At 36.3% G+C, this 70,397-nt stretch overlaps 7 protein-coding genes and 1 long non-coding RNA gene across 9 annotated transcripts; 6 read left to right on the plus strand and 2 right to left on the minus strand.

Annotated features, from left to right (window-relative positions):
* The first annotated feature begins 9,153 nt into the window (after positions 1 to 9,153).
* LOC140878122 (heterogeneous nuclear ribonucleoprotein 1-like) lies at positions 9,154 to 13,167 on the plus strand. The gene is made up of 5 exons (XM_073281735.1): positions 9,154 to 9,501; positions 9,606 to 9,730; positions 10,050 to 10,277; positions 10,486 to 11,680; positions 12,600 to 13,167. The coding sequence occupies exons 3-5, from the start codon at positions 10,056 to 10,058 to the stop codon at positions 12,611 to 12,613; spliced, it is 1,431 nt and encodes a 476-aa protein (XP_073137836.1). The 5' UTR covers positions 9,154 to 9,501; positions 9,606 to 9,730; positions 10,050 to 10,055; the 3' UTR covers positions 12,614 to 13,167.
* A 1,377-nt stretch (positions 13,168 to 14,544) lies between these two features.
* Positions 14,545 to 17,758, plus strand: LOC140893331 (mitochondrial import inner membrane translocase subunit TIM22-3-like). Its single transcript, XM_073302387.1, has 5 exons — positions 14,545 to 14,814; positions 16,969 to 17,033; positions 17,140 to 17,212; positions 17,289 to 17,342; positions 17,418 to 17,758. Exons 1-5 carry the CDS (start codon positions 14,631 to 14,633, stop codon positions 17,627 to 17,629), a joined length of 588 nt encoding a protein of 195 aa, XP_073158488.1. The 5' UTR covers positions 14,545 to 14,630; the 3' UTR covers positions 17,630 to 17,758.
* Positions 17,759 to 18,553: 795 nt separating this feature from the next.
* On the plus strand, positions 18,554 to 19,871 carry LOC140889704 (uncharacterized). The gene is made up of 3 exons (XR_012152153.1): positions 18,554 to 18,687; positions 18,838 to 18,913; positions 19,537 to 19,871. It is a non-coding gene; the product is annotated as an uncharacterized lncRNA (long non-coding RNA).
* Positions 19,872 to 21,073: 1,202 nt separating this feature from the next.
* On the plus strand, positions 21,074 to 27,325 carry LOC140878581 (fimbrin-1-like). The gene is made up of 15 exons (XM_073282219.1): positions 21,074 to 21,231; positions 21,523 to 21,674; positions 21,914 to 22,084; positions 22,288 to 22,526; positions 22,614 to 22,785; positions 22,876 to 22,914; positions 23,001 to 23,069; positions 23,165 to 23,281; positions 24,047 to 24,258; positions 24,751 to 24,906; positions 25,026 to 25,225; positions 25,682 to 25,839; positions 25,983 to 26,079; positions 26,436 to 26,527; positions 26,672 to 27,325. The coding sequence occupies exons 2-15, from the start codon at positions 21,588 to 21,590 to the stop codon at positions 27,143 to 27,145; spliced, it is 2,283 nt and encodes a 760-aa protein (XP_073138320.1). The 5' UTR covers positions 21,074 to 21,231; positions 21,523 to 21,587; the 3' UTR covers positions 27,146 to 27,325.
* Positions 27,326 to 28,013: 688 nt separating this feature from the next.
* LOC140875434 (V-type proton ATPase subunit e1) lies at positions 28,014 to 29,783 on the plus strand. Of its 2 annotated transcripts, none has more exons than XM_073279112.1 (4): positions 28,014 to 28,147; positions 28,406 to 28,546; positions 28,882 to 28,929; positions 29,477 to 29,783. In XM_073279112.1, exons 2-4 carry the CDS (start codon positions 28,449 to 28,451, stop codon positions 29,541 to 29,543), a joined length of 213 nt encoding a protein of 70 aa, XP_073135213.1. In that variant the 5' UTR covers positions 28,014 to 28,147; positions 28,406 to 28,448; the 3' UTR covers positions 29,544 to 29,783. The 2 variants fall into 2 exon arrangements, with proteins under 2 accessions (XP_073135213.1, XP_073135214.1); XM_073279113.1 differs by having other exon boundaries at positions 28,039 to 28,147; positions 28,394 to 28,546.
* Positions 29,784 to 31,002: 1,219 nt separating this feature from the next.
* On the plus strand, positions 31,003 to 34,207 carry LOC140878832 (cell division protein FtsZ homolog 1, chloroplastic-like). The gene is made up of 6 exons (XM_073282463.1): positions 31,003 to 31,361; positions 31,901 to 32,000; positions 32,253 to 32,482; positions 33,023 to 33,190; positions 33,350 to 33,583; positions 33,703 to 34,207. Exons 1-6 carry the CDS (start codon positions 31,092 to 31,094, stop codon positions 33,955 to 33,957), a joined length of 1,257 nt encoding a protein of 418 aa, XP_073138564.1. The 5' UTR covers positions 31,003 to 31,091; the 3' UTR covers positions 33,958 to 34,207.
* Positions 34,208 to 34,294: 87 nt separating this feature from the next.
* On the minus strand, positions 34,295 to 39,385 carry LOC140878826 (transcription initiation factor TFIID subunit 6-like). Its single transcript, XM_073282455.1, has 12 exons — positions 39,078 to 39,385; positions 38,878 to 38,964; positions 38,508 to 38,609; positions 38,291 to 38,408; positions 37,982 to 38,085; positions 37,754 to 37,891; positions 37,549 to 37,644; positions 36,816 to 36,940; positions 36,500 to 36,632; positions 36,280 to 36,405; positions 35,112 to 35,223; positions 34,295 to 34,802 (listed from the first exon to the last, which is right to left on the minus strand). Exons 1-12 carry the CDS (start codon positions 39,201 to 39,203, stop codon positions 34,429 to 34,431), a joined length of 1,641 nt encoding a protein of 546 aa, XP_073138556.1. The 5' UTR covers positions 39,204 to 39,385; the 3' UTR covers positions 34,295 to 34,428.
* A 1,658-nt stretch (positions 39,386 to 41,043) lies between these two features.
* LOC140887415 (syntaxin-52-like) lies at positions 41,044 to 45,094 on the minus strand. The gene is made up of 6 exons (XM_073294662.1): positions 44,860 to 45,094; positions 43,879 to 44,104; positions 42,296 to 42,501; positions 42,083 to 42,183; positions 41,957 to 42,001; positions 41,044 to 41,371 (listed from the first exon to the last, which is right to left on the minus strand). The coding sequence occupies exons 2-6, from the start codon at positions 44,094 to 44,096 to the stop codon at positions 41,240 to 41,242; spliced, it is 702 nt and encodes a 233-aa protein (XP_073150763.1). The 5' UTR covers positions 44,097 to 44,104; positions 44,860 to 45,094; the 3' UTR covers positions 41,044 to 41,239.
* Positions 45,095 to 70,397: the final 25,303 nt, after the last annotated feature.

Genomic DNA, 70,397 nt, shown 5'->3' on the forward strand with positions numbered 1-70,397 from the left:
TTACAAAGTATCAAACACTTCACAAAACAGAGGGTATGCATGAATACAACATGACTAATGATCCTAAAGATGCACATTCATGAAAAGGTGTTGTCGCAGGGTATTGGCAACACTCCAGACAACATCTCGGTTCTGTCTATAAAGCACACAAACTGAGAGACTTCCTTAGACTGGAAAATCTCTCGAAATCCAATGCTTTGGTGAAAATATCAGCTAATTGGTTATCCGTTCTAATAAACTCAATACAAATCATGCCTTTCTCGACCAAATCTCTAATGAAGTGATGTCAAATGTCTATGTGTTTGGTTCGAGAGTGTTGTACTGGATTTTTGGATATATCAATAACGCTTGAATTATCACATTACACATTCAACTAAGCATGATATATAGCCCAGTAGCACAAAAAAAAAACAAGATACTTCCAATTATGCTTCTGTAGAGGGTGTTGTCAACACCTTCGATAACATCTTCCCTCGACAGTTTTTCACTTGACCTCATTGGTGTACGCATGTGTTTACAATTTTCATTCAAATGCTTTTTCACAAGATTTCTAGCATACTGTATTTGATACACAAAAATTCCACCATGCATTTGTTTCACTTGCAACCCCAAGAAATAATTCAATTCACCAACCATACTCATCTCAAAAGTAGACGACATGCACTTCACAAATTCATCAACAAGTTTTTCACAAGAAGCACAAAATATTATGTCATCTATATAAACTTGGCAAATAAGAATATTACCTTGAGACTTTTGCACAAACAATGTCTTATCAATCTCACCTCTTTTGAATCCAAGATTGAGCAAGTATTTGGTTAATCTTCCATACCATGTACGTGGTGCTTGCTACAATCCATACAGTGCCAAAATTTTTGGGTTCACTGTTTGACACAAAACAAGAGAATCTAACCTGAGAATACGTAGAAATCATGCACAATAAACCTGCCATCTTTCGATAATCCACTTTCTCTTTCCTTCGAGTTTGCAATTCTCCATGCACATCTCCAATGACCTGTGAGGTTGGGTGATTCTTCTGAATTCTGCTTGGAACATTCTTTCCAGCTTCATTTACCTCATTGTCCTTATCAATATTCTCATCAGTAGGCTTTTCAACTTTTGTTTCTGAAATCTAAGCAGGAGGTGTTGGCAACACTCTTTGGTCAACATCTGAATTTCCAGATTTATCCAGCATATCATCAACTTCATCCTCAGCTGTTTTTTTCTTTAGATCTGCAAAATCAACAAATACAACATTAATAGACTCAAAAATTGTTCGAGTTCTTAAGTTAAACATCATGTAAGCTTGAATATCTGAAGAATAACCTAAGAACAAACACTTGTCACTTTTAGCATCAAACTTTGCAAAATGATCAATATCATTCAAAACGTAACATACACAGCCAAAAACAAGAAAGTACTTAAGGTTCGGCCTCTTTCCCATGAGAGTTTCATAAGAAGTCATAGTAGAACCATTCCTCAAGTATACTCAATTTGAAATGTGACGTGCTGTGATTAAGGCTTCTGCCCAAAAATGTTTTGAGATATTTTCAGAACTTAACATCACTCTAGCCATATCTTGCAAAGTTATATTCTTCTTTTCAACAAATTCATTCTGTTGTGGGGTTTTGAGAGCAGAGAATTCATGAGAAATACCTTTCTTACCACATAAATTCTCAAAAAAAAAAATTTCGAACTCCTTACTATAATCAGTGAGAATTCTGGTCACCTTCAAGTTGTAAAGATTCACAATCCTTGTGAGCAAATTCTTAAAAACATCAAATATATCTGATTTTTCTTTCACAAATCTTACCCAAGTATATAGTGAAAAATCATCTACACAAACAACAGAATATTTATTACCTCCACAGCTTTCCACATCCATTAGACCCAACGAGTCCATATGTACAAGCTGAAGACAGAGTGTTGTCTCAGATGTTGGCAACATCTGATGTAACACCCTGGTCTGCTTCTTTTTGACATGCCTCACAAACAAATGGAATTCCAAATTTTAGATTAGGCATACCTCTAACAGCATCAAACTTACTTAAGTTCTTCAAATTCTTGAAGTTTTCATGTCCCAACTTTCGATGCCAAAGGTTAAATTCATCCATCTTTGTATGTGTACAAGCCATCTCTTATCCAAATTGGTAGCGATTATCAGATGACCTCATACCTGTCATAACACACATGTTAAAACTATCAAACACTTTGCATGATTTCTTATCAAACTGCACATGCAAGTTGTCATCACAAAGCTGACTAATGCTTATTAAATTTGCAGTTAGTCCTTCAACATGTAGTACGTTGCGAAGCTTAGGCAAACCAGCAACATCCAGTGTGCCTTTTCCTACGATAATTCCCTTTGAATCTCCTTCATAAGTCACTTTCCCACTCTTTTGTTCAACATAATCGGTGATAAACTTCCTAGAACCTGTCATATGATGTGAGCTACCGCTATCAAAGTACCAAGTACCTGAAACATTAGTCCTCAAAGCAGTATAAATCATATGACATTGAATATCAGCTTTTGGTACCCAAACCTGTCTTACAGTAGATCTGTTTCTGAAGATGTTGTGGAAAGGTGTTGGCAACACCTTCGGTGCAGATCTATATTTGTAGTCTTCCTGCAGCTTAAAACAGTATGGTTTGATATGACCAGGTCTATGACAGTAATGACAAACATACTTACCTTTCCTTCTGGGCTTTACATGAGCAGTAGGTTGTGGCTTTGGTTTTGGAGGATCGGTTGATGTGACCTTTTTGGTTGATCTTTCTGAACAACTACTTTCCTTGACAAACACCGGCCCTTTTGAGCATTCACCAATCTCAAATTTACTGTTCTCAAAACCTAGTCCAGCCTTACCATCTCTTCCCATCATGAGCAAAAAATCAAGTTTGGTTGTGCTTGAATTGAATTTAGCCAATGTAGCCTTAGCTTTCATGAGTTCATCCTTAACCTGACTTAATTCCAGATCCTTCTTACTCAGCATAACTTAAAGTCTTGATATATCAGCCTTCAAATCAGAATTTTCTCTTGAAAGAAAAGTGTTCTTCTTATTTCGTTCAACCCAGTCAGCATATAACTCTTCATATTGCATTCGCACATCTTCCAGAGACATTCTTTCATCACCTGCATCAGTATTACACACATTATCAGTAGTAAAAGAATTTAAACATACTGACCTTTGGGAGATGTCGCGGCCAGGTGTGGCAACACCTGCGACAACACCTAAAGGATTGACTTGCATCAGCTTCTTTCTTTCCATCAATGCTGTCAGGGATGTGTGACTTTCTTCTTCATTATGTTCTTCATCTTTTTCAGATTCTTCATCACACAAAGATGCATTCATCCCTTTTCGAACCGTATTTGCACATTCATTGGCAAAATGACCATAGCCTTGACATTCATGACATTGCACCGTGTCAATCTTCTTTGCAGTAGGCTTTTTATTTCTTTCCGGCATAAGTAGAGGCTTTTGAGGATCAGGAAACTTCCTTGATGATTGATCAGACCCGCCTATTTTCAGAGTTTTGTTAGCAGCCGGAAAAAGTGGAGCTTTGAGTTTTTGATCAGTCTTCTTTGTCTCTCTCATCTTCTTCAGATAATCACAAAACTTCTTTGTGATGAGTGACAACGAGTCATCTCCCAAATCCGATTCAAAGACTTCTTGAGGTTTGAAGAATGAGTTTGCTGTTGTTGACTCCATAATATTCCTGAAAAAATAATCCAGAATCAGCTCTTAGTGTATCAAGAGTAGGCTCTGATACCACTTGTAAGGGATATCATGGCTCATAAAAATTATCAAAATCAGATGTTGTCACTAGGTGTTGATAACATCCTACTCAACATGCAGCGGAAATATTAAAACGTGAATAGTAACAGTAAACCAACAATAAAAATACTCAAGAGTAAATATGCACAAGTACTAAAGTAATAAAAGGTTACACATAAAACAGATTCAGATGTTGTTACTAGGTGATGACAACATCTTCAATAACACCTTGATTAACATGCATCAGAATTTTTGAAAGCATGAATAAAATAAATAAACAACCAAATAAATAAGACTCAAATATTTAAGCAAGAGTATAAAATACTCTTGCAGCGCCTCAGGGCAAAACTTTCACTAGAAAACAATCAAAGAGTTTTACAAACCCTAAAACTAGTGAATTATTTCAAAAATCAATTTTCTCAATCATGTGAGAAAATAAAGAATAAATAAAAACAACTCCCTTAAAAGTCTACTGAAAGTAGAACAAGAAAACCGAATAAGGAGTTGGTTCTGATTGCCGAAATATGAGAACAACAAAAAGTCTTTCGATCAACACTCTTGCAAGTGTAATCTTCAAGTGTTCTCAAAAAGCTTCACGACAATATAGAAAACTCAAATCTTCTTATGTAATTCAGAGCTCTTGATTTCTCATGAATGAGTCTCTGAATTTTCGACGTGAAACTCTCTCTTGTGCAGTATATGTGTTTCTCTGCTCTCGCTCTCTCTATTCTGCACTACGTTCTGCACTCTACGCTTCTCGATCTTCTCTCCTATTTATTCAACGTGAAGGACACCAAATTAAGCTTGAACAATCTTATCTCCAATAAACCTTGATCTTTTTTCCTTTCAAACTCGAATCAATTTATAAAGATAAGGAAATAAAGATAAGTTAGGAGATACAGATATATTATGATAAGTGCATAATATCTCCTACAAAATAATCAAGTAAATATTTAAGCTCTTTAAGATATATGAATATCTTATTCTATAATAAAACAATTTCTATTTAAAATATCTCAAACACTTAGATAGGAAAAAGTATCAATCCAAGAAATGCAAAACACCACAATAAATCTTTCACGATATAGAAAAGATATCAAGGATTTTATTCCTTTCACATAACTACTATTTTATATAAAAAAATCAATATATTTCAAAATATTAAGAATCATCTCGAGTACACGTTAGAAATAAAAGAAACAAAGAAAGTTATTTTAAAATTCTCGTAATAAAACATTAATAACAATGGATTTTTTTTAAAAAAAAAACACGTCTCGCAAAAATGTAAAAGCGAGTTATAATTCAAGATAGTGATAAATATATATATATATATATATAAAAGATACATTTGATTTGAAAGTTGTAGCCTTTAAACAAGATGGATGGAAGGGGAGGGAAGAGAAAAAAATATATTTAAAGACCAAATATTGAATGAAAAAATTGAGGTTTGCATTCGACGGATTATGTTTTTCAGTTTTGTAAAATTAATTCAAATAAATAAAAATATGTTACCATTTTGAGAGGATACATAAAGTTATAATAATTTTTTTTGAGATGAAATAATAATAAAATTACAGTGCACACAGACACATACATATATTATATATAGAACTAAAAAAAACATTTTTAAGCAGTTACAGTTTCGTAAAGTTCAAACTTCAACAATACAACTCATATATTTATATCTAATAAATAATAATAATAAATAATATGTTTGTTCACTCTTGTCCAACAAAACTAATCAAATTTAGAACTACGTTCAAAATTAAAGAGCTGAATTTTGCATTCGTCGATTCACAACGTCATAAATATTTATAGCTCATTGTCTTTCAGTCTACTTAGGTACCGTTTGGTATGACATTATTAATTTAGGTATAACTTATCTTATTCAATCTCACATATTTTGGTCATATTATTTAGAGCAATACTACATGTACAACGAATTTTGTACAACAAATCTTACAACACAATGCAAAAATTAAATATATCAAAATCTCACGATAAATTGAATACAAAATCTCGCGATAAAATAGCAAATCTCATGATATAATTGTTGTAAATATCGTTGTACACGATATTTTTTGTACCTTTAGCATTATTCTATTATTTATCCATATATTAATTATTTATCTTACATCAATCAAATCATTAATTATTTATCTTACATCATTGAATTTAAATTATTTTATTACCCTTTATACATAATATTATTCATATTTTATTAATTTCTAAAAAGACAAAATGATAATTTACTATTTTTATATATAATTTAATCACTCAAATCAAACAAACTATAATCTATCAATCAAATTAAATACTATATTAATTATCATTTCTTATTTATTTTTTATTACATTATATTACTTATATCTATATTATTTATCTTATCACTCACTCTAAACGGTACCTAACGTTATTGCCACGAAACTTCTAAAATTCCAATTTACTTATACGACTATCACGAAAAAACTAAAAGTCATTTCGATCTATCGACCAACATAACGTTAAAATTTCAACTCGCTCACACGATTATCGCGAGAGATCTAAAATTCATTTTGGTCTACCAACGTAACGTTCTTGAAATAATAGTATATAAATGGACCAGAGCCGTCTCCAGAAAATTAGAGGCCCTAAGCTTACTTAAGGTCAATATAATTTTTTTTTTGCAAAATATAAAAATATTTACGTATATAGTGATAATAAAATAAACATAATGATCACCAATATCTAATTTCATATACCAATATACCATGTTAATTTATTAAATCTAAACAAAATGTTCAAACTCTTCGCGCTTTCTTTTGTGCAAAATTATCAACTAAATCATCCTAATCAAGAGTAGCAACCATATTTTTTTTCAATTGACAATATTGTCAAACCATTCAATCTATCATGACATAGTTGATTGGAAGTAGTTTTTTATCAACTTGAGCTTGGAAAAACTTCTTTCAGTAGAAACTACTATGACCGGTATGATTAATAATATTATATAAGTTATCCTCGTCATAACTCACAAAGATTCAAATTTAAATAATATTCCAGATTCAAATTTTCTTTTCCCCGTCATAACTCACAATTCGAATTTTTTTTAAAAATAAATTTAAATATTAACAAAGATTTATTGTTGATATGAGATTTAAAGTGTGCACCAACCGTAATACACAAACATACATATAACTCACCTGAATGAAGCAATTTTTTAAAAAAACTTTGTATCCAAGAAAAAAAATGTTCTGTTTTTTTTTTTGTACATAAAAAAAGAAAGGAGCAAAAACACAAAAATTGATAATGTTTAGTATTTTTTAAACAAATAATTAGAGACTCATGGGTCATGACCTATCTAAGATTTTGAATAAAAGAATAAAAAAAATATATATATATAATATAATAAATTATAAAAAAATTTTGAAGCCCCACCCAAGGAGAGGTCCTAGACAGTCGCCTAGGTGGCCGGCCCTGAAACGGACCTAAGCGTAAAAGAATTTGGTTTTGGTAAAAAAAAAAAAAAAAAAAAAAAGGAAAAATCCGTTCGAACCGTCCTTGTTACTTATTTTAGCTGGAATTTGGATTATTGCATCACGAGCCTTACGTTCCATTATACAATAATAATAATAATATTAAAATGTACCGACCTGTTTCATGCTGTAATTTAGTTTCGTATTACTTGGTCACAAAGTAATGTTAATCTTTTTTTATAAAAAAATTTAATGTTAATTTAAATAATTTAGTTGCATATTAATTATTTGGTTCAATATTCAATTAATTCGCGATATTTTGAATAAAATGAGAGGCAACGTGCTGTACTGTTTGTCAACTTATGCCGTGATATTTGAAACCATTAATTAAATGGAACAAGATTGCATATATCGCTTCTTTGCTTTATCTTGGATGATTTATTCGGTCAATTAATTAATAATAATTTTATTATTTATCAGGATTTTTATACAATATACATCGATTAGATATACATCGACTATTTTGTTTTGTTTGTTTTCTTTTTCGAAAGTAATTATCAGAAATAAAAGATGCGAAATAATAACCTTCTTTCACGCGACTAGTTATATGTTCTAGACTATCTATATGACATTTGTAATTTTATTCAATTTTTTACATTAGGAAAGTCTCTCGATCTTAATAACAGCTACAGTCCTCTACGGTATTAGCTTGGAAATTTAATTAAAAATTACGTAACATCAATTGACTAATTAAAGTCAAGTTCATGAAAATTTCAAGAAAATTAAAATTTTGATCAAATTATCTCGCTGGCATCACTAATCAATATGTAATAAAATCACCAATAATTTAAATAGATTTTACACCAACCTTCAATTCGTACATTATTTATTTGTTTAATGAGAATAATAATATTAATTAATTATTAGTTTTTAAAATTTTTCTAACATAGTTTATCCTATATTTGTATAAATTAAAAAATGTAGATATACATCCGGTAATTTCATGAATTTTAGCATATGGGAATACGAGAGATATGTAAGTTACAAATTAATTGTACATAAATTTTTTAAATTTTTTTTGAGTGAGAGTTATACATAAATCTATCATAAGGTTTTATGGTAATTTTTTTACCGAATAAATGAAGGGGTAGTTCTTCAAAAACTTAAAAATAATTAAATGTATGGAATCGTAACATAAATGTCGAGATTAAATGATTATCTAATAACTGTTTATGAGCCCTACCTTTATTTTTTTTATTTATCATAACCCCACATTTAATTTTTAAAAAAATACAACAAAAATTGAAAAAAAACTAGACAGGAAACCCACGTGCATTATTAGGTTTCCGGTTCGTCTCAGCGACCAAAGTAGTTAAAGTTTAGATATTTGGTCATTTTGAATTTCTAGCAATCACATTAATTAAAATATCATATTACATATCCACAACTTGCATTAGATAATATAGCCTTATGATCCTCGCACTCACATGTAAAAAAAAAAAAACACACACACACACACATTTTCTCACATAGATATGTAAGAAAATTACGTAAAATCAAACCGATAAACATTTTTAGGTATTTTCTTACACATAAATTTAAATGTCATTTGATTTTTTTACCGTATATATTTATCATTTACCAACCTAACAAATAAAGCATAAAATCTAAAACTACACACATACAATTTATGAGAGGGTCTCATGAATACGAGTCGATTCTATCCATACATAGAATAATATTATTTTTAAAATTAAAAAAATAATACCTAAAGATCGAATATGAGATTTGTTTAACAAAATTCACCCATAAGATGATGGCCATCACGAACAAGTGTTGTTTATAATATATTAGTTAAAATTTGAAAGACGAATTAGCGGAGTAAGAAGTATAAAGCTCAAATATGATGAGCTTCTGTCATCTACCTTAGGCTCCAAAATTTCTCACACCAGTGAATTTGCTTAACCATTCCAATAAACACAGCCTCGTCCTCCCCTCTCTCTTTCTCTCCCTACAATATTTATATATATATATATATTATAATAATATAATCAATATCTCCTTTCATCGCCCAAGAAATTCCATTTCTTTTGATTATGTGAAAAAGGAGTGGAATAAACAAGGAAAAAGAAAAGGAAGAGAAGGACCTTTGGAGATAGAGAGAGAGAGAACAAAGTGAGAGGATGAGCATACCTTGTGTTTTTATTTATGTATATTCCTCTCATTAGATCTTGGCTCCAATTCTGTGATTTCTTCTCCTCCTTTTGATGGTGAGTTTTTTGTGAAGATGAATCCAAATATTGGTTTTTTGTTGACTATCTGATTGTTATCGTTTGTGGGTTCTGCCTGATCTACGTGGATTCTGAGTTTTCAGGATTGCGTATGTTTAATCTTGGCCGATGAATGAAGGATCCAATCCTGTTTTATTAAATCGGGCATTTCCCACTTGATATTTGATCAGTGATTAGTACTGGGTTCCTGCCTCATTTTCTGGATAAGGTTTGATTTTTCTTTTTCTTTGAGCTCTTGTTTATTGTTTTTCTGTATATCTCTGGATCTGATGGATTTGTCCGTTGATGGTTTGCATTTTGGAGTTATTGCGATTCTTCTACGATTGCAATCTGTGTCATGTTTTGTGCTGCATCAAGTTATCTCATTCTTGATTTGATTCGGGCACTTCACAGAGAATTTTTCTGATCCAATCAGTGTATATTGTAGTCGAATTTTATGTGAGATTGTTGCTCCGTCGATTTCTGCTTTGGATTCTTCATTAAGGGAGGATTGTTGAACATTGAGGTAATTTGATCTAAATTTTCAGAAAAAGATGGAGATGGATCAAGGTAAGCTTTTCATTGGTGGGATTTCTTGGGACACCGATGAGGATCGTCTTAAAGAATATTTTGGAGCCTATGGACAAGTGGTAGAGGCTGTAATCATGCGAGATCGAACCACGGGTCGTGCTCGTGGCTTTGGTTTTGTTGTCTATGCAGACCCTACAGTTGCAGAAAGAGTGGTCAAGGAGAAGCACATTATCGATGGACGAACAGTAAGTCAGTTCAGTACATTGTCTACAAATCACATTGCATTTGAAATGCTGCTATTTGCATTGCCAAATTCTACGTGTACTAAGTCAACTGACTGTTAGTTTTCTCATTTGAATATGCTTGTTGGTTAATTTTCATGCATGCTTTATGTGTCCATAAATAAGGCCATAGTCTCATTTTGTGGACCATGCATTGTCTTATAACTTCCAGGTGGAAGCAAAGAAAGCTGTTCCAAGAGATGATCAGCACTTGATGAACCGAAATACTGGCAGTACTCAGGGATCACCGGGACAAGGACGCACTAAAAAGATTTTTGTAGGAGGATTAGCTTCTACGGTGACGGAAAATGATTTTAAAAGTTACTTTGATCAGTTTGGTACTATAACAGATGCTGTAGTGATGTATGATCACAACACACAAAGGCCGAGAGGTTTTGGGTTTATAACCTACGATTCAGAGGATGCGGTCGATAGGGTCTTGTTCAAAACCTTTCATGAACTCAATGGTAAGATGGTTGAGGTTAAGCGAGCCGTTCCAAAAGAATTATCTCCCGGGCCTAGCCGGAGCCCGCTTCTTGGATACAACTATGGATTTAGTAGAGCCAACAATTTCCTCAACAGTTATACCCAGGGGTATAATCTGAGCTCTCTTGGAGGTTATGGAATCAGAATGGATGGTAGATACAACTCGTTAGCTAATGCTCGAGCTGGATTCTCACATTTTGGCTCTCCAACTTTTGGAGTGGGAATGAATGTGGAGCAAGGGCTGAATACTGGATTTGGAGGGGGTTCTAACTTCAGTGGCAACCTGGGATATGGCCGTGTTATGAACCCATTTTTTGGAAGTAACCAGAGTAGATACAATACCCCTATTGGATACAACTCCAGTAGCAGCAGAGGTGATTCTGTTTTCAGCTCACCATCAAGAAATTTATGGGGGAATGGCAGCCTTAACACGTCCCCAAATAATGCTAGCTCAGGTTCATACTTTGGTTCTGGAAATGGTGTTTTTGGGGTATTTGGAAACAACGGAGCAAATTGGGGCACGTCTCCTGTTACTGCATCTGTTGGCGGCAATTCTTCTGCATATAGTGCGGGAAATGTTGGCTATCGAGGTGGAGAAAACAGTTATCCACTGGGAATGGGAGGTTTCGGAAGAAATGGTGGAACAGGTGTGGCTACAACATCTTCATTTGCTGCATCAGGCAGTGGTTATGAGGGAACTTATGGGGACTTTTACCGTGGTGGCTCTGTTTATGGCGATCCTACTTGGCAAACCACTTCTTCTGAACTGGGTAATTCTGGTTCATTTGATTATGGTATTGGAAATCCAGAAGACGGCACTGCTAAAGATTCTGACAGTTATGGGGTGGGCTATGACATTCCGAGTAGACAACCCAAAAGAGGTAATTTGTTTATCCTTTCGCTAAATTTGCAATAATGTTGTTGGCCAAAAATGCAATGGTGGTATATATGCTATAATATGTGTTTTTCCTTGAAAAGAATGGGATTTGATGATTCATAAACATCATCTGAGAACGACTTGATATAATATTTCAGCTCTTTATAAAACAACAGGTCTTTTCTTTCTTTTATTTATCCAGACCGTATTGCTTAATAGAAGCATGGTATAGGATAAAGTATTGTTAGCAAAAAAAAAATTGGTCTTACTGCTGCTTCATTTGTGGAGATAATACAGAAACTGAAATCTCAAACTGGAACTCTCTTTTAAGCACACACTCCCAGTCCCAGTGTCATTAGAAGTTATTTGGCTCGATCAAAGTCAAGATTTCAACGTGATGATGATCTTCCATTGCTGCATACGGCATATACCTATCAGTAAACAAAACTAGAAAGTGGAAGAAAATATTTATGTATGATCTGGATTCTGGAAATGGCTGCGTCTGATTATAAATACATCTACATTTAATGAGATATGTGCAAATTAAGAAAAATAAATAGATGGGTTGTATTATTGTTCTTGCAGATCATGGGTTAAAAAATTTCGATAGAAAATCGCTTAAAGTTGTTTTTAGAGTTTTAAGGGCAATTCTCTCACAAAACGTGTGAGTTGCAGAATGAGGCAACCAATGGTGTATCAACGACAATTTTACAGTGTCACAGCATGTCTAAACCTGCAGTCTTCTGTAATTTAACTGTGCCACTACAATGGTAATTTGCTGAAGTTTCAAATATATTATTCTTGACATTCGGTGAAGAATACATCGAACAATTGACAGTACACCATCTTCAATATTAATTAGTGGTATACATTGTCAAATCTAGCCAGCTTTTATTCATAACTTTTCTTTCTATGACCTTCAGGAATTGCTGCTTAGGAAATTTCATCTTCTGAAGATAATGTAGGAGCGGAGACAGAAAAAAGCAGGCGAATCATGATTTTAGTACATATCCCTCAGTAGACATATGCTTCATCTTATTATGATGCCATTTCACAGAGCTAACAGGGTCTGCAAACTATACGTTGTCCAGTAAAGTATTTTCGAGGGATTTTGTTAGCGTTTGAGGCTTGATTTTTAAACATAACTTAGGCTCTTTTATCAGTGTTTCGATTGAGATGTAAATCAGATTGCGGGACATACTCCACGAGATCCATTCTACAGTATTTGTTGTGCTTCCCTTCAACTAAAAGGCAGTATCACTGGTACGGACGATTTGAAAAGGTAAAGAGTTATTCTTGTATTCTTTGTTTCCCCTGTTTGTCGGCTCGAATGACATACGAAGTTTTCTGTTTTTTCTGGAATTTGTAATTCACTCAAGATTGTATGTGAGCTTCTCTTTGATTTTACTAGCTTGAAAATATGAGAATGAGAGGGATAGCCTCGTAGCTTTCCCTTTAATAAAAAAAAACATTATTATGAATTCTTTTTTATGCAGATTGTGTATGTGACTAATCAAAGTGTTTGAAATAGATGTAGTTTAGAGACTTGCTTGAGTTGTTTGATCTTTTTTCATTAATTTTGTGATGATGTACTTTTGTTATCTATCAGTGCTTCGTGCAATTTCCAAGTTTTGCTAAAACTTGCATTCTTACCTTTAGCTAGAAAACGGGGTAAATTTTGGGAATTGTCCAAAAATGTTTGATTTTAGACGATTGTAAAAATATACGATAATATATTTTTTTGAGTTGGGAACGAACATTTATTATACTCGAGTTTTTCTGTAAAAAAAAAAAAAAATTATACTCGAGTTTTGAACAAAATATTTCGTCCCAAATTTGGAAACCTGGTATGATGTCATATCATGCCCATTATGCATAAGATCAATTGTACTCGACTCAAAATTTATAATTTTATCATTAATTTCGAAAACTTTAGTAAAAATACTCTATGACCAATATTGCATCACAACATCATGCCCTTCATCCAAAATAATCATTATTTTTATTCCGACAATGTTTAGAAAAGAAACGTAAATTTCTGTGAGTTATCTTTATCTACATCGTATGACAATTATTAATATTATTTCAGGCATGACAAATGATTTATGTAAATACAAAATGTTTTGAACTGTTAATAAATAATTTAGATGTTTATCTAAACAGTCCGTTCCAAGTTGGAATGTCTCTTGTAGTTCAAATAAAATTTAAATATCATGACTTATATATTCAACTAAATAATCCACATCGATTAAAAATGTATAAATATATCAATCAATCAATAAATAAAATAATCCATAAAATAAATAATATTATCTTATTCATCACTAAACTGTTAGTTTTACTAGTCACTACGCACACGTTTTGCATTCTAAATTTTAGATTTCAATAGAAAAACTATTCTAATATAATCATATACATTTTTTTTGCAAAACTTGTTGAATTAAACAGCATATATGTGTGTGCATGTACAGTGTGCCAAAAACTGTTGTAAAAAAAAAGAAGAGTCAAATAAAAAATAAATAAAATAAATCTAATTAAGAAATAAAAACGTGTAAAATTATTTTAAATAAATAAAAAACTATGTTATTTAAGTTAGTGCTCCTCAATTATATATTACATAATTTGTTATAGATTTTAAATATGACAACATCATATTACATAATTTAAAATCAATATAAACATGTTGAATTAGTCTAAAAATTTATTTAATATATATGAAAAAAAAAACGAAAAATAACTATGGCGAATTAGTATGAATACACGTTGCTTGCCATTTCAAAGACCAACATAGGCAACAACGATGCCAACTGACGTGTAAGCAAAAACTGAATAAAAAAATAAAAAAGAATATATTTTTATTATTAATCTCGAATATCCACAAAATGTCAGCGAAGGCTAGCAAGTTTCTATTAGAACACAGCTGAAAACTTCGGAGAACGTTAGGGTTTAGCGATATGGCGACGCCGGCGAATCCCTCGGCTTCGGATTCAGAATCGGAAATTGATAGCATTCCTGAACCTAATCCTAGTTCCAATTCGCTGGCCAGCACCAATTCATCGGGTCCTCCCCTTGTGTGTATAATCAGATCCGCCGGTGACGCCGCTGCCGGTGCTTTCATGGGGTCCATTTACGGTTTCGGTAATCCATCAATCAGTTGCCTTTTTATTTTATTCTCGTTTTCTCCATGATAATTACGGTTCTTGTGGGAGCGATTTTAGCCATTGATAGTGTTAATATTATACCGTGGTCTTGAATTTCGTGATGAAAAGTTACGTGGAGTGTTATCTAGGTTAGTTTACCTCTGTTAATGGGATGCTAGCACAGGGGAATTGCCCTAATGTGCTGCCCCTTGCTTGGTAGTTCCATGACCGTGAGTCCTTGACGCCAGGACTGGACAGCCTCGCAGCTTTGGTGGCATAGTGATGTCTGACTGGCAGTCAGGCGCGTGACTGGTTGTCGGGCTGAACTTGTATTTTTGGGAAAATGTTTTCTTGTATGTAATGCTGCTTTGAACATCTTTTCTGATTTATTTCACATTTTCCATCTACAAATGGAAAAAAATAATGATTTGTTGTGATTATTGATATGTTTTAAGTATTTAAGTTGATTGCACATTCCACGTCAATCACTTGAAAATTAGAATCTTGCTAGAACAATCAATACTGATTTGTTAGTCACTGTTCCTTGTAAGTGATGAGAGTTTGGGGCAAATAATTCCAAATGATATATGTCAGCAGCCTTCTCATTGACTTCAATCCATCCACTCTTGAACCCTGGTTTTAGCATCAATTAGCTTTGTGTGCATACTGGTGCGGACACTATTTAATCCTGGGAGTATTGACACCTTGAATTTCTTAATATTGCACATTACAAGCATTTTATGACATCATGATGATGGTAGGATAATCTGAAGTTCTTTAAAGCTCTCCGAGTGCAGTAGGTTGGCAACTATTCAACTTCTTTCTTGGTCCTTGGGCCTAATTTAAGCATCTTTTTTTAAGCAGGCTAAGATAGGGAGTCCAAGCTGTTTAAGGGTGTTGCACTTTTGTAGCCACTGATATAACCACTCACTGGGCCAAGTTTTCTCATAGGACGTTTTGCTTGATCACTTCAGCAGTTTGCTCATCATCGTCGTCAATCCCTGCCAATCACAGATTTGTATTATTGTAAATTCTGGCTTTGAAATCACCATCCATTTCAAGTTCACTTGTCATAGCTGACTAAGATGAGAGCTTGAGGTGTCATTGTCCAGTTACTTGACTCTCGACTGCTATTTGTAGGAGCATCATTGACCATTTTAATAACTTCAGTCAGTTCAATTAGGCCTATGTAAATATATTTTCAGCGCCAAATATTTTTGCGCGTGTTTTCTTTTTGGGGGGGTTGTGGGGGTTGCGTGTGTGTGCTGTCCTAATAAATGCTCTCCTGTGCTCGACGTTGACTTTGGGATTGCTGTGAATAGATTATGAATGAGAAACTTTGAACTCTAAATGTTTGCTATCTCATGTTGGTGGTATCCCGGGATGCTTACGTGTTGACATTTACGAAATTCAAGGTATTACGGGATACTGAGCATAGAAGTGCATGAATTGCCAACTGCAAGTGTTTCGCATTGACTTACAACTCAATTGGAAATTCCTTGTTACACATATGTTTGTGTCTATTCCTCTGGGTGCAAAAGATGATGTTTTCTTCTCATTTTGTCATTTGGGTACATGCTCAAGTACATGTGTGGTTTGCCTTTTCAAGAATTTTGGGATTTTTCTTGATGAAGTCAATACTTAATCGTGGTCTAGGATTTTCTAGTTACCTTCTTTTCTTTTTCTCTTAAAATAGTCAATATGTAAGCGAATTGCATTCAATATGTGCTCTCGTTTCTCACTCCCCCCAAATATTTTCTTAAAATGTTAAGTTGATTACCCGCAATTTTGACCAACGACTAGTATGATTGTCTCGAGGCATGTGTAAAATCGTGAATGACATGGGTAACATTAGAGGTCGGTATGAAATTTTCAATTTGTTAAGCTGTGAATAATAATGTTAATTGAGCTTATATTTTAAGAAGAGTTTGCAAGACTATTATGATTCCACGAGGTGAAGATTTTCACATTTGTATTCACATAAGGTCAAAATTTAGCCCATAACAAATAAATTAGGAAACAGACTTCTGGTGACATTTAGTTGCTATATTGACTGAATGGAAAAGTTTTGAATAATGATTTGGTGGACATCGTTCATGCAGTATTCTTGGAACCGTTGTCCATTTATATCTTAGTTGTTTCTATGTTTCAGGTGCTGGATTAATTCGGAAGAAAGGCTTTAAAGGATCATTTGTGGAGGCAGGTTCTTCTGCCAAGGTATTGGATATGAAACATCTTGAATAATGTTTTTTCCAAATCTCATAAGATTAGGAATTTGATATTGTCTTCATCGTGGATTTGTTGATTCTGCTTCACCACGCAGACATTTGCGGTTTTATCAGGAGTACACAGTTTAGTTGTATGCTTTCTGAAGAGATTCCGGGGGAAAGATGATGGTATGGGTCTTTTAAAAGAAATGTTAATTGGTGCAACTTTCGCTGTTCTTATTTGATTTGTCTCCTTTCTCTACAGTTATCAATGCAGGAGTTGCTGGATGTTGCACTGGGCTGGCTTTAAGCTTTCCAGGTTCTTTTTCTCCCTGCATACCTATTCTGTTCCTCTTCCCGGTGAAGCCCATTTGCATCTGTTTTTCTTAATCAGGTGCCCCACAAGCTCTACTTCAAAGCTGCCTCACATTTGGGGCGTTCTCATTTATAATTGAAGGTCTTAATAAGCAGCAGCCGGCGCTTGCTATGCAAGTTTCGATGAGTGGCAAAAGGCAGCCGTATGGTGTCGTTCCCCCTTTAGCACTTTCTCTACCGAATGAACTCAAGGAGTCTTTCTCATCTTTTTGTCGGTCTATAAAAAAATGAATTCGACGATTTTCCCTGTAAGCTTTCTTAGAGAGCACCGATATACTTTTTTATGCATGGAAATGATGTAAGACGCAAACAATTTCATTATTCGTGAGAAAGATGATCTATTTTGCAGTCTTGTAATTATTTTCCTTTTTTTTTTGTTGAGATTTTCTTGGTAAAATGGTCGTAAAAGAGTGGAGAGATATTTGATGTTGAACAGATTAAGACAGGGATTTGGGTTTGAATCCTGCCATAATTAAAGGTGTTTGTTTCAATGCACAGCAAGATTTTGATATCACGTAAGTTTGAAAGTAAGTTTTCACTTTTCGATGTTTTCGAGTCATTTGGTACATGTATAAGTGCTGTTTTACATGGAACTCGAATATCAAATAATTCTAGCCGTGCTTAATTGTAAGCCAAGGAAATGCCACATCAGATTTATTCATTTTATTTATTTATTTTTTAGACTAAATCAACAGTTGGATTTGTGTATCGAGTAGCTAGGACTTTTGGAGATGGAAAAGATTTTGTTTTATACCTTTTTTACAAAAATTGTTTTAATGGATGAAAGTTTAATTGGAAATGATAAAAAAAAATCTATTAAAAGTAACTTTCTTTTTCATTTAATGATTTAACAACGAGAATAAGGAAACAATTATCCTCTTAAATTACAAGATTTGTGTCACATATATTAGTCCATTTTGCTGAGGGCCTTAGCTTTTGATATTAGCACTGGTTATCTCCATCCCCTATTCTCATTCCACCACGTAGCAAGATTTGATAATAGACATAATAAATCCATAATATCAATGAAGAGATTTGGATTTCATTTTTACCCAAAATAAACAAAAAAAAGGGCACATTTCCAAAATCTTACAATTTCAATTGCAAAACTTTTTTAAAGTTACCATATCAAAATTTGCATGTCCACTTATCCTCTTAGAATCTCTATATATATAACGACAGTTGATTGCCTTTATCCAAAATCTCAATTAGGGATTACAAATTTCTTGGCAGTTGAATTCTCATCAATGGCAAAATCACGTAGATTCCACGACGACTTGGCGTTCATGGTTTCGTTTCTTTCTTCTCTTTATGTTTGTCAAAGAAAGAAAAGAAAAAACAAATCATTTTTATGATATAACATCTATAATTTTTACACTGAATTGGCACTTTTATAATCTATTTATTTATTTGTTTTTCCCCCTTTATTTTCTATGCAGACATGTATTTTAAGGGTTGATGTCCGAACTCCGGGATGGCAGAAAGCAGTAAGAGGAGTGCTGAGAAGCAGCAATGGTAAGATAAGATCATGGTTTTACGATAAGATGTCTTAAAATTATATTTTTTACTAAATAATTTACTTGAAATTCGGTTTTTTTCCCCCCTTCCACTAAAATGATTTAGGACGTGGGAGAAATCGAATAACATTGGTAATATACTAATATCAAACAATTTTGAAAATTTAGTTTTAAAAAGTAAGATAAATCTCTGTCGGATTAGTTTATGATGTGCTTTGTTAATCCAAATTTAAAATATTGCAATTTTAGTTTACTATATGTTTGTTTTCGTGCTATTTTGATTATTTATCCAATTTCAGTTTTAGCGGTTTTGAATCGTAAAAATTCAAATATATATATATATAATCAAAAAATGTTATTTCCCCGATTAACAACTTCAAAAGTTAAAATTTTTTTTTGTTAGAAAACTTTTTTGAATTTTGATGGAATTAATTTACAATATTTGGAACAAGATATCAGAAAATTATGAAAAGAAGAATTGAAGTGCCGGTTTCTACTATATTCTCGAATCATTTTCCTCTAATGATCAAAATATGTTCTTGAAATTATATGATGATATAAATCTAGCTAGTTTGCCTTGATTTGTATGTATGTATTTTTATATATGTTGTGACATGAAAGGAGTGAGGAGCTTTAAAATGGATGAGCACGGGACTGTGGAAGTGTCGGGTATGGTGGATCCGAAATCACTTTTAAAGAAGCTCGGAAAAGCTAGAAATCGGGCCGAACTTCGTTGGTTTCAATACGGGCAATGCTCCGACAACTTGTTCTTGCCATACCAAAACTCCGGCTGCTCTGGATATGGCGGCGATGGGAGGTATTATCCATTTCACGGAGGAGGGTACGGTGGCTCCCATCATTGTTATCTACCGGCATCATGTGAATATGATCGCTCCATGAGTTATGTGATACCGCCGTCATACTCATATGGTGAAAGCGTGGGGTGTTGTTGTTTGATGTAATTAAGGATTTATACAAATCGTAAACCTTTTCTATTTTAGAGAGATTGTTTACAAATTTCTCTGTTTGAGAAGAAAAATATTTGGTGTAATCATTTTTATAATTAATGTAGTTTGAAGGGTGTTTATTATTTTTTGTTTGTGAGTAGTTGAACGATAAAATGTTGAATAAAGAGATGGGTGAATTCGGATATAGGAATCAAAATGTCAAATTTTACAACAAACGTCGAAACTCGCAACTTGATAAAAATGCCCAAACATGTTATAGATTATCTATAAATTTTTTAGGGGATCCATGTTGAAATATCCAGTTGAGTTTCTTTTGTTTTGTCACAATATTGCTACAAATTCTTGAAATGACGACGTCAATTTGGTAGTTGATTCTTGTAACATAACATGTTCCACAAATATGTATGTTTGTGTTGGTTGATTCTTCAACCCACACCCAAGTCAGACGCCACAAAACACCACAAAATTAATCACACTACGTAATAAAAGATAATAGTACGAACAATTTATTTAATAAATTGGTTGTTTTTTTAATCAAATTTTTGGTTGATTTTTTAATATCATTTTATTTTGTTCAGTATGAGTTGATCTTTTTCTTAAAAAAATATCCATCAAATAAAATAAGATTGTGTTTAGATTGATAGATTTCAAATACATTTAACTTAATTTTATTATTTACAATAAAATAATATATCAAATCTTAAATTCTCATTTTACTTATTTACACATCAGTAATACAAAATAAAATAAATATTTCAAGTGACTACCTAAAATCATGAAATTTTAGATTATATATATAAAATTTTGCTATCCTGTCTACCCACCGTGTCCACCTAATGTGCCCACCATGAGGTGACACTCAACTATTGGATGTGATGTCAACTATTGGATGCACAATTCATCGCATCTAATAGTTGAGTGCCACCTCATGATAAGCACGGTGAGTGGATATGATAGCAAATTGTATATATATATATATATATATATTTTAATCAGCACAAAACCCTAAAACATAAATGACAGATGGCGGCATATAAAATAAAAATATAAAATGTAGAGCGCGTACAGAGTCAGCACCACCGCCACGCGCGTGGGGAAATGGGAGTATGAAAACGATCCATCATACCGAATTCATTCCCGATATTATTAATGGGCCTCTCGCTTACCTCTTTGCGTGTCCACACACCAAATCTTCCCCCCTTTGTCCTTCGCAGAAGCAATTGAACAGCACTTTTATACTTGTTTACATCATATTAAAAATCTGGAAACATTTGCGCAGAACAGTCAAACCTTGTATTAAAAGGGATTATATAAAAGCCCAGTTGTTCGAATCTTGGATTTCTTGGAGGTATGCATGTAGTGTTGACACCCCACGTTCTGTTTTGTTGATTTTTCAGCGTAAAGCTCTTATGGGGAATTTCTTTTCTGCATTTGATGATGAATGCGTGGGTTTTTTGTTTGTTTTAAGATGGATTCCGTGTTTTACGGCATTTGAGAACGTGGTTTTTTAACGACGTTGCTGAACTCTGTGGTTTTTTCTTGGATTTTTTTTATTCGATGATACTGTTTTGGCATCCTTGGATCGAGAATGATAACCGTCAAATCGGGTTTACTGGTTTTTGAATTGGTGAGGCTTCAGTTTTAATTTCAGGGCGACTTCGATCGTTTTCCCCGTGATTTGTGGAAGCGCGGGGCAAGAAGCAGATGTCTGGTTTTGCGGGAGTAGTTGTTTCCGATCAATTGCTTCACAGTGAGTTCACACAAGTCGAGCTTCGCAGCCTCAAATCCAGAGTAATTTTCTTTTCATCGCTGTTTACTTTCCCTTTTATGCTTGTGAATCTAATTTTTGTCCATGGAGGACGTTCATGTGAGTGTGGCGTGGTGACGGGAGGTTGTGTTGTTGGCATTTGATAATTGTGTCTTGAATCTCGAATGAAGCCAGAGAGTGTGGTTATGTATTTTGTGAAACGATGTTTGAAATGTGAGTATGGTTTTTATTACTTTTTTAATTTCTTTTTGGTTATGTGCAGTACATATCAATAAAGAATCAGAATGGTAAAGTTACGGTTGGCGATTTGCCTCCGTTATTTGCGAAGCTGAAGGCATTCAATGAGATGTTCAGTGAGGAGGAGATCAAGAATGGGTTGGGAGAATTGTATTCTGACCTCAACGAGGAGATAGATTTTGAAGGCTTCCTCAGGGTAAGTGCTTTTGCATATATCCCGCAAATCCTAAATGTTATTTTGCTCACTTTAAATGTAAGAGATTTCATGTTTCTGTTGTGAATGTTGAATCTGACTGGATATAGTTATCTCTGATGACAGTGAAAAATTTACCATGTTAATAGACCTAGTACTGGAAATTTGATGGTGTTTGGTGACATTTTATTTCATTAAATAAACAGTCCTTTCTAGATTTACAAAATAGAGGAAATGGCAAATCCGGAAATCGAAGAAACTCTTCGTCTTTCCTGAAGGCCACCATAACCACTCTTCTTCACACTATCAGTGAGTCTGAGAAGGCTTCATATGTGGCTCATATAAATAGCTACCTCAGAGATGACCCATTTTTGAAGCAGTTCCTTCCAATCGATGCATCCACAAATGCTTTGTTTGATCTTGCAAAGGATGGAGTCCTATTATGGTATTTTAATATAAACAGCTTTGAATTGTTCTGTTTCTAATTGAATCCATGGATTATGGTTTTCATTATGATTGTGGATATATTTAGTAAGCTGATTAATGTTGCGGTGCCTGGGACAATAGACGAACGGGCTATCAACACAAAACGTGTGCTCAATCCATGGGAAAGAAACGAGAACCACACATTGTGCCTTAACTCTGCAAAGGCTATTGGTTGCACTGTAGTCAATATTGGCACTCAAGACTTGATTGAAGGAAGAGTAAGTTGAGCTGATTTGTTGAAAAATATGGACAAGACTGGTTGTTTTTTTCTGGAATCTAATGTTATGTCTCTTGTCGACTCCTTGCAGCCTCATTTGCTACTCGGTTTAATTTCTCAAATTATAAAGGTTAGTTCCTTTAGGCTTGATAATGTTTCTGGTTGATCTTTCTCACAAAATCTCTTTTCCACTGATTTTATTATTGTCATCTTCAGATCCAACTGTTGGCAGATCTCAATCTCAGAAAGACACCCCAGCTTGTAGAACTGGTGGAAGACAATAACGTAATAAAATTATAGCATCTTTTTTATATGTTACATGAATGTTTATTTTAAATGAGCTCAAAAGCAAAGGCTGATCTTGCCATTATTGTATGCAGGATGTTGAGGAGCTTATGGGACTTGCTCCAGAAAAAGTTTTGCTAAAGTGGATGAATTTCCATTTAAAAAAAGCAGGCTATAAGAAAAATGTGACGAATTTTTCTTCTGATTTGAAGGTATGTATTTGTTTTCAAATACTTACTGCATTTGCCTTATGTGGATAGCTAGAGAGTTGCTTGTGCAACAAAGGACCTTATATCTAGGAAATCTGGAAAACAATTGAGAGACGTGTATTTTTAAGTGGATATTTTGCTGAAATATATATTTCTGCTGGCAGGCTCCTAGTTTAAGTTTAAAATTATCAGACTTGAACTTTTTCTTCGGCTTAAGGGTTAATTGAAGAAAATACAGTTTGAATATTCTTTTCTTTTATTTTCCTTTATTGGTATAATGCAATCATAATAGGGTAGCTTTGTTTCTGATAAAAAAAAATAATAATAATAATAGGGTAGCTTTCCTTTCCTTATCACAGCTTGGCTCTCTTCTTGTCATTTGGTTAACCTTCTGTCACTACTTTACTATGTTTTGAATTTCTTTTTACTTGTTTTGAAATGTCGTTTGCATATAAATTTTGAACGATGATTTAGTGAAAGTAGGTAATACAATAATGATTATTCTGAAAAAATAGAGTGAAAATTTTGAAATTGTGTAAAGTTGTTTTTTGAATAGTTGACTTATAGTATGAGATATCGATCTGACTGAAAATTTTGAGAAAAAATATTTGGGTTGAAGTATTGGACGTCCATTCCTTCGTACAAGTAAAATTTGAGTTGAGTTGATAGCGTGCTCGACACAAACAAACAGGTTTTTTTTAAAAAAAAAAAAATTCCACTTAAGTAATTTCAGTTTATTTTAATTGTTCATATTTTTATGTTCTGTAGGACGGAGAGGCTTATGCTTATCTGCTTAATGTACTTGCACCAGAACATTGCAACCCCACCACCCTAGATGCTAAAGATCCCACTGAACGGGCTAATCTGGTCCTCGAGCATGCAGAGAAAATGGATTGCAAGAGATATCTAAGTCCTAAAGATATTGTGGAGGGATCAACAAATCTGAATCTTGCTTTTGTTGCTCAGATTTTTCATCAGAGGTATAAATCAACTTTTAAATTCATCCGTTTTCTGGCATCTGGAACAGATGTGTGGCAAAATAAAATCAAGAGCATGATCTCAGTACATAATGAGAATCAACACAATTTGCTCTGTTTCTTATCTACATTTAGAACCTGCTCTACCAGTTATTTCAATGTATTGTAATTCCCCTCTGTCAGGCACATCTTGGGTTGCGAACCCATTACTTGAAATTTTCTGTTATTTAGTTTTCGAAGGTTATATTCTGATATGTTACTCCTGTCAATTTGCTCTTTTAAAAAATAAATTTCCAGATATGATATTTATTAATTGCATGGTTCTCTGGGTAGACAGCTTTTCCCCTCTGAACTTTACAGTGTAACTAAAGTTTGATGAGATATATATGCAAAGGAGAGAGAAATACTTAATATGTGTCTATAAGTCAATATTGCACTTTTATATGTCTATCCAAATATTTGGGATATCTTAGGAAACTGGTCTCTTTTTTCCAGGAATGGCTTGTCTACAGACAACAAAAAAGTATCGTTTGCCGAAATGATGACGGATGATGACCTAATATCCAGAGAAGAAAGGTGCTTTCGACTTTGGATCAACAGTCTTGGAATTGCCTCTTATATCAATAACTTGTTTGAGGATGTTAGAAATGGGTGAGCTCTCCAGTTATCGAAGTGAAGATAGATTATCATGTTATCGGTGTTCGTCACTACGGGAATTAATCTTGTTAGGTTTGTCAATCTCAAGCATAATAAACACATCAAATCTGTAGGTGGGTTCTTCTGGAAGTGCTTGATAAAGTTTCTCCGGGGTCTGTCAACTGGAAGCACGCAACAAAACCACCAATAAAGATGCCGTTTAGAAAAGTAGAGAATTGCAACCAGGTCATCAGGATAGGGAAGCTGTTGAAACTGTCCCTTGTGAACGTGGCTGGAAATGATTTTGTGCAAGGGAATAAAAAGCTCATACTTGGTAACATGCTTAACGATTCCGTGTTAGACAAATTTACATTAACTCATTGAGTAATACGTGTGAGATTTATCTCAGGAAGATCTCATGTGTGAAACTCTTTTTACATTTTGGCCGTTTATTAGGTCTGCACTCTCTGTTTGACTGTTCAACATTTTAATGAGCTTGAGTGGAAGAGGACTCTTCTGATATGTATTTTTGCTTCTCCCACTTAAGCCTGTCCTCTTCTAATATGTATTTTTGCTTCTTCCACTTAAGCCCAACTTCTTTGAAGAGCTTTGCCTTGGTTCATCCTGCTGAAGTCTCTGAAGTAATTTGGTGCTTGGTCATAACACCTTTTCCTAGGCTTTGTAGATGGTTTTGGCTCATCTTTCTTTCTGTAATTTTTTTTCTACCATCTCCTCATTTTGAATCCTCGGATCTCTCACCAAAAAATTCTTGTTTTCTTGCTGCTTGCAGCTTTCCTTTGGCAGTTGATGAGATTTAATATGCTTCAGCTTTTGAAGAACCTTAGATCCCGTTTCCAGGGTAAGGAGATTAAAGATGCTGATATACTCGACTGGGTTAATAGAAAAGTAAAGAATTCAGGCAGAAAATCTCAAATTGAAAGTTTTAAGGTCGAGGCTAAACTCCTTTTCTTCACAATTTCTTGTCGGGGTTACTTGTCCAGAAAAAATATATATCAATATCTGGATTACTTGTGCTTTTACAAAATCATGTCTGCTGGTTATAGTGAACTTCTGTGCTAATTCTTTTCTAGGATAAGAAACTTTCAAGTGGATTGTTCTTTCTTGAACTTCTCAGTGCAGTTGAGCCGCGAGTTGTGAACTGGAATCTCGTTACCAAGGGTGAAAGTGGTACGTTGTTGTAAATTTATTGGCAGAGCAACAAATTTTATCTGAACCGGGCGTGTGACTTTTTACTACCAAAATATTGATGACATCAGGATTTTGAACTGCAATTAAATAATATCCTAATTGTGAAGGTATATGAAATGTGCTTGGTAGTTTCTGCATTTTTCGAAAATGTAGAGGATTGAAACTATGCCGTTGGTAAATTTTAATAATTGCAACTTGATTACTCTTGGTAAATACTCCCTTTACTTCATATTCTTTTAACACACAAGAATGAAAGCCTGTTGCTTTACGGTATAGACTTAATTGTACAGATCAAAAGTGTTGTCACAAACTGACTTGTCAATTTTATTTGGTAGATGATGAAAAGAAGCTGAATGCTACATATATAATCAGTGTTGCTAGGAAGCTTGGATGTTCCATTTTCTTGTTGCCTGAAGACATTATGGAGGTGATCTTGTAATGCCAGATCTCTTTTAATTGTCTTCCCTGTAGTTTCAAACAATGGGTTTTGTCCACTTTTCACTTGGTCTGATCTTATAAATACGTATAATGATTTCGAGTTTCACACGAATCTCGGTGATGTTATTGACAGGTGAACCAAAAAATGATCCTTATTTTGACAGCAAGTATTATGTATTGGAGCCTGCAGCAGCCTGTGGAAGAGTCAGATTCATCTCCTTCACCTGCTGCCATTAGTTGTGGGGCGTCCCCTGAACCTTCATTCAATGAGACTCTATCGCCGGTTTCAGCTATAGCTTTTTCAGATGCATCATCACCTTCAGCGTCAGCCAACGGTTCTGTATCCCCTTCTCCGTCGGTTACTCCAGTTTCGTTCCCCGAATTGAATGGTGCTTCATCCCCTTCAGCTGGTGCTACTCCTGAGCCAATCCAAGCTCCAACTTTGAGCAAAGAAGATGATAGCTCGCTATCTGTTGAAATGTCGCACATTACCGTGGATGATGCAGACCCGGATACAGCAGTGCCTGCAAAAGCAGACGAAACGGATGCAGATGTTGCTGCAGTTTGCAGTCCAGAGGTTGAGAATGAAGTCGAACATGCTGAATGAATTTTGGTTATAGATTTTTTTCTTAGAATGGGAAGAGCAGTAACAAGTAGTAGGGAATGCGAAGCGCCATTATACACGTGATATATATATATATATGTTCTAGATTTCAGTGGGAAAAAAGTTTTGGACACTGGAATTATATACTTTTTTAATAATAATAAAAAAAATTCTTCCTCATCATTCATTCCATAACTGCTTCTCTTTCAACTTCCAGGCAAAACATAGCACAGATTCGAAATTAGTGATTCATTTTGCCCAAGGTTACTATGAGCCGTCTTTAGGACGTCATTTCTGTTATATTTGATTTCACAATAAATTTGATGATGCTTCTGCCGAACATATAACTGATATAGCGAAAAATCTAAAATTATTATTATTATATTTTCATGACAGAGAAATCCGCAACAGTTTTTTACAGTGTGCACGGAATAAAATCTAGGATTAATGCAATTATTTGCAAACCATGATGACTAGACAAATAGTAGTGAACAGACTTTATGCGATAGATTCGTTCGAAAAATATTGGTCTCGTACATGTTTGGATTCTCACTTTCAATATGAAACGCCCAAGATTATTAGAAAGATTATTGTGGAGATGCCATCTTACAATGAATTCATCTTTTCTTAATTTTCTATTTAAAAAAAAAAAAAAAAGAATAGAAAGAGGTCAATTTAGGCATTGCAATTTGCATAGCCTCCAAAATGGATAAAAATAAAAATAAAAATAAAAATAAAATTCACAGCCTTCGGATAAATGTGCTAAAATATACGATTCCAGTGGAACAATTACTAGTAGCCTAGTAGGGTTGGCTCAAAAAAAAAAAACTAGTAGGGCCCAAACATATTCTCATTTTAGCCCATATTATTAATTCCCTGCAACTTCAGGCCCAAACAAATTATAGAATCACACTTTGATCAGATCAAAGCGACGCCGGATCGAACAGCTTCTTCAAGAGCTGTGCCCGATTCCCCCTGAAGCTTCGCTGGTGGCTGGATTTCAAGGTACTCTGATACTTTCATTGCACTGAAATTATTCGAATCAATGAAAGTTTAATAAATTATTATGCTAATTTTTTTAGGTTTCTTTGAATGCGTCGACTTCATGAAATTTATGTAATTATTAAGCGTAAAATCCATGTGATCGAATTTTAGATCGTCGTGTTGATTTTTTATTTACTCTGTAATTCAAAGTTTGAAAAATTGGTATCTCGAATTTTGGATCTGCATATTGATCCGTGAAACTGGAAGTTGTTGTGGCAGGCTTAGTCTATAATCGCTTGGTGGTGGAGAAAGCGGATTGGATATGGGGTTCTTGGTGACTACTCTGATCTTTGTGGTGGTCGGGATTATTGCGTCACTGTGCGCTAGGATCTGCTTCAACAGAGGACCTTCTGCAAATCTGTATGCTTTCGTTTAGGCTTATAAGTAGGGTTATGCCTAAATTAACCCCATTTCTTGCATACAAGAGCATATTTGAAGTTGTTTTTGTGATTTGTATTGTATCTGTTTGCCTATGTCTGAAGAACTTATGCTTTTGATCGACAAGTTGTAATTATTTCGGTTCATGGCTGGGGCATGTTTAACGTATAACTGGCGTCACCACTTTTACATTCTGGGGACGTCTTTTTACAAAAAAAGGAAAATATAAGTCGACATTTGAAACCTGACTTCAACGGGTGTCATACGATATCGAGCTAGTGTTGTTTGGCCGATAACATTTTCCGTTTGCAATGCAGGTTACACCTGACGTTGGTTATTACTGCAACTGTATGCTGTTGGATGATGTAAGTTTGTTTTCTTTTTTCAGTTGCACATTGAATGTGTTAATCTGGTGGTAATTCTTTATTCTCCCATTTCTATGTATTGAATTGAATTTACTCTGTTCAAATTTCATCTATTTATATGAGTTCCCTTCATATTCCGACAAACTGGTATCTTCAACTCTTGGTATGTGCATCATTTGTGTTATGAAATTTGTTCACCACTGAACATGGTATGGAACCTCGTGCAGCAGAATTTGGAGAGAAATAATGTTTGATTCAGCTTTTCCAAACCCTTTAGGATTTATGAAGGAATTAGAATAAAACATCTAATTTGAGAGTTTTTCTGAGGCTGGGAGTTGGTCGCCAATTTGTCTTCTTTATAAGAGATGGTGAATAACAGCAACATGCTGGTATTTCTTCTCATGTGATGTATGCTGAAGCTCGCACTTTCTTGCTTGTGCAGTCATTGTTCTTTTTGCTGGTGTTTCTGATCTTTAAGTTATCAAAGTGTTAATGGAAGCTCTTTTGTCATGGAAAGTGAAATTGTTTTTGTTTCTCATGTGTATAGGTGGGCGATTGTGTACTTGGCACAAATGAATCCTCTAATTGTACCGATTTTGAACGAGACAGAATGATATGGTTTGCGCGAAGGATCCGCTAAAATTGATTGTGTATGGAGAATTAAAGAGAGATGAATAACGATTTGGGGTATACTGTGCCCAGAAAAACTTTTGCATTTATCTTCCCGTTCATATATATATCCCTGTTTCTAAAACTGTTTCTAATATGTTATTTATTCTTCGAAGGATGATTGTTTGAAATGTGTAATTCTAAATGAATAAGAAAATGTAATTTTTTGTGGTGTTCCATTTTTATGATTTTGATATTCATTCGAGACAGCCAATTTCGTAATCACAGCCTCACAGGTTCCCGGCAACCCGTTTTGCCCCGCATGTTGGTCGTTATTTATACCTAACTAATGGTATTAATGTTGCTCTTAAATCGATGTGTTTAAATCTATTGATTTCAATTTTTTTTATTTACTTTGATTGTTGATGCAATGGTTATTGGTTTTTTATATTAAAAAGAAAGTTAAAAATTACAAAATATATAAACCCCATAAAAATATTAATAGGTTAAATGGAGAACATTTCTCCTTTATGTTACTCAAGGCGTATTTACCCCTTAGATGGGAGGTTTCGTGCACAATTTTAAAAATATCTTTTCATGTGTATAAAAAATTTGCCTTTTAAACACCATTTTTTTTATAAAAAGGGTTGACCCCGCATGCGGGGTTAAACTGAGGGATGTTCACGAGCGGCAGAGACATGAGGGAGAGAGCAACATGGTCAACCCCCAGAGCATACCCCACAATATTTCAATAGTGAATATGCTTCACACGAGAATCGAACCCGCAACGCTAGAGAATTTCTTTTCACACCACTTTAGGTCTTACAATCATCTTTTGTTTTACCAGAATTATTTTCATGTGATATAGATATTGCACATTTGTATTCTATTGTTTTTTTTTAATTTTCGATATTTCAAATTACAGTTTAGTTCTTCGATAATTTTTATAACTATGATATTACTTTTATTTGAATATAAATTAAATTAATTACAAAAATATTATATAAGCACGCAACGCGTGCATCAATACGCTAGTAAGATCTAATGTACTTTCAATTTTAGGATGTTTTTTTAATTATTTTTTATTTTTCATAAAAGATGTTAATGCAATTAATCTCTAACTTTTGAAATGATCTTGTGAATGGAATTCAACACCTAGTAAACATGTTGCCAAATTGAATTTGCTGGAAATAGATTTTGCGAGATTTAATCCCCACAATTTTAAACAATTTCCATTTTTTCTAAACTTAAAAACAAATATTTATGTTGTGCACGAAAAATCGTGATACCATAAAATGGAGTTAATAGAAGTTTGAGAGCAATAAAAATTAATTTAGCAGAATTTGGGGGAGAGAGTAATTAATCGACACTTGCTATAAGGATATATGCCAGACCTGACCTAGTCCTTTTCCCTATCAATTTGCCTAATATTGCTGTAATTCATTTTAATATACATTACATGAATCCTACCCACTAAATGAAATGAAAGACAAAACATACAAAGCTCTCGTTTTCTTGAAAAGCAAAAAGAAACAAGAAATAATCGGATATTAATGGCGACGCTGGGATTTCGAAATCCAGCATCTGCCTCATCAGCCACCTTCATTTCCATTGGTTTCACACCTCTACCTCCCAAAGCTAGGCATTATAGTGTCTCCTTCTCCGGGTGTCGCAGGAAAAGTTCCTGTGATTCAAGATTGTGTCGTACTCGTAGCGGTGCTTACAGTTCGTTTACTCGAATAGAAACTGCCAAGATTAAGGTGATTGGAGTCGGTGGCGGCGGCAACAATGCCGTCAATCGAATGATCGGCAGCGGTTTACAGGTTAAGACTTGTTCCTTCTCTTCTCGGCGTGTTCTCGTTTGGGTTGGTTGCAGTTTTTTTGGCCTTCAAACGAGAGCTTTTGAGTTTGATTCCATGACCTTTTTTGTTGGTGTAAGCTTATCTGTAAGTGTTGTGCTGCTTTGATAAATTAGGAGCTAGTGGACGAGCTATGTAAGTATCACTGTATCATTTATGTTACTTTAAGATGGGATTAGTCTTAAATGGCATTGAACTTTGATAGCTTCTACTTTTAGTTGTTTTTAAAATTTCTCTGGCTTAATGAGATTCTAACAAAAAGTATTTAGTGTTTTTCGAAAGGGTGATGGATGAGAAATCCCTGGTGCAATAGAAATGGTAGCCTGCACATATAGGTGTTATGTTCCAATTGAATAAAGACTGTTTCAGAGTAGTTATCTTCTTATCTATTCTTTTCTTCACTATCTTCATGTTGGTTCTAGTAAATGTTATGTTCAGAATTTTCTTGCATGTAAATCATGTTTTGGACTTTTTCTGTTATAATCTTTTTGTTTTGATTGTAGGGTGTGGACTTTTGTGCCATCAACACAGATGCTCAGTCACTGTTGCAATCAGCTGCTGAGACACCTATTCAGATTGGAGAGCTTTTGACTCGTGGACTTGGTTTACATCTCACCCTTACATTTGCATTGGTCTTTTCAAATTCTGAAGCTAACTTCAAGATGTCACACTTTTGTCACGTGGACAAGAATGAAAATCATGGATTTCCTGTTAATTAAATATGTCTAATGTATGGTACAGTGATCTGCACGTATTTGCAATCTTGATTTAGCTTCTGCACTGCCTAATATTATCCGTTTCCTACAATTTTATATTTCAAAAGATGTTTAACTAGCCACACTCCTGAAAATTCAGGGACAGGTGGCAACCCACTTTTGGGTGAACAGGCTGCAGAGGAATCAAAGGAAGTCATTGCAAATGCTCTCAAGGGATCAGATATGGTGTTTATAACAGCAGGGATGGGTGGGGGTACTGGGTCCGGTGCAGCCCCTGTTGTTGCTAAAATAGCCAAGGATTCTGGGTATTTGACAGTGGGTGTTGTTACACACCCATTCAGCTTTGAAGGACGTAGAAGATCTTTGCAGGCAGGTTCTGTTTCATTGTATGGAACAGGAGAGTTCACTCTTAACATTCAATCAATAGTCAAAATTTTAATCCATCCTAAATTGCCCAAGGAATTGTGTTCACATAATCACATTTAATCGTACAAATTACAAAGATGAGAAATGGATTGAGTGGCACACGTCTTTACTTATCTGATCATGTTTGCGTCTTTATGTCCGTAATTTTTTGCTTTTAGGAATGCTTGCTTAATTAATTTTTTGTTTATTTTATTTATATTTTTGTACAATAACTAAATCATGGAAAAGTTCAAATCTTTGAGTTGATATTCATTTCAAGCTGCACCAATGAATTCATCTGTGGGTGAAACATGTGAAATAAAGAGAACTTTGGAGTAGTATAAGCACAACCACCAATCTACGCAGTAAAGTTTTTTACACGTGAATTATTACCCAGTAGATTATTGATTCATATTGGGCAGGTAGAAATAAAATAATTTTAGTCTAATCCATCTTCCATTTATGTTCTCTTACTATAGTTTTTTTCTTTGGATGTTGTTTCAGGCTCTCGAAGCAATCGAAAAACTCCAGAAATATGTGGATACACTTATTGTGATTCCAAATGATCGTCTCCTAGATATTTCCAACGAACATACACCCCTTCAAGATGCGTTCCTTCTGGCAGATGATGTACTCCGCCAAGGAGTTCAAGGAATATCAGATATAATCATGGTGTGTGAAAGCAGGGATATTTTACACTTCATCAGCCTTTTCTTTATTTCTCATATTTCCTGGTTCTATAATGTTCTCTTTTCTGTTGCCATGCAAAATGGTGTATTATTCACAAATGAGACCAATTCCTTGACCTTTAAGCATCTTCTTTTTACGCAGATACCTGGGCTGGTAAATGTGGATTTTGCAGATGTTAAGGCTGTGATGAAGGACTCTGGTACTGCTATGCTTGGTGTGGGAATGTCCTCTAGCAAGAACCGTGCTGAAGAAGCGGCTAAAGAAGCAACTTTCGCTCCTCTGATTGGGTCCTCTATTCAATCAGCTACTGGAGTTGTATATAACATCACTGGAGGAAAGGATATGACGCTACAGGAAGTGAATAAAGTATCCCAGGTATACTTTCTACTTTTTCTCCTTTTGCTCACCCAATTCTAAGACTCATATCTTGCTATCCCCTCAACTGGGAAGCAGCAGTGGAGTTATCTGATATGTAGAGAAATGATCTCTTCCAGGTTGTTACAAGTCTGGCCGACCCTTCAGCCAACATTATATTTGGTGCAGTTGTGGATGAACGGTACAATGGAGAGCTCCATGTTACAATCATTGCGACTGGTTTTACACAATCGTTTCAGAAGACTCTTATAACTGATCCAAGAGGAGCAAAAGTAGCTGAAAAGAGTGCAGTAAGAGCTCCAGTCACCCCCCAATCATCAACTTCGCCTTCCTCTACATCTCGACCGCCTCTGCACCAGAGATTCTTTTTTTAGTTTTTTTTTCAAAAAGATTATTATTTATATATATATATATTTTGCTGTTACATTCTTAATTTACCTGGTCTTCTCCTGCATTTACATGGGCTTAGGTCAAAATTTCATGTAGCTGTAGCAATTTTTTTCCTTGTGTATGTTGTTCAGATGTGTTTTTTTTGAACTATAGTTGGAGCAACTTGGGATGAGGAGAATCGATTTCTCTCAACTGATATCTCCCTAATCTTGTATACACGTGAGTTATTTCCAATTGAATCGTTTTTTTTAAAAAAAATTTAAATTATAAGGTACACTTAAGCTTTTCTTTTTTTTTTTTTTGTATATGTCCTCACCCGCCTAAAGTGTATTTGATGATATATTCAAAGATGAATTCTTTAAGTTTACTCTCGAACAAAAGAAAGCCACAAGTTTGATTTAATAAAAGCACTAGATTACACAAGAAATGCAGAAGGTAGATTTTGATTTCTATATTCACAAGAACAAAGATAGTGCAGGGGAAGGAACAAAGGACGACATGCTTTCACCAAAATATTCGCCCAACAATGGCAGCAAATTCCAAGCATTTGCATCTTCTTGATCAACACCTCCTAATGTCTTCAATCGTTGACCAACACCTAGTTCCTTTCTGCCACTCGTTCCGGCCACATTGTTGTTCCCTAATGGACGTGTACCCTGTAAATTAGTATCGCCTGCTCTGATATTTGCCGGATACGCACCACCTGCTCCTGGCATGTCCACTGGGACTGAATTTGCTTGTATTACCCCACCGGTCATGTTATTATCTGTCATTAATTTCTTTGCTGGTGGCTGATGCATTGTGTTATCAATGCCTGCTTTACGTTTATCTACAAAGATGGATAAAAGGGTCAGTCTTGTGACTGTACCAGCCGTGAAGCAAGACTTGGCAATATAAGAGCATCAATGAGTTAATCGAATCATTTTCAATGCACTCGTCCAAATCCAATATTGTGTCTAAGGAGGGAAAATAATACAATCAATCCTCAGTTGCTAGTATTATTGTTTTATAGTAGTGGTTGTCTTATCGAATTAGATTTTCAGCATTCTTGTGCTCTCTTGCGCATTGTTTCTCATGTCAATAATATAGCAAGAACAAACAACGAAGGACAGCAACGAGAACTGTAAAAGATTTTTACTTGACATTGCAGTGACGACTTTTGCATTACTCTTCAGGACAGTACGGGGCAGTACAGAGAAAACAGAGGGCAACATCTTCAGGCGATAATACATGCACAAGCCAGCTGCACGCTGAAAAGTGTGACGTGTCATCAGTACAAAACTAATTTCATAAAGAAAAACAGTAACGTCAACTGTATAAGATGGAGTTATTAGCACCAACTCCGCTTGTGGTTGTATGCATTTCTAATCAAAACAGTTGGCATATAACCAATGCAACGATAAATAAAAACACTACAAGAGGTCCATATTGATCAGGCACATTTAGTTGAAAAAATGTACCGAGCCCTGTTCTGGATAAGTAGACACGACAAAAAAGCAAATCAATTAGAACGTCAATGGCCTTCAAATGATGCCATCTCTTGATGAAACAAGGAAAAATTACACACAAAATCCATATTACATGAGGTTTTAGCCCCAATTATGTTCTCTAAATCTTCAGCCTTGGACTAAATCTACACAATTTTTTTGGAAAGTAGAATTGAGGAGTGCAAGTAGAAAATTCTTCTAGTACAGCCAACCAAGAAAGAAGTTTTTCATTACCTAAAAATTTGGTGACTCAACCTGCTACACGCATCTCAAGTGGTTTAAACTTTAAACATGAACTTCAGAAATTTCAGCATACATACCCAGTGGTCTTGGTTAAGCCTGTCTTTTTTATGATATATGTAAGGAATTACTTCAAGCTAATATGCATAAATAATAACTAAATACTCTCCAACTCGAGAGAACCTTAAAGAAGAAATGCTGTCAGTAGCAGTAACGTATCACAAATGGTCTCTTCACCATAAGAATACTCGAGAGAACTGCTTCAAACAGACTTTCTTCACTAAAAATATGGCTATCAAACTCGAGTGCCTACCTGTGGTTAACATAACCAGTCAACTGCACGTCACAATAAATTGTTTACCACCTGAAAGGCCAATCCACAATTTTGCACCAACTGATCTCTCAATTACCCAATTACAAACAACCCCGCAGTAAAAAGTTCACTCCAAAGGACAACAGCATATGGATATGAGTTAATCTTCTTGTTCATCTTTAATGTTTTTTCCCGACAATCATTTTAAATGATATCAATGGAGTAAAATTAACCACGTCTAAGACGCATTCAGTATAATATCTTACCATTAGAGCACCATACACCAACCACGCTTCATGCCTCTTAATTTCATTCTTTTGCTTTTCAAGTTGCATTTCTGGTTCCAGAAGTCGTAAGTAGGGCTCAAGATTGGGAAGCACAAGCAATTGAACCTAGACAGAAGTTTTATACATAGTTAAGAACTTTGACTAATAAAAGGTTGAGGGTGCAGAAAAAAACCACATAAAGATGGGAGCAGGAATAGACCACATTGGGTCCAAGGGCTGATAGCCCTTGAATGGCACCATAATGTTGGGGCAAAGCTTTTGATGGGTCCAAAAAAGCATGAAGTAACGTTCTGGTCACACGTGGCTGGAGATTGTGGTAAACATGACCAAATCTGCAAATACACGGTTGTGAGGAACATGAGAGTGCATTAAGCTAAACTAAGTAGATTAAGATCAGATTTGCTACTTAGGCATTGCAAGGACATGGAAGCCTTCACCCATAACAGATAAATATAATAAAACTCATAGTTTCTTTCATGCAGAGAATAAGGGCTGGTAAATATGAAGATTCCAACCTCTTGCAGATTGAAGCCACCAGGGTAGCTGTGAAATTTCTAAGACTCCAGTGATTGTCGGAAAGTCTGTTTCCTAGTTTTTTTGCAACCAAGCATGTCATCACTGATGGCATCAATTGGTGCAGCTAATGGATAAAAAACAGAGACATAAGGAATTGGCCCCTACAATATGAATTTCAAGTACGCTAACATAAACATTTCAAAATAATTAAACCAAGACTCTCAAATGACGACCTCTACCTTCATATTTTGGAATAATAAAAAACACTGCTACGAATATCAAGTATGGAAAATGAAATGATGCAAGAACAGAATGGTAGCAACTGAATCAACTCTTATCGCCAAATTAAATAACTGGTTCTTTTTGCAGCTTAATTAAACTGGAAGTCAACTCCCAATGGGCCTAGTATGAAGAAACTAGTTCACGATTCAAACTATTCGCCAAAATTTTGTATCGCATCGGATGATCTCAAATTAATCCAACAGCAATAATGCATCTAAGGTTTGAATTAACAGAATACAGAGCAAGAGGAAGAAAGAGTTCAACTGCATCCAACTGATACATCTACATCATGAAACGCCATAAAAGTGGATTAACTCAGGTACTCCATGGTTTCCACAGTACATAAATATACATGTGCAAAATGGGGACAAAAATCTGAGATAAGGAAAATCTACGAGGAATACAAATACACAGATAAGAGGAATTTACCAAAAAAAAAAAAGAACTTACATATGGCTCGATGTGTATATGTTGATTTCGAAGAAGGCTCCACACAAGGCGCATCAAAGCAAAAAGAAGAGAAAAATTGTTCAGATTCCGAGAAACCTGTCACGATAGAAGATTGATGGTTATCATCCTGTATCATTGCAAAAGCAGTCCAGATAAGAAAGTTGGAGGAGGAAGATGAAGAAGATCAGATATCACTTATGATAACCTCGTCAGCAACAAAGAATGTAAAGTAAGGCACTAAAGGGTGGAGTCCTGAATCAGTTGCCAAGCTCACTAATGCTTCTTTAAACAGGGTGGAATCAGATCTAGTGACAGTAAGCTCGGAGATTTTCTCAAAATAAAGCTGCAGCACCATCCAAAAAACGATTACCTGAGAATTCAAATACTTTCTTCTAAGGGTGAAGAGGAATGCACAAAACACAATTACCATTACCTGAAGCTCCCGTGAAAGAACGTGTTTGACCGGTAATTTAATGTCTACAGGTAACCCATCCTCCTTGTAGTCATTCTTTATGTTATCTGAAGGCATTGCAAGTGCTGCCAAAGATGATATGATAATGTAAATCATAGTCATGACAACAGCTGTGGGTCAAATGACATGCAGTGTCCTACAAGATTTGAATACTAAGCCACCTGCCGAGTAAACTAATGTGTCCAGAAAACGAGAAAATATCATCTATCATCATTCTTAGCTCAAAAAGTATGAGCAACAGATATAGGTAATAGAAATCATAGTACAAACATTGAATAGCCATAGGAGGAGGATTTTCAGGAATTGCAGGCTGAACTCCTTCGATAGCCAACCAATGAGTGACCACTGCAGTATCTAGCGGTGCTTTCGGTAGAGGAGCTTCAATTACCTAAAACACATTCAACCAAAAAAAAAGACAAGTTACTACATGCCAATGCTAAAGCTTTCGATCAAAATGCTATAATGCCAAAAGTCGATGCCAGCACACCTCCTTAAATTCCAATTCCTTCTCTTCAATATAAAACAAATCCTTGTGTCCAGCAGCCCTCTTGAATCGCAAAGGATCCCCAGAAGCAAACCCATATATAGGCTGCATTTATATAAACAGCGATGACTTAATACCTTATAGACCAGAAAACCATGGAGTGGCTATACTATTTAAAAAATAACAAAACCCACAACGCTAAAAACCAAGATGGCTCATTTAAAACCTCGTAAACCACAACCATTGAAACTGTCAAATAATACAGCTCAAAAACAAAAGGAAGAATAAAAAGTAAAACACAAGCAAGAAATATCAGCAACTGCGTACTAGTATCGCGAGTTAGGGGGGAAAAAAAGAAGAAAAAAAAAACCACCTCAACGTTTCTTAAGCCAAGCGCACTATCAACGTCGTCTGTTGTTAAAGTAGTTCTTCTCGAATGTCGCATGCATTTTATAGATTCCTGAATCATATTCAGCAAATAAAATAAAAAATACGTAGAAGTAGCGGAATCAGAGATTTCAAAAAAATAATTGATGCATACAAAAGAAAGTAAATTAATAGGAATTAACAGACCTGCATGATTTCTCGAACTCGATACTCTACATCAGCAGCAAGAGCTGGAAATACGTCTGGTGATAAATTGGTAATGCCTAAGCTCTGCGCTATCACTTCAATCGATTCTTTCGGTACTATGCTCATTTTCAAGTTCCAAAATCTCCACAAATTTTCTATTACGACGTCAATAATTAACAAACAATAAATATATACATATCAATATATAGCTTTTCGACATCAAACAGAATTTTGGTTTCAAGTTATTACAGAGAACGTTTACTGTCGAAAAAAGGGGGAAATAGCTACAATTAGGGCTTGCTTCTGAGTTCGGATTTCCGGGTATCGATATGGGCCAAATACTGGAATGGGCTGAATGGCCCATTGATTAAAGCCTTCATCCTGGGTTCCTCTAGTTTATTAAGAAAAACAACACCAAAATCCAACACCCGTTACAAATAACTACTACTGCCGTTTTTGTCAAATGCGGCTGAATAGATGAGAGAAGGTAAGTAGGACGGTGGGTATTTTGGGTAATTGAATCTGTTGTCTTTGGTACTGTAGGATGGAGGAATGTCAAACCCTTCTCTGCAAGCGGGACTTATTTCAAGCATTTTATTGCTTCAACAATGCATAATCACGGGCTTCTTGTATTCTTTTTGTAACCTCTAAAAATAAATTATTATGGATATTTTTTTCACAAATTTATGAAAAAAATCTCCATAATCACTTATTTTATTTTTAGAGGTTGCAAACACTGCCTTGGTATCCTAAGTTTTACAAAAAAACAAATCAAACGTTTGACTCCAACAGTTATCCAATATATATTGTACTAAACGGCCAACAGTAAATACTAAATAGAAGTCAAGGAGTGTTATTCAGACTCAGATTTTTGTTAATCTAATAAAAGAAATATCTTATATGCATGCACTAAAATGTTATCTATTCTCAGAAGACAAAACAAAACACGTATGGTTTAATCTAAAATTTTGGTGCATGCATATATAATCTGTAAACGAGTATTTCAAATTAATTTTTTTGCGTTCTAAAAAATTATAGATATTCGGTAAAAAAAATTTGTTGTAAAATAACAAAACTCGTTTTATATTTTTTTCTCAAAATTAACAAAATATAGATTTATTATTTTTTGTATGAGTTGAATAAGAATTACTAAAATTTTATTTATGATCATTTTTTTATGTTCTAAATATTATTAACTAATGTAAAATTGTTTAATAATTTACTAATTTTTAGACGGTTTTTTTATAGTGTAGTGACCAAAATTCAGTAATATATAATTTTTATTGATTTCAACCCTGACTCGAAGACCTACCCCGAATTTGGCCAAACGCACCCTGTTCTTATCCTCAAGTCCAGTGCATGGGCATTCACTCCCAGCAAGAAGAAGAAAACAATAAATTACGAGCTTTCCTTCGAATCATTTTTAACTATTTAAGGAAGTGTTTACAATAGATTGTGGTTTTGTAGAAGTGATTAATGTATAGATTATAAAAAAGTTAAAGAAAAATAAAAAATTGGTAGTGTTTGAAAACATAAGTTGGGTAGTGTTTGATAAATAAGTGATTAAAATGATTTTAAGAATGACCTTCTTATTAGAATCACTTTTGAAAAATCATAATCACCACATGACTAGCTTTTAGAATTTCAATTAAGTTAAGCATAAACTAACACATAATCTAGGTTTAAAAAACACACAAAAATAATTTTTTTAAACCAAAAGCTAACAATCACTTTTTTAATAATTGCAAACACTCTCTAAATCAGCCTTGACCACCAAAACTTGGGTTCATTTGAATGAATTACAAGACGATTCCCCAGCTTTTTTCACATAAAAACCACACGAGTTATCAATAGTTTGAACTAAAATGAGAGCTGTATACTATGATTATCTGTATACTATGACCATCAAAATACAAGGAAATATCTATCACAAACCAAATACGATGAATATCAGTGCTTCACCAAATTGTGTAAGAAAAGTTTGTTTTAGCAATCAAGTCATGTCACATCAGCATCCGAGACAGGACAAATGAAAAAAAAAAAAAAAAAAAATGAAATCCACGGAATGGAAATTACAAAGCCTTTGAGCAATATTATGTATGGATCAATCTATGGCGCAGAGATTTGAAACTGCCAATTTGATCCATTTTTATATTATATTATTACAAATACTTGACCAGCAAATATATAACCACCACCAAAACAACAATCCCAATAACTGCTAAACATAAGTTGAAGCAGGAGCAGCCACCCTTTGTCCGTTTATTCAACCTTGCAAGCATTCTCTGAGCTCGCTGCTCCATTGCAAAAAAAAAGAAAAAGAAAAAAAAAAGAAAAAGAAAAAGAAAAAGAACAAATGAACAAAAAAACGAAGAGATGAACGCAGCTCAATTTGACTTACAAACAAATTGAAGGCAAAGTCAGTGGTAAAATCAGAAGCTTCATGTAAAGAAAGTGCTTTTTAGAATACAAGTTCATGATTTCAATCAAGTAAACATCATGACAGCATAACAGCTTTAACCAACCATAGTTTCTTCCAGACGTGCTATTTTTAATTCAGAAAAACATTCAAAGTTTCCAAGCATTGTATGCCATTCTGTGAATCCTCTTGAAAGAGGACCTCATATCACACTCCATGGCTCTTGTTTTCATTTCAGTGGACTTCCTATTTCTAGTACATTTATTATTTCATGTCTGTTATGGCAAAATTCCAAGAGTAATTGATGTTGAGTAATATCATCTTCAACATCACTACTCTCTACAGTGCTTTCGCTTAAAAATAAGCCTGAGATAATCTTATAAATATGCCTCAAAATAATACAAGAAGGCGTAAAGGATTTACTATGGATATATAAAAAGTTCGTTGAAAACAACTTCACCTGTAGTCTGGAGTCTGTAATCTCTACATGCTCGTCAAGATTATCCTGAGTATCAAACAGACATAAATTAGTCACAATGTGACAAAAGTAGGTGCTAGGCATGTCAAGGAGAATAAGAGCACTAACTATCAGCCTCGTATGCAGATCTAACTCTTCATTGACTGCCAAGGCAATATGCTTGGTGCTTATCACTGTCTCCTCCAATCTCTCAAGACCGTCGTCTTGTTCTAGAGAGGAAAAAAAAATAAAACTAACAAAGATAGAAAATAGCAATGGTAGACGCTATATCAAGGTAAGGAAAAACAAGTAAAATTAAAGATTAAAGCCACAACAACCAACCTTTCATTATCTGTCTCTGAAGACCGACAACGCCATAGTTGTCAAGACCAGTTGCTCTAGACATAGCATCAGCAGGCTTAATTTCTGGCCCAAGCAAGCTGTCTCTAATAGCAAAGTTGGACATGTTCAACGTCGAAGCCATCTGATTTACTTTTGATCTCAAATTTGCAGCCATGTCCTTGCGACGATTCATTTCTTTCTCAGTCCTACAAATGAGATGGAGAAGGATAAGAGAGCACAGACCAAGAAAATGGCCAAATAATTTATTCTTCCTCTTTGTGAAGAAAAATAATGCAGCAGGACCACAAGCTTAGAGACGCTTTCTTTAAATAACGGACATTTCTTCTGTATCACCAGACACCAAGTCACATAAGAATAGTTGAACTTATATGAGAAAAAGATTAAGAGATAGGCACCAAAATGAATGAAATCCAAAAATTATACTGGGTTAAAGATTCTGCTACTTGACTCGTTTTCGTTCATTTCTTCTTAGTTCAAGTATTTACATATATGTATCAGTTAAAAAAATACTAGCAAAGCTCAATTTGCGGAAACCCACACGTAAAGCATGCTTCCATCCCCTGATTCCTCTAAAAGGGGCTTTACAAGCTATCTGCCCCTAGATTTGACCCCCCAGGTTCAAACCTCATCCCTATGTTGTTGCTGTGCACAACATGACAAGACCATTAATTTTCTTAAAATATGCGAACAAGGTTCAAATTTTATGGTTCAGGGTTGCTTTGCAAGTATTGTGTTCAAATTTTAGTCCAATTCATATCCATATAGACACAGATATCTCAACCAATAACAAACTTGTAACTATGTCATTCACACCAAAAAATTAACAGGTATCAATAAGATAAGAATCCTCCTAATTCCATGGGCATTAAGTTCAACGTACCTCCAGTTGCAACTAACTAACTAAAAATGGAAACTAAATGGATACGGTGCTTCAAAGAGGTCGAAAAGAAAAAAATTGTCTACAACATAGAAATGTTGTCGAAACAAACTCCTCTACTTGTTGTAATATTAATCGAATAGCCTACCACAAAGAAAGAGCAAGCAAATAATCCCAAGTGATGGACACAAACAGCATTATAGAAAGTGGGTGACATGTTTGGAAAGCTCAAAAGTGTGGAAAATAAATCAAAGATAACTTTCAAATCAGCCCTCACAATTCTTCGCAGTTTGGATAAAAATTGGTATTCTGATAATTCCTTCGGGACCTTTAAGCTTATCAGTTTACATAACTGAAAGCAAAGAAATATCATGGTCACTAAACAAAATAGAAGCTTAAAAGGTCAAACAAGCAAAGAGATTAACTTAACAGTCAAAGCCTTGTAAAAGATACTTGGTTGTCATCAGATTAATTCGAGTGCATGTTGTAAAATGCATGACCAAGAAATAGGAATACCCATAAATAAACTGTAAGTTGAAGCTAAGCGGAAAGAGGGGAGAGGAAGTAAAGCATATGTAAGTGACACAAGTGCATCAAGTGCAAAGGAGGTATATCAGCTAACTGATTTTTTATTCTAGTCTAAACAATTTCCACTTAAATAAGCAGTTCAATTAATATATCTTACAGAGATTGCTTTCCAGGAATCTTTGACAAAAGAGACTGTAAGCTGTCAAGTCTGGTTGCTAATATAGTAATTTTCCTCCGAATTGCAGATGAATGGCGCTGTGCCTCCGGCCCAGTCACGGGCAATGAACTCCTTTCAGATATCATGTTGCTAATATCATCAGCAAGTTTGACTGCTTCATTATACTCCCTCACCCACGAGTCTCCAGCAGCTGCCATTGCTTTGACTAAAAAATACGGTGTTTTCTGCTAGTTAGCCTCTTAAGTAGTGATCACGAAAACTCCATGAGGAACAATAATTTATAAGCAAATTTCAATGATCATCCGACAACTATTTCGAGGTTGAATGCCATCAAAGGAGCAAAAATTATTTCAGTCTTCGAAGTTGTTTGACAGTAAAATTGTCCAAAAGAATCAAATTTAAATCTTGTGGTACAACCACCGGCAACATCAGATTACCACAGAACAAAAGACAATATTACAATAGCAAATGTGGCAACTTGGAATTGATCTCGAATAAGCAAAATTATGTTTGTCGTTTCTATACTTGTATATAACCTCAATTCAGTGACAGACCGCAACGGAGCAGCCAAAAAGCCTCGGAAAGTAAAAATAAGAAAATAAAAAAAATTTGTCATCAAGTTTTTATATAACTAATAGATGAACGAGAAGCTGCCTTTATTTTCAAAATTCAATCAATTTTTCCAATATTCATTATATCCAGAAATTCAGGACCTCGAAAACAACATGCGCGAGAATATCCTTCTAATCAAAGTCGCAAAATACACAGATGAATTGTAGGGGCGACCGTGAATTTAACTAGGTGAACGAACATTAGGGCAGGCAAAGATGCCCATCAAAAGACCAATTGACCTGATAGGCAGTTAGGCACATATTCATACACACAGATCGTCCAGAAGAAAAAAAACGTCGAATTGAGGGAAAAGGGTGATCGATGAAGAACGTATGCATTCACTTTTACCTTTTCAGATGAAACCGTCGATCCGAATTATGAATTGAGAAAATTTTGGCGAAAGGGTAAGAGAATGATCGACACTATCCCGAGGCGATTATGATTATTTGTCTGTCGTAGCAGGCGGCGCCACCAGGTAGCGGCAAGCTTGGTCCGGCCGGCCCAATCGTCGTTCTGGAAACGCAATTTCACACCCGCGATAGTTTATATATGACTCGATTTTAATAATTGACCGTGGACAGCTTGTGCTTCCCGACTTTTCTTTGTTTTCTTTAATAAATTGGGACCCGGCAAACGACGCCGTATGCATGGGTTCGTTCTTGATATGGACCCTCCAAAAATCACCACCCCCAATCCACTGGTGATTTTATGTTAAATTTTATAGATTGAGAAATTATTGATTTAATTTATTTCGGATAAAATAAGTTTATTTTAATATCTCTAATAAGTGAATTATGTTGGGGCATGCATACATGAATTTTTAGTTGAAGTTTAATTTTATTCAATTGATAATTTTATGTTTAATTTGATAGAGAAGAAATTATCGACTCAATTCATCTATTTTATCCGGTTGTGAATTATATTGGGGCATATATGAATTTTTAATTGAAGTTTAATTTTGAAATGAAGTTCAAATATTGATGAAAATTAATTTTCAAATTGGGATGGTATAAGAATGTGGATTAAATGAAGAAAATTATACTAGATGCGTTAGTGGTTTTTTTAAAAAAAAAATAAAAAAATTGTGTCATGTGAATTGTGATATCAAAATATTTTTTTTTTGGCACGTGATATCAAAATTTTTGTAAGATGTAAAAGTAACACGTATCGAATTCTCCATTTTATAATTATATATATATATATATATATATATATATATATATATATTCGACGAAAGTGGATAAAAAAATGGTATTTGTTGGACTATCGTGGTGCTTACACGGGAGATCTTCACGAATAACGTGACAAGTTTTATGTTCAGAATATTTATATTATTTGTTATCAAAAAAATTATATTTATTAATCAAAAAAACTAAAGTTGCGCTAAAGATATATTAAGACCTTTCTTTAAAACAAAAATGATATCCGCATTTATTTTTTTTAATAGATATAATATGAGAGATCTCACGAATTGACAAGAGAGTCAATCCAATCCTTATTTGCATTGACATAAAAAAGTGATACTTTTACAAAAACAAAATAAAAAATAAATAAAAAACATATTGTGAAACAATTTTATGAGATATATTTCTTATTTAGAGGTGTAAACGACTAAACGAGTCACGAAAAAACTCGACTCGAACCAAGTTTGACCGATCTCGAGTTCGAAAAGCTCGAATCTGTAATCGAGTCGAACTCGAGTTTTTACATATTTGTGTTCGAGTTGCTCGCGAACTACTCGACTATATATTTATAAATATAATATATATAATATTGATATATATATATATATATATCAATTTATTCTTCAAGTTTTTTGAGCTTGAGTCGCTCGAAAGTCGAAATATATGCGAGCCAAGTTGGCGTTGGAAATCGATTACTCGTCGAGTTCGAGTTCGAGCTCGAGTATAATATGTTGCACGATTCGACTCGATGGCCAACGCAACTCGTTTGCTCTCTTACTCCTACCCACAAAATCAAATAAATAATATTATTTTTTATGTCAAAAATAATAATTTTTATGAATTGAACTGAATCAAAGATTTGCCTCACAAAATTAACTTGTAAAACAATTTTATAAGAGTTTTATTTTTACTTTTTTTTTCCATCATGACAAATGGAAACACAGAACGAACATACAAGGTTCATGATTTTAAATCAATTTGATTGCTTATATTAGATATATTACATTAATTTTAAACAACCTCAATTTGGATTTTGAAATCCATGAATTTTAAATAATTATGTTAAAGAATTGATTTGAAGTCAAATAAATTTTTTTTCCCGACCTTCACTCGAATTTTGACAATACGCTGAATTTGAAATCAATCCCATTCAAATATTTTGATCCAAATAAAACTATTGTTTGGGGACGTAAAAACTGAACTCAACACATCAAGAGTCGAACTGAAAAATATTGGGTTCGTATTGAGGGTTTTTAAGTTTGGATCGAATCGAGTTGACCCGAAAGATAACCCAAAAAAATGAAACCGGATTCGGGTTGGGTTGAGTCAACCAGAATTGATCACAAACTTTTATTATCATTATTATTATACAAAATTAAGAAATATCAACTACATTTATATATGTTACAACTGGCATATTTGAAAAAAAATTTATAGCATATTGATATATTTGATTTTCGTCATTTAATGTTTATTTTGTAAACTTTTAATTTTTTGTAATAAGTATACTTTAAATTTTCTATAACGAGAATTTCAAATTATAATTATATATAAGCTTATATTTTTTATTATATGATTAAATTAAATATTACAATTATTATTGTGTGTTTTGAATTTTTATTTAATAATTTTTTAAAAATAATAAAAAATGAATCGGGTTGATTGGGTTAGCCTAATTTGGGGTCGGGCTGAAAAATTTTTAATTAATATTTTCGTCAACCTAATCCGAACTCATCCGACCCACCCAATTTGACACCCTTACTTTCGTTAATTTCTGAAAATATAATGATGGAGTTTGTTACACCAAACCCTTTGTGAAATATTGAAAATACACAATTCTCCCTTTGAAATTTTAATAAGCAGTCCTTAACATTTTGTAATAGTTACACGTTTAACCCTTTTCACGAAGATTTTGTCAAACACGCGCTGTTTTTGTGCCAAGATAACCATTTTTTTAATAATCTATATATATAAAACCAAGCAAGTCTTCCAAAAAAAGAAACTTCAAGTTTTCCCGCCCAAATACTTACTTCAAATAGATTATGCATCTATGTAAATTAAAAAAAATTAAAAGTAAAACATATAATTTAAATATTTCAAAAAATAGACGTGTAAGGGCATCATCATTACAACTCTTCGATTTTGGTGTCGTCCATAACATATATATATATATATAGTAATGATCCATTGCACACTAGTATGCAAGATTTTGTGTGCACAGCGTGATGTTCGCGCGAACATCTCAGATGTTCACGCGAACATTTGATTATGCATCTATGTAAATTAAAAAAAATTAAAAATAAAACACATAATTTAAATATTTCAAAAAATGGATGTGTAAGAACATCATCATTACAACAATTCGATTTTGGTGGCATTGGCATCCACTAACAAATATATATCAAATATATTACGCATCTATGTAAATTAAAAAAATAAAAAATGAAAAAATTTAAATATTCAGAAAATAGATGTGTAAGAGCATCATAATTACGACTATTCGATTTTTGATGACATTATATATATATATATAGTTTTGCTATGGTGCCCACATTCATGCCCATCTATGAGGTGACACTCATTCATTGAATGAACCATTTGTATATAATTCATCTCATCCATTAGATGATTATCACCTCATAGGTGGGCACGGAGATAGGTACGGGAGGTGGACATCATAACAAAACTCTATATATATATATATATATTATACAAACAGAAAAATATACTAAAAAAATAAAAATAACATTTTTCTGCCTAAAATAAATTAATTTAAATAATATTATCAATAAAAATTTAAAAATATTGAAAAATATTTATCATTATATCTCATGTTTGCCTCTTCAATTTCTTTTAATTTGTCTTACTAAAAAACTTATAAATTATGGGATTCCTTTTGAATAATATTATCAAAAAACATTAAAAATAACTAAAAAATACATAATTTATTTATTTTTACCATATCTATGAAATCTACATATAAATATATATATATATATATATATAATATAAACAAAAAAGTATACTAAAAACTAAAACTATCGTCTTCCCATCTAAAAAGTTTCTTTCCAAAAGTATTTAGATATTGTATAAATACAAAAAAAAGATATTATTGTATTTGAACTTATATAATATTGAAGATTCAAAAAATGATAGACTATTTTATCCAAAAATTTAAAAATATAAATAAAAATACGAATAAAATTTAAAGAAAATTTAAATAGTTTTTTTCGTTATCAAACAAAATACGATTGGATTTCCAATCTTTCACATTCAAACTCAAAATTAATTTAGTTTTATTTTAATTATTTATTCAAACACACATACTTACTAATTTTTAGTACTATTAACATAAAAACAAACTCTCGTGCATCGCACGAGGTGTAATACTAATATTAAGATTATGAATACTATAACACTTCCGATTCTCAACGCCTATTAATTGCATCGTTCCATTTGGATGGAGATGCTCTGGACTGGAAGAATAACTTGCTTCCAAGTTGGCCAGAATTTCTATTGGCAGTTGAAAAATGTTTTGGACCATCGAAGTATGAAGATAATTTTGGCAAATTAACCAAATTGGTACATCAACACTCACTTGCTGATTATTTACACCAATTTGAGCATTAGCCAACAAAAGTCCAGGAGTTCCAGAACATGTATTGACCAGAGGTCCAGATGTTTCATACCGGGGTTGAAGACATAGCTGCGGAAAGATATCCAAGTTTATCGTCCAACTTCATTGGTACAAGCGATGGGGCTGGCCCGGTTGTTCGGGGATAAGAACTTGGATCATAAAGGGAGTTATAAGCCTCGAGACGAAGGGTTCAAATCTGACAGACCAGGATGGTCGTTCCGGGGTTCCCAATTACCTCCCTTATTGCCTACACCCTCTACGGATCATCATACTAAGCCACCACCATACAAACCTGATATTTTTTTATCAAAAAGCTTTCTGCTACTGAAATGGCTGCCAGACGAGAGAAAGGTTTATGTTATAACTGTGACGAGAAATACTCGTTTGGCCATAGGTGCAAAGGGCGTTTATCTCTGTTTGTGGTAGACGATGAGGTTCACGAGGAAGAGGAACAGATTCAAACCCCTATAGAGGCAGATATTACCGAGTTTACCCCGAAAATTAGCTTGCATGTCATGGCAGGCCAATTAACTCCTCGTACTTTGCGGATTCAAGCTCATATTGCAGGTCATCGTTTTCAAACTTTGATAGACAGTGACAGTACTCATAATTTTCTCCAAGAACGTGTTGCTAAATTCGTGGGATTGCCAATTACACTGTCTCCTCATTTCACAGTATTGGTGGGCAATGGTCAATCGATGGTTTGTGGGGGATATTGTCCGAATGTTGTAATACAGCTGGGTGATCAACAATTTTCCATTGATTTCTATATTTTACCTCTTCAGGGGCGGACATTGTGTTAGGGGTTCAATGGTTGGAGTTGCTTGGTCCCATTGTTATTGATTATCATCAACTTTATATGGAGTTTTGTAAGGTCTGAAAATATTGAGTTAGTAGTTATGGGATTTAAGATTTAAATTTCGAATATGATAAAATATGAATTTGAGAAATTTCAGAATTACAGATTTAAATTTCGGGTCGAAAATATTTAATTTGAGGATTTTTCGGATTTTAAGATTTTAATATCCAAAATTCTTAAATTAAAAGATTAAAAATATTTGAATTGATATTTATGGAATTTAAGATGTAAATTCCAAGATTATAAATATCAAAGATTTAATTTGAGTATGAAATCCGAGCAAGAACCAATTTGAAAATATTGAGAAGTTCAAGGACTAAAATGCGATTAGGTCTGAAATTATTTAATTTTAATTTGAGAATATGTAATTTGTGAATATTTAGAGTTTAGAATTAAATTCTAATATTTTTAAATTATTTAGAATTAAAATTGAATTATATCGCTTGTTCGGGGACTGAATTGCAATCATTCAAAAGTTTAGGGGCCAAAGTGCAATTCCCTGAGGCAAGTGGGATTACATATGGCTTGTATATACATGGAGAACGTGTATAATACATGTAAATCATCAGAATTCAGTCCAAACACCGAGAGCTAAGAGAAGAATCAGATTTTAGCCAATTTTGATCCTTTAAGCTCCCGTAAAAATTGATCCGTCCGGTAAAATTTCCGATTGATCATATATTTGTGATCACAGCTTCGAGTGCTATGTTTTGACGTAAGTTTTATGAAGTTCTACCATGTTTGAATTTTATGATATTTTTAGAATTAAGATTTGATTGTATAAACGTGTTCTAGTATATACGACGATAGCATATCTAAGACGGATCAAGAAAAGATCATCGTTTGAACATGTATTCGATTTTTGAAAGATTTTTTGAAATTCTGATTTTTGGGAGCTGTATAATTCAAATTATATCTGCTGAATTGGTGATGATAATGAGTTTAGATGTTTGTTAAGATGGTGTTTACGCTTTCGGAATTACCGATTTCGAACTGTTACGCCGCCGGTTTGCAATTTAATCTGATAGCAGCTATAGATTGAACTTAGTACTATATATCAGATTTGAGAATGATATTAAGCATATTGTACACTTCATTTCAGTTGGGAATTGAAGTTATCGAAGTCGAATCGACGAGTTCGAGCCGTTTGAACAATTAAAGTTGAATCAAGACTTTGATCAACTATCAACGTCAATGAGCAAGCGTGAATGAATAGACATTTTGAGATGCCATCTGAGTTGAAGCTAGCAAGATTGTATATGTCAACACGACGAGTGGAAGGTATGATTCGACATTATCCTCGCCAGGTAGAACAACTCGAGAACGTGGTGGTTTTCGAGTTTTCCTAAAATCACATACTTACTTGTTTAAGTGCTCTTATGTGATTTACTTGTTATTATTGACTTGCATGATTCTTGAATGGTGTGTTCAAGATGTTTATCAGTATTTGTATTGTAGTAGCCCGTAACCAAAATCAGTAATTAAGGAATTAATCATAATTACTTGGGTAGAGTTCGGAAGCTCCGAAGGCGAGTTCGGAAGCTCCGAACAGGATCGGAAGCTCCGAACAGGATCGGAAGCTCCAATCGATATTACGTCAGGCATGACGTGTGGCAAGATCGGAAACTCCGATCAGGACCGGAAGCTCCGATCACCCCTATCCGGAGTCAACTAATGATATTTTGACACGTGGCAGATCAGGATCTTCGGAAGCTCCGATGACAGGATCGGACGTTCCGATCGAGGTTCGGACGTTCCGATCAAGGATCGGAAGTTCCGATCGTTGTCTATAAATAGAAGGCCGAGGCTTCACTTTCATTTGCCAATTTCGAGTTCTCCTTTCCATTCTAGTCCTTTTGGAGCTGTTCTAGTCTCCTTAGGCTTGGTCCGGAGGTCGGCGAGGCATTCGGTAGTCGTAGCGGAGTTGTGCCCAAGTTCTGGAGGCATCGACATCAAAGGGCTAACGACGGACGAAGGTATAGCTTTTGCTTCCTATAAATATTTAGGAGTATGCAATAGCTTAGTTAAGGCTTTTAGAGCACTTTAATGATAGTAGTATCATTTGGCAGTGTAGAGCAGACTATAGGCATGGACCTAGAGTTGGTAGAGCTTGCACTGTTTTGAGGTACGAAAGTACTGTTCGAGATATCCTGACTGAGTATGCATGTATTATGTGACTGCATGATTTATATGCCATGATATTATGCTGCATTCATTTGCATCTTGCTGTATCTCTTTCGAGATGTCTTTTAGTAGGGTTGTACCCTATCTTGTTAGTGGATGGACTTCCATCGATTTGGGTCCGGCGTATCCACGGTTATCTCGGTATGGGAGCCACCTCCTGAATCGACGGCACAGCGTGCTACATACCAGGGCCCGGTCTGTCTCTGTTATCTGATCCTTGACCTCGAGTCTATAGAGAGTTCACTTTGCATGCATGTATACTCATACTCTCGTACTGAGCGTTTTATGCTCACGTCTCGTACTCTATATTTTCTGGACACCCTATTCCATGGGGCAGGTTTGCGATTGGACGAGGAGGGTGGATCCAGGAGGAGCTAGTCAGTGGTTGGCCAGCTGGAGCTTCGCTTAGGTTTTATTTCTGTTGTTTTGGGTTTATACAGCTATTCGATTTGGTTGTATATTATTGGATAAATTACAGATTCCTTTACTTGGGATTGTATATTGTTTATGGTTCCGCAGTTTTATTCTGATATCTGTTTAATTAAGTAAATTGCATGCATAAGCTCTGTTTAGTAGGTGATCCGGGTAAGGGTCACTAAATTTTTGGTATCAGAGCATGCAAAAGAATTCTTGGGATTTAGTCTCATCTTGAGGTATTTTTGTAGATGTCAAATCGTGACGACCGGAGTTCTCATGGTAGTGTTGGTGGGCGTTGGGGTGATGCCGACCGGGAGCCTCGTCGAGAACGGCATCATCGTCACCATGACGACGAGCGTTTCACTGTGCGTCGATTCTTAGCTATGGGTCCTAAGCCCTTAGTTGGAGGTGAGTCTCCGGAGGATGCGGAGAACTGGTTAGACCGCATGGAGACGACTTTTCAGACTTTCCAATGCACCGAGGAGCAGAAGGTGGAGACCCTTGGCTATCTTCTGGATGGGCGTGCGCGCAGGTGGTGGAGGTTTACTTCTGCACCTTTTGTTGCGGCGAGAGGAGTGGCCACCTGGGCCGAGTTCCGCACAGCTTTTCAAAAGCGGTATTTTCCTCCTGCACTCCGTCAGTCGAAGGCAGGCGAGCTACTGAGTCTGCGACAGGGAGCCATGTCTATCGATGAGTATCAACAGAGGTTCTTTGATCTGCTATCCTATTGCCCCGAGATTGCTGATAGCTCAGAGATGAAGTATAATCTGTTCCTTCAGGGACTTAACCCTGAGATCCATGACCGTGTGGCGGTTGGCGACGACATGTCTTACGAGGGTTTGGTGAGCCGTTGTCACCAGGCGGAGGACAACATTCGGCGGAACAAGTCTTTCTCTCAGTCGAGACCTGCTAGTTCTTTGGGTCCCCGTGCCCAAACTTTCAAAAAGTCTGGATCTTCTTCTTCCTCTGGTTCTGGAAGTGTTGTCCGTTACGGTAAGAAGGACAAGTGTGATCACTGTGGGAAGAACCATCCATCCGAAAAGTGCCGTAGAGCTTCTGGAGCTTGTTTCTGTTGTGGAGAGACTGGTCATATCCGGAGGGATTGTCCACTGTCTGGGGGAGGCGGTTCTGGATCTGGTTCAGGATCTGGTTCTCAGGCCACCGTTCAGCAGAGGTCGCAGGGACAGTCTGCTGGGAGTTCTCATTTGAGGCCACGAGCTTCTGGCCAGGTGTTTGCCCTGAGACATGATCAGGTTGTGGAGGAGAATGAGAAAGTCATCGCAGGTACATTTCTGCTTTATGGTATACCTGCTCTTGTACTTATTGACACTGGTGCATCTCATTCCTTCATTTCTACACGTTTTGTTAAGAGGCATAAATTACCATGCATTGCACTAGACGTAGCGATGTCTGTTTCTACTCCGACGGGCCAATCTGCTTTGGCTAAGCGTCTAGTGATGGGTTGCCCTTTAGAGTTCGAAGGGAACATTCTGTTAGCGAATCTCATGGTCCTGGCGATGGAAGACTTTGATTGCATTCTGGGAATAGATATGTTGACTACCTATAGAGCTTCAGTGGACTGCTATCAGAGATTAGTACGCTTTCATCCGGAGGGGAGTGAGAGCTGGTTTTTCTATGGTGAGGGAGCGCGACCCCCGATGCCTTTGGTATCAGCTTTGAGAGCCTGTCGAGCTCTGGAGTCTGGCGGGGAAGGCTACCTTATCTATGCAGTTGATTTGTCCGCTGAGAGTTTTGGGATAGAGAGCATTCCTGTTGTGGACGAATTTCCAGATGTATTTCCTGATGAGATTCCGGGTTTTCCTCCTGCTAGGGAAGTCGAGTTTGACATAGAGTTGATGCCGGGTACTTCGCCTATTTCTAGAGCACCGTATCGTCTGGCTCCGTCAGAGATGCGTGAGTTGAAGGATCAGCTACAGGATCTTTTGGACAAGGGGTACATTCGTCCTAGTGTATCTCCTTGGGGAGCTCCTGTTCTCTTCGTGAAGAAGAAGGATGGGTCGATGCGGCTGTGCATTGACTATCGGCAGCTGAATCGAGTCACTGTGAAGAACAAGTATCCGTTGCCTCGTATTGATGACTTGTTTGACCAGCTGCAGGACACGTCATTTTACTCCAAGATTGACTTGAGATCTGGGTATCATCAGTTGAGAGTTCGTGATCAGGACGTAACCAAGACTGCATTCCGTACTCGCTATGGGCATTATGAGTTCCTAGTGATGCCATTTGGTTTGACTAATACGCCGGCTATATTCATGGATTTGATGAACCGTGTCTTCAGGGAGTATTTGGACAAATTTGTCGTGGTCTTCATTGACGACATCTTGGTTTATTCGCGTAATACGGAAGAGCATGTTTCTCACTTGCGGTTAGTACTACAGACTCTTCGAGATGAGCAGTTGTACGCCAAGCTGAGCAAGTGTGAATTCTGGATGGATAGAGTGGTCTTTCTTGGCCATATCATATCCAGGGAAGGGATTTCTGTTGATCCAAGCAAGATTGAAGCGGTACTTAATTGGTCGCGTCCGTCGACAGTTGCTGAGATCCGCAGTTTTCTGGGTCTAGCAGGGTATTATCGTCGCTTCATTCTGAACTTCTCTCAGTTAGCTCGACCGTTGACGCAGCTTACCCGCAAGGGTGTGGATTTCGAGTGGTCCTCCGAGTGTGAGGAGAATTTCTGTGAGCTTCGACGACGGTTGACTTCTGCACCGGTGTTGGCATTACCGTCAGGATCTGGAGGGTATGTGGTATACACGGATGCTTCTATTCAGGGGTTAGGTTGTGTCCTGACTCAGAATGGGCATGTGATCGCATACGCTTCTAGACAGCTGAAGCTTCACGAGGACAACTACCCAGTCAATGATTTGGAGTTAGCAGCCATTGTGTTCGCTTTGAAGATCTGGCGTCATAATCTGTATGGCGAGAAATTTGAGATCTTCACCGACCATAAGAGTCTCAAGTATTTGTTCACTCAAGCGGAGTTGAACATGAGACAGAGACGTTGGATGGACTTGCTTAAGGACTATGATTACGAGATTAAGTACCATCCGGGAGCTGCTAATCTCACCGCTGATGCTTTGAGTCGCAAGGTGCGACTATCCGCACTTCAGACTTGTTCGATGTCTAGTGCGATCAGTGACTGTTGTACTTCAGGTTTTACCTTCAAGCATAAGAAAGGTATGCAGAGTATCCAGATGTTTGCGATATTATCTGAGCCAGCCTTGTATTCGCGGATCCGAGATGCTCAGATGTCTGATTCGAAGACCCAGCGTTTAGCTCGTCTAGCTAACGAGGGTAGCTCGTCTGGATTTCATTATCAGTCAGATGGATTTCTGTGTTTGTCTGGTAGGCTTGTGATTCCGCAGGATGAAGAGTTGCGATAGGAGATTTTGTCTCAGGCACATCGCACTAAGTTGAGTATTCATCCTGGGAGCAACAAGATGTACAAGGATCTACGTACTCATTTTTGGTGGAAAGGAATGAAACGCAGTGTTTATCAATTTGTTTCGAGATGTTTGGTGTGTCAACAGGTCAAGGCAGAGCACCGATGACCTGGAGGATTGCTTCACAGTCTGCCTATTCCTGAATGGAAATGGGAGTTTATCACAATGGACTTTGTGACCCATTTGCCGGTATCCCCGAGGAACTGTGATGCTATCTGGGTTGTGGTGGATCGACTCACCAAATCAGCGCATTTCATTGCCTATAGCCGGGAGTACAATGTGGATCGTATGGCTCGGTTGTACATTTAGGAGATCGTTCGACTTCATGGAGTGCCTGTGAGCATTGTCAGCGATCGGGACCCCAGGTTTACTTCTAGATTATGGGGGAGTGTTCAGCGTGCGATGGGTACTACTCTCAGTTTGAGTACTGCCTATCATCCGGAGACTGATGGTCAGTCAGAGCGCACTATCCGTACGTTAGAGGATATGCTTAGAGCGTGCGTCATGGATTTTGGTTCAGCCTGGCAGGATCATTTGCCGTTAATCGAGTTCGCTTACAACAACAGCTATCATACTAGTATTGGGATGACACCTTTTGAGGCGTTGTATGGGCGACGTTGTCGTACTCCACTCTTCTGGGAAGAAGTGGGGGAGAGACAGGCTGAGGGACCGGAGTTTATCCAGCAGGCGATAGACATTGTTGATCAAATCAAGAAACGGATTAAGACTGCACAGGATCGTCAGGCCAGCTATGCTAATATCAAGCGTAGGCCTTTGCAGTTCGAGGTCGGGGAGAAAGTGTTTCTGAGAGTGTCACCTTTCCGCAAGATTCTCAGATTTGGCCTTAAGGGCAAGTTGTCTCCTAGATTTATCGGTCCGTTTGAGATCTTGGAGAGCATTGACGATTTGGCTTATCGACTAGCTTTGCCACCGCATCTATCCAGTATTCACGACGTGTTCCACGTATCTCTGTTGCGACGGTATGTGGCGGATGAATCTCATATTCTGCAGCGGTCTGAGGTTCAGGTAGACAAGGATTTGACTTATGTTGAGAAACCTCTTCGTATCCTGGATTATAAGAATAAGGTTTTACGGAACAAAGTCATTCCTTTTGTTTTAGTTCAGTGGCAGCGCCGAGACACTGAGGAAGCTACTTGGGAGCTTGAGGACAGGATGCGTAAAGACCATCCTGAGTTGTTTTGATTTCATTCTTTAAGTTGTATTCAGTTGCAAACTCTGTAAACGTTTGATTTGAATAAAGAATGTTTCTGATTTTTGTATTTTGCATTCGGTACTTAAGATCTGATTTCGAGGACGAAATATCTTAAGTGAGGGAGAATGTAGTAGCCCGTAACCAAAATCAGTAATTAAGGAATTAATCATAATTACTTGGGTAGAGTTCGGAAGCTCCGAAGGCGAGTTCGGAAGCTCCGATCAGGATCGGAAGCTCCGAACAGGATCGGAAGCTCCGATCGATATTACGTCAGGCATGACGTGTGGCAAGATCGGAAGCTCCGATCAGGACCAGAAGCTCCGATCACCCCTATCCGGAGTCAACTAATGATATTTTGACACGTGGCAGATCAGGATCTTTGGAAGCTCCGATGACAGGATCGGACGTTCCGATCGAGGTTCGGACGTTCCGATCAAGGATCGGAAGTTCCGATCGTTGTCTATAAATAGAAGGCCGAGGCTTCACTTTCATTTGCCAATTCCGAGTTCTCCTTTCCATTCTAGTCCTTTTGGAGCTGTTCTAGTCTCCTTAGGCTTGGTCCGGAGGTCGGCGAGGCATTCGGTAGTCGTAGCGGAGTTGCGCCCAAGTTCTGGAGGCATCGACATCAAAGGGCTAACGACGGACGAAGGTATAGCTTTTGCTTCCTATAAATATTTAGGAGTATGCAATAGCTTAGTTAAGGCTTTTAGAGCACTTTAATGATAGTAGTATCATTTGGCAGTGTAGAGCAGACTATAGGCGTGGACCTAGAGTTGGTAGAGCTTGCACTATTTTGAGGTACGAAAGTACTGTTCGAGATATCCTGACTGAGTATGCATGTATTATGTGACTGCATGATTTATATGTCATGATATTATGCTGCATTCATTTGCATCTTGCTGTATCTCTTTCTAGATGTCTGTTAGTAGGGTTGTACCCTATCTTGTTAGTGGATGGACTTCCATCGATTTGGGTCCGGCGTATCCACGGTTATCTCGGTATGGGAGCCACCTCCTGAAGCGACGGCACAGCGTGCTACATACCAGGCCCGGTCTGTCTCTGTTATCTGATCCTTGACCTCGAGTCTATAGAGAGTTCACTTTGCATGCATGTATACTCATACTCTCGTACTGAGCGTTTTATGCTCACATCTCGTACTCTGTATTTTCTGGACACCCTATTCCATGGGGCAGGTTTGCGATTGGATGAGGAGGGTGGATCTAGGAGGGGCTAGTCAGTGGTTGGCCAGCTGGAGCTTCGCTTAGGTTTTATTACTGTTGTTTTGGGTTTATACAGCTATTCGATTTGGTTGTATATTATTGGATAAATTACAGATTCCTTTACTTGGGATTGTATATTGTTTATGGTTCCGCAGTTTTATTCTGATATCTGTTTAATTAAGTAAATTGCATGCATAAGTTCTGTTTAGTAGGTGATCCGGGTAAGGGTCACTACATGTATGATTTAATGCATCAAGATTATGTTGCATTCATTTTGAACCCCTACCTTCAAAGAATAGAGGGCAGATTGACCTAGATTGTGTAATGACGTTTGGAGAACTATAGTTAAGTGACATGGATTGTAGATTCGCTTCCAGAGCTAGATGGCTCACTATAGTTGCACCAAAGTCATGGGACTTGAGATATTTGACGCCACCTCAATTGGGAGAGTCGGTGGTTAGTTAAAAATTTTATTTCCCCGGGATCCCAAGAACCAAGCTTTATTCTTATCAGACTTGATAGTCTATTCAAACATGCACTGCATTTATGCATTAGCCTATAAATTTCTATGGTTTAGAATATGCGTTTATAAATGCAAGCTTGTTATTATATGTCATTCAAGATGTGAATGTATTTATATGCTTGATATGAGATTGCTAAAGATGAAAAGATATGCTATAAGAAATGAATATGTTTTTATGAATTTACATGTCCTTACATGTTGGGAAGTAAGATAACATATAGATTTATTATGCTTAAATGAATGTATATTATATGTATGTCTTTCGTACTGAGATTTATTCTCACCGGAGTTATCCGGCTATTGCTTTGTTTGTATGCGTGCATTGAAATAGGTGGGGCAGGAGCTAGTCAGAATTGACGTGGAAAGCTCAAGAGAGAGTTTTAGTATGTGGTGACTCGGGTTTAAGCAGATGACATGGTGTTTAGATATTGAGCCTTGGATAAACATGCTAGAACAAATACAAGAGCTTTGTATATATGTTTCATTGGTTGGATACTTGATCATATTCTAACTTGTCTTGTTTTTGAATCACTAGATAGTTGTGATATGAACTCGTGCACATGTTTCGAACTTGATAACAATGTATGTGCATGTTGTAGATTGAAAAGATCAAGTTTTGGAAGAGATTTATCAGAGCAAAGGCTAGTTGCAGCAAACAGGGCTGAGCATTGCCTCTGGCAACGCCCGAGCTGCAGAAAATAGCAGCTCGGGCGCAGCCCACAAATGTAAACCCGTAGGTTGAGTTTGAGGGAGCGCTCGGTCGGCTAAAAAGTGCCGACCGAGCGAAACCCCCCTGAGAAAAAAAATCGCTCGGTCGCCAAATGTATAGTTTTGCGTCACCAAATGTTCTGGTTAATTTTATTCAGATTGAATTATTATTGTCTGTAGTAACCCAGATTTCATTTTAAGATAATAATATGATAAACATGATTAAGGGTTGGTAATTAATCAATTTTGGGAGTGTTATTGGACTTCGGAAGAGAATTTGGGCTTTTGAGTTTGGGCCGGATCGGAAGCTCCGAACCCAGATCGAAAGCTCCGATCCCAGCCACTTCGGATGCTCATCGGAAGCACCGAGATCGGAAGCTCCGATCCTGGAACGGAAGTTCCGATCTCCAGCTGCCAGCAATGCTCGATGACTCAGTCGCAAGTTTTGACAAGTGTCGAACGGAGGGCAGATCGGAAGCTCCGATCGTCGGATCGGAAGTTCTGATCCTGGCGTGTCAAGCATGCACGCAGTGAGCTGGATCGGAAGCTCCGATCCTGAAATCGGAAGTTCCGATCCTGGCCGGGAATTTTGCCTATAAATAGGGCTCGTTCGATTTCATTTTGAAATATGAATTCCCGAGTTTCCTTCTTCAGTTATATAGTGTGAGATATACACTTGAGGGTCCTATCGGTTATAATAGAGGTTCTGGAATAACCAAGGTGTGGTTATAGTCATCCGGAACTAGCGACTCCAAAGGGCTATCTACGGACGAAGGTATGGTCCGGGAATCTATTTAAGTTTTGGGAGTACTTATTAGCTTAGTTAAGGCTTATAGAATTTATGTAGTGATACGGTGAACTTTTGAATATAGGCTTGGAACCTAGGATCCTATTATACTTGAACTAGCCTAGAGGTACGTACACATTGACTGAGATTGCCAGCGGGTATACATGTTTATATGTTGCATTTATTTGGCATTATTATATGGCATGATGTATGATTTACCATTTTCTATACTCATATGTCATGTGCATATACACGTTGAGCCTATACCTTGTTATACCTGACTATAGAGCTGCTCAGCTCTATACTCGATAGTCTGTCACTGAGAGTACCGCGAAGGCGGGGGCATTTATGTCTGTATACTCTAGTGTACTAGACGAGTGTGGTTGCACCCAGAGGTTGATCTGTGCGGTGGCAGCACTCATGTGACGTCGGTTCTGAGCATAACTTTTCAGATGACCCTGTACCAGTCATCATGTTGCATGCATTATATACATATGTTTACTCATGTTTATGTACTGGGCGTTAGCGCTCATGTCCTAGTTATTATCTTGGACACCCTATTCCATGGGGCAGGTCGCAGGATGGACGGAGCTGGTAGTTCAAGGCAGGACTAGGGAGCAGGAGCCTTGAGGATATTATTATACAGCAAGATTTGATATAGCTGTATAATATTTACTGTTTAAGTTTTCGATTTGGTTGTATCACTACAGATTTAAGCCTGGATTATGATACTAAGTTGTTATGTAAATTATGGTTTTGTTTCCACATGTTTTACTCTGTTAAGTTATTTTGCTGTATTAAGTTTAATGCATGTTATTAGTTGCCAGTTAGTAGGTGATACCATGCAGGGTCACTACATTTTTGGTATCAGAGCATGCTTAGATTTTGGGATTAGTACTTGGGATGTAGAATTAGTTTTGAGTAATTCTTGCGCATTTGGGATTTTAATGTGCAATTCTTTTCAGGATATGGCTGACGAGAGTCACGATAGTGTTGGCCAGGGAGGTGGTCATCATCATCGTCATCACCGCCATCATGATGATCAACATCGTCATCATGAGGGTAGACGTCGCTACTCTATCAATAAGTTCATGCAAGTAGGACCGAAACCCTTGGTGGGAGGCGAGAATCCTGAACAGGCGAGGAGTTGGATGTCTAAACTCGAGAGTACTTTTCGTGCTTTCGATTGTAATGAGGAGCTGAAATTGGAAGTTCTAGAATTTGTTCTAGAGGATCGAGCACGTTTTTGGTGGGATGCCAAAGTTGCTCAGGCACGTACTGAGAGAGGACAGGTGACTTGGGGGGATTTCTGTCGGGAGTTCCAGAAATTGTATTTTCCTCCGGCTGTTCGCCAAGCACGATCTATGGAGTTGCTTACTCTGAGGCAAGGATCAATGACTATTGATCAATATCAGCAACGATTTCTTGATCTGCTACCTTTCAGTCCTCATATTAATGAGAGTGATGCGTCAAAATATGATATCTTTCTATAAGGTTTGAACCAAGATATCTACTCTCAGGTTTTCCTTTGTGATGACCCGGTATCTTTTGAGACTTTGGTGAACCGTTGCCGTCTTGTGGAGATTAGCAAAAGGCGGGCACAGTTGATGATGTCAGGACAACCTAGTGGATCTTTTGAGCCTTGAGCTCAATCTGTTGTGCAATCTGGACCTACGTCTTCTTCTACTCCTACTACTTCATCTGGATCTCGTGGTTCACGAGGTATGTTCCGTTTTGGGAAGAAGAAGAAGAAGGAGGAATTTTGTAGTCACTGTGGAGGGAAGCATCCTGCAGCTTCATGTTGGAGAGCTACTGGTGCTTGTTATATTTGTGGTCAGCAGGGACATCTGCGGAGAGATTGTCCTCAGCGCATGGGTTCTGCTAGTGGATCGGGATCACAGGTTGGATCCCAGGCTTCTATTGTTCCACGTCAGCAACCAGCACCACAGAGTTCTTCTGGTTACCGTCCCCAGACTCAAGGGCAGGTTTTTGCTCTGTCTCAGGAGCAGGCTACAGAGGGAAGCGATCGCATGTTGGCAGGTATCTTTCTATTATGTGGTATTCATGCACTAGTATTAATTGATACTGGAGCATCGCATTTCTTTATTTCTAGTTGCTTTGTTAAGAGACATAAATTACCTTATGTATCATTAGATATGGATTTAGTTGTATCTACTCCGTTGAAGCAAGAGATGGTAACTAAGCGTCTAGTGATGGGTTGCCTTCTGGAGTTTGAGGGTAATGTGTTAGCAGATAATTTGATGATATTAGCGATGGCAGATTTTGACTGTATCTTGGGAATAGATATGCTGACTTTGTATCACGCTACTGTGGATTGTTATCAGCGTCTGGTACAGTTTCATCCGGTTGAGGGTGATAACTGGTATTTTTATGGTGAGGGTGCGCGACCTCCGATGCCACTTGTTTCGGCTCTGAAGGCATGTCATGTCTTGGAGTCGGGTGGGGAGGGCTACCTCATCTATACAGTTGATATGTCAGCGAGTAGTCCGGGTATTGATCAGCTACCGGTTGTCAGCGAGTTTCCTGATGTATTCCCTGATGAGATTCCTGGTTTTCCTCCGGTGCGAGAGGTTGAATTTGGTATTGATTTAGTACCAGGAACTACGCCTATATCCCGAGCACCTTATCGTCTAACACCGTCAGAGATGAGGGAATTGAAACATCAATTACAGGATTTGCTTGAAAAGGGATATATTCGTCCGAGTGTTTCTCCGTGGGGAGCACTTGTTTTATTTGTCAAGAAGAAGGATGGATCGATGCGATTATGTATTGATTACAGGCAGTTGAATCGTGTCACCATCAAGAATAAGTATCCTTTGCCGCGGATTGATGATCTATTTGATCAACTACAGGGTACTTCTGTTTACTCAAAGATAGATCTGAGATCTGGATACCATCAGATGCGGGTACGAGACTCAGATATATATACGACTGCTTTCAGGACCAGATACGGGCATTATGAATTTTTGGTTATGCCATTTGGTTTGACGAATGCACCGGCAGTCTTTATGAATCTGATGAATTAGGTATTTCGAGAGTATCTGGATAGATTTGTCATCGTCTTCATTGATGATATTCTTGTATATTCTCATGATAAGGATGAACATGCACAGCATTTAAGGATTGTGTTGCAGACGTTACGAGATAAGTAGCTGTATGCGAAATTGAGCAAGTGTGAATTCTGGCTTGATCGGGTAGTGTTTCTCGGTCATGTGATTTCTAATGAAGGGATATCTGTTGATCCTAGTAAGATAGAGGCAGTGCTGAACTGGTCTCGTCCGACGACGGTTGCTGAGATTCGTAGTTTCTTGGGTCTAGCTGGATATTACCGTCGGTTCATCGAGAATTTTTCACAGTTGGCCAGGCCTTTGACTCAGCTTACTCGGAAAGATGTTGCCTTCATATGGTCCTCAGATTGTGAGAAGTCATTTCACGAGCTGCGTAGACGTCTTACTACTGCACCTGTGCTAGCTCTACCTTATGGATCAAGAGGTTATGTTGTTTATACTGATGCCTCTAGTCAGGGGTTAGGATGTGTTCTGACACATCATGGACATGTTATTTCCTATGCTTCTCGACAGTTGAAGAGGCATGAGAATAATTATCAAGTACATGATCTCGAGTTAGCCGTCATTGTATTTGCACTCAAGATTTGGAGGCATTATCTTTATGGCGAGAAATTTGAGATATTCACGGATCACAAGAGTTTGAAGTATTTATTCACTCAGGCGGAGTTGAATATGCGACAGAGACGATGGATGGATCTTCTGAAAGATTATGATTGTGAAATCAAATATCATCCAGGTTCTGTTAATCTTACTGCTGATGCATTGAGTCGGCAAGTGAGACTTTCTGCACTTCAGACTAGTGAAGTATCTCATATGATACAAGAGTGCTGTTCTTTGAGTTTTACGCTCAAGCACAAGAAAGGGAGAAATGGGATTCGTTTGTATACTATTTTGTCTGAGCCAGCATTGTATTCTCGGATCAGAGATGCTCAGATATCTGATGTTAAGACTCAGTGTTTGGCACGTCTAGCCAATGGAGTTAATACATCTGGATTTCATTTTCAGGCAGATGGTTTATTGTGCTTATCTAATCAAGTGGTTGTACCTAATGATGCGGAGCTCAGGAATGATATTCTTTCTCAAGCTCACAGGAGTCGATTATCAGTTCATCCTGGAAGCATGAAAATGTATAAGGACTTGCGAACTAGATTCTGGTGGAAAGGGATGAAGAGAAGTGTGTATCAATTTGTTTCGAGATGTTTGGTTTGTCAACAAGTCAAGGCTGAACATCGACGACCAGGTGGATTACTGCAGAATCTTGAGATTACCGAATGGAAGTGGGAGCACGTGACTATGGACTTTGTTACCCACTTGCCTATGACATCACGTCAGTGTGATGCTATCTGGGTCGTTGTTGACCGTTTGACGAAATCAGCACACTTTATTCCTTATAACCGGGAGTATTCTTATGATCGCATGACACGTTTATACATCCAGGAGATAGTGCGATTGCATGGAATTTCAGTGAGCATAGTCAGTGATAGAGACCCGCGATTTACCTCACGTTTTTGGGGTAGTTTTCAGGAGGCGTTGGGTACCACTCTGAGTTTAAGCACTGCATATCATCCGGAGACTGACGGGTAGTCAGAGCAGACGATTCGTACGCTGGAGGATATGCTACGTTCTTCTGTCATGGATTTTGGCTTATCTTGGCAGGATCAGTTACCTTTGATCGAATTTGCCTACAATAACAGTTATCATCGTAGTATCGATATGGCACCTTTTGAGGCATTGTATGGTCGACGGTGTCGTACTCCGTTATTCTGGGATGAAGTCGGGGAACGGCAAGTCGAGGGTCCTGAATTGGTGCAGCAGATTGTAGACAAAGTAGATTTGATCAAGCATAGGATCAAAGTTTCTCAAGATAGACAAGCCAGTTATGCTAATATTCAACGCAGGCCACTTCAGTTTGAGCCTGGTGAATATGTGTTCCTTCGAGTATCATCTTTCAGGAAGGTGATGAGATTCGGCATGAAAGGCAAGTTATCTCCTCATTTCATTGGGCCTTTTCAGATACTGGAAAAGATTGGAGATGTTGCATATCGTTTGGCTTTACCGCCAAATCTTTCCAGTATACATAACGTTTTTCATGTGTCGTTACTTCGACAGTATATAGCTGATGAATCTCATGTGATTCAGTCTACTGATATTCAGCTAGAGCCAGATCTGTCTTTTGTTGAACGACCAATCCGTATCCTAGACAGGAAGGAGAAAGTTCTTCGAAACAAGACTATACCACAAGTGATGGTACAGTGGCAGCGCCGAGGCGTTGAAGAAGCAACTTGGGAAACTGAAAGTCGTATGCAAGTGGAATATCCTGAGTTGTTTGCTTTGTACATTTGATTTACCATGTAAGATGTAATTACAGTTGTTGTAATAAAACATGGTTTGATGTTTCATATTGTTATCTTGATTTGTCTTTAGATGTTATTTCGCGGACGAAATATCTAAAGGTGGGGAGAATGTAGTAACCCAGATTTCATTTTAAGATAATAATATGATAAACATGATTAAGGGTTGATAATTAATCAATTTCGGAGTGTTATTGGACTTCGGAAGAGAATTTGGGCTTTTGAGTTTAGGTCGGATCGGAAGCTCCGATCCCAGCCACTTCGGAAGCTCAGCGGAAGCACCGAGATCGGAAGCTCCGATCCTGGAACGGAAGTTTCGATCTCCAGCTGCCAGCAATGCTCGATGACTCAGTCGCGAGTTTTGACAAGTGTCGAACGGAGGGCAGATTGGAAGCTCCGATCGTCGGATCGGATGTTCCGATCCTGGCATGTCAAGCATGCACGCAGTGAGCTGGATCGAAAGCTCCGATCCTGAAATCGGAAGTTCCGATCCTGGCCGGGAATTTTGCCTATAAGTAGGGCTCGTTCGATTTTATTTTGAAATACGAATTCCCGAGTTTCCTTCTTCAGTTATATAGTGTGAGATATACACTTGAGGGCCCTATCGGTTATAATAGAGGTTCTGGAATAACCAAGGTGTGGTTATAGTCATCCGGAACTAGCGACTCCAAAGGGCTATCTACGGACGAAGGTATGGTCCGGGAATATATTTAAGTTTTGGGAGTACTTATTAGCTTAGTTAAGGCTTATAGAATTTATGTAGTGATACGGTGAACTTTTGAATATAGGCTTGGAACCTAGGATCCTATTATACTTGAACTAGCCTAAAGGTACGTACACATTGACTGAGATTGCCAGCGGGTATACATGTTTATATGTTGCATTTATTTGGCATTATTATATGGCATGATGTATGATTTACCATTTTCTATACTCATATGTCATGTGCATATACACGTTGAGCCTATACCTTGTTATACCTGACTATAGAGCCGCTCAGCTCTATACTCGATAGTCTGTCACAGAGAGTACCGCGACGGCGGGGGCATTTATGTCTGTCTACTCTAGTGTACTAGACGAGTGTGGTTGCACCCAAAGGTTGATCCGTGCGGTGGCAGCATTCATGTGGCGCCGGTTCTAAGCATGACTTTTCAGATGACCCTGTACCAGTCATCATGTTGCATGCATTATATACATATGTTTACTCATGTTTATGTACTGGGCGTTAGCGCTCACGTCCTAGTTGTTATCTTGGACACCCTATTCCATGGGGCAGGTCGCAGGATGGACGGAGCTGGTAGTTCAAGGCAGGACTAGGGAGCAGGAGCCTTGAGGATATTATTATACAACAGGATTTGATATAGCTGTATAATATTTACTGTTTAAGTTTTCGATTTGGTTGTATCACTACAGATTTAAGCCTGGATTATGATACTAAGTTGTTATGTAAATTATGGTTTTGTTTCCGCATGTTTTACTCTGTTAAGTTATTTTGCTGTATTAAGTTTAATGCATGCTATTAGTTGCCAGTTAGTAGGTGATACCATGCAGGGTCACTACATTGTCTCATTAATGATGCTTATTCATTAATTGCCCCTTTAGATGAGATTAGCACCTGAGGTCCCCACAACAGGTGGTATCAGAGCATAAAGTCTTGGATTAAGAAAGAAGTTGAGCGGGGTAGATTGAGTCACATGCATTTATAGTATTGCATGATTATGCTTTACAGAATATGATTGCTTGATTGAACACTGCTTGCTTTACTGAGATGAGAATTACATTCTTATATGTTGCTATGTATGCCTGATTTATTGAATTTATTAGAATAAGTGAATTCGTTGCAAGCATGTATTATTTGCAAAGCATGAGAATTTGCAATGTGTTCTATTCAGAAGCATGAGATTATATGTATGTTATACTAAACTATATTGTATAATCTCTATTATTTATTGCTTCTGTTCTAGCGTAAGACAGATTTTGCAGATAGAATGAGAACCTCAGACAGAACAGAGCAGTATTGTGGTACCTTTGTGAACCGCTAGATATTATGCTTGTACTAAGGAGTATGTTAGTTGAACAACTCCAGAGCTATTATTCATCAACTCAGAAAAATACAGAATATGCTATGGCTAGAAAGGGGTTGAGTTAAAGAGTTGGATCAAAACATAACACCAGCCTGATTTTATACCAACTCCATGACTTAGCATGAAGTTGATGGATTGTGCAAAAGAGCTTATTGAAGAGCAGAGCTACTGAAATGTTTTGGCAGGTAAGTAAACATAATTTTTTCTTTCTGTATGTAATAGAGAAGATAGAAAAACATAATTTGCCAAACAGAATAATAACAACTTGAATTAGTTGATGGAAGCCAGTGACAGAATAAAGAAACCACGAATCGATAGTACGAGGCAGAGTTGAATTATATTCACGCCTCCGTAACTGCGACAACTATGATCATCACCTCACTATAGATTTCATAGCAGTATAGCTCTGAAACAAGAGATAGTGATTATAGCAGCAAATAGCGATTCAGCTTAAAAGCCATCAGATGAATAAATATGAGAATAGCTCCCCCAGGTGACATAGATCAAGAGGAAAATCGAAGGGAAAATAATCTCATAAGAAATAAGCGAGTACAAAAGATTGGGCTCAAGTTGTAACAATAATCATATTGCAAGTAATTAAGTTAATTTTATTTAACCTGCTTATTTAGTGATTGTATTGCATACATTCATAGATCAGTGATTTGTTATGCTACAATCTTGATTTGTTGAGCCTCTAGTAATTGTATTTGCTGAGATTTTGCCTTTGAGTAGATGGAACACATTTGAATGATTAGATAGAGAAAATGGAATACAGATTTGAGGAAATAAGATTGTATTAAGTTAGCATGCATTATAGATATTAATGCAATAACTGAGTACCAGCTAACAGTTGATTGTTTCTCCCGTACAGTGAGTAAGTTAGATCAACAATAGAAATGATTAGAGATTTATGATATGAGTTTCAGAAAGTGCGATTCCTTTTATGCGGTACTGTTTATATAAAGATTAATGTAGAAGAGTGTCGGAAGAATTCTAGTAGATGTACTAGATCAATATAGAACTAACCGAGAATTGACAGATCTGTCGGTGGTTAGACTATACAAGAAATATTCAGATGAAATATTCTGACATTTCTACGACATGAATGACGTTCGATATAGAGTGGTGTCTAGTACGAAGGTCTTATGACAACTCGTATAAAAAAGCACTACTTGAACTGAAGAACTCCAGAAATAGCTAGAAGAGTGATGAGTGAAGAATTAGCCTAGTACCGAAGTGATTATTAATTTTATGACAATAAGTTAAGTCGAAAAGATTCTTTTCGACTATTGTCATCTGGAAATTAATAGATAAACTCATATCAATAGAGAATAAGAAAAATCAGTTACAGTTGACCATATCTTCGATTTTGCTGAAGCTATGACATCATAGAAATCATGATTCTTGAATTTCTTGATATCGATTCTGAGGTTGTGTTATTTGACCTCGATCGATTCTGATTGACTCTTATTCTTCTGTAAAGTCTGCTTTGATTCACTCGTTGTCATTCAGAATATTTGATTTTGGCTGACATTTCCTTGAGCGAGTTTCTTTGATTCGAATTTGAGAGTCATTGATTATTTGATGTGTATATTCAGTATATTTTGAAGTTTTTGGCTCGTAACTGATAGAAATTTTGATTTAGAATATCAACAAGAATTATGGGTGGATTGCATAATTTGTCAGTAATTGGGAAATAGAAAGAAGGAATCTTGATCAATTGTGTACAAATCTGTATTTTTTGTACTTTTGTGCTTGAGTTTCTAGACAGATACTCAAACAACCAGAATTGTTGCATTCCAAACGAAGTTAGACTAGTTTGGAAATATGAAGCAACATTTATAGTAGATCAAGCAGTTAACAATTCGATTGAGAATGCTAGATTAAGATATAAGATAATACAATAGATCAGAACAGATGAGTTTTGAAGTGAATAATCGTTTGATTATGTCAAATATTCTAGATATGGATTATCGGATTCTGAAAAAGGCATATTACAACTGAATTTAGATCCCTTCAGTTGTTTGAACATGTATGAATTACTTGGAATGTTGTATTGGTAAAAGAAAATTAAAGCAGAGACAAAAGAATTGTAATTGTCGATACTAAATTTCCAGAATAAGGAAGCAGAAAAGAAGAAAACGGATGGTTTATGTAACATATTAGTTA

Source organism: Henckelia pumila, chromosome 1 (assembly GCF_033568475.1).
Source record: "Henckelia pumila isolate YLH828 chromosome 1, ASM3356847v2, whole genome shotgun sequence".
In the NCBI taxonomy this organism is placed as follows: domain Eukaryota; kingdom Viridiplantae; phylum Streptophyta; class Magnoliopsida; order Lamiales; family Gesneriaceae; genus Henckelia; species Henckelia pumila.

Coding starts and splice junctions, on each gene's coding strand:
- LOC140893331 (XM_073302387.1), top strand. CDS start 14,631: ATGGCGACGCCGGCGAATCCCTCGGCTTCGGATTCAGAATCGGAAATT. Junction 17,213..17,288: donor ATTCCGGGGGAAAGATGATG/GTATGGGTCTTT, acceptor CTTTCTCTACAG/TTATCAATGCAGGAGTTGCT. Junction 17,343..17,417: donor GCTGGCTTTAAGCTTTCCAG/GTTCTTTTTCTC, acceptor TTTCTTAATCAG/GTGCCCCACAAGCTCTACTT.
- LOC140878122 (XM_073281735.1), top strand. CDS start 10,056: ATGGAGATGGATCAAGGTAAGCTTTTCATTGGTGGGATTTCTTGGGAC. Junction 10,278..10,485: donor ACATTATCGATGGACGAACA/GTAAGTCAGTTC, acceptor TATAACTTCCAG/GTGGAAGCAAAGAAAGCTGT.
- LOC140878832 (XM_073282463.1), top strand. CDS start 31,092: ATGGCGACGCTGGGATTTCGAAATCCAGCATCTGCCTCATCAGCCACC. Junction 32,483..33,022: donor GACGTAGAAGATCTTTGCAG/GCAGGTTCTGTT, acceptor ATGTTGTTTCAG/GCTCTCGAAGCAATCGAAAA. Junction 33,584..33,702: donor AAGTGAATAAAGTATCCCAG/GTATACTTTCTA, acceptor GATCTCTTCCAG/GTTGTTACAAGTCTGGCCGA.
- LOC140878581 (XM_073282219.1), top strand. CDS start 21,588: ATGTCTGGTTTTGCGGGAGTAGTTGTTTCCGATCAATTGCTTCACAGT. Junction 22,786..22,875: donor AAGACTTGATTGAAGGAAGA/GTAAGTTGAGCT, acceptor GACTCCTTGCAG/CCTCATTTGCTACTCGGTTT. Junction 23,070..23,164: donor AACTGGTGGAAGACAATAAC/GTAATAAAATTA, acceptor TATTGTATGCAG/GATGTTGAGGAGCTTATGGG.
- LOC140887415 (XM_073294662.1), bottom strand. CDS start 44,096: ATGGCAGCTGCTGGAGACTCGTGGGTGAGGGAGTATAATGAAGCAGTC. Junction 42,002..42,082: donor ATCTGCATACGAGGCTGATA/GTTAGTGCTCTT, acceptor TTTGATACTCAG/GATAATCTTGACGAGCATGT. Junction 41,372..41,956: donor TTACAGACTCCAGACTACAG/GTGAAGTTGTTT, acceptor GCAATGGAGCAG/CGAGCTCAGAGAATGCTTGC.
- LOC140878826 (XM_073282455.1), bottom strand. CDS start 39,203: ATGAGCATAGTACCGAAAGAATCGATTGAAGTGATAGCGCAGAGCTTA. Junction 38,610..38,877: donor TTGGCTTAAGAAACGTTGAG/GTGGTTTTTTTT, acceptor ATATAAATGCAG/CCTATATATGGGTTTGCTTC. Junction 34,803..35,111: donor AGTCGTCACTGCAATGTCAA/GTAAAAATCTTT, acceptor CCATCTTTGTAG/ATAAACGTAAAGCAGGCATT.
- LOC140875434 (XM_073279112.1), top strand. CDS start 28,449: ATGGGGTTCTTGGTGACTACTCTGATCTTTGTGGTGGTCGGGATTATT. Junction 28,547..28,881: donor AGAGGACCTTCTGCAAATCT/GTATGCTTTCGT, acceptor TTTGCAATGCAG/GTTACACCTGACGTTGGTTA. Junction 28,930..29,476: donor ACTGTATGCTGTTGGATGAT/GTAAGTTTGTTT, acceptor TCATGTGTATAG/GTGGGCGATTGTGTACTTGG.